General features: G+C 37.8%; 2 protein-coding genes across 3 annotated transcripts; one reads left to right on the top strand and one right to left on the bottom strand.

Annotated features, from left to right (window-relative positions):
• The first annotated feature begins 18980 nt into the window (after positions 1–18980).
• LOC116128300 (probable leucine-rich repeat receptor-like protein kinase At2g33170) lies at positions 18981–24451 on the top strand. Its single transcript, XM_031414009.1, has 3 exons — positions 18981–19450; positions 19924–22893; positions 23752–24451. The coding sequence occupies exons 2-3, from the start codon at positions 19956–19958 to the stop codon at positions 24135–24137; spliced, it is 3324 nt and encodes a 1107-aa protein (XP_031269869.1). The 5' UTR covers positions 18981–19450; positions 19924–19955; the 3' UTR covers positions 24138–24451.
• A 6562-nt stretch (positions 24452–31013) lies between these two features.
• Positions 31014–41741, bottom strand: LOC116128312. 2 transcript variants are annotated; one of them, XM_031414021.1, is made up of 14 exons: positions 41562–41741; positions 40885–41174; positions 40679–40808; positions 40487–40589; positions 40180–40303; positions 37417–37482; positions 36923–36961; positions 36253–36333; positions 33796–33843; positions 32644–32694; positions 32450–32518; positions 31717–31962; positions 31272–31473; positions 31014–31138 (listed from the first exon to the last, which is right to left on the bottom strand). In XM_031414021.1, the coding sequence occupies exons 2-14, from the start codon at positions 41101–41103 to the stop codon at positions 31104–31106; spliced, it is 1413 nt and encodes a 470-aa protein (XP_031269881.1). In that variant the 5' UTR covers positions 41104–41174; positions 41562–41741; the 3' UTR covers positions 31014–31103. The 2 variants fall into 2 exon arrangements, with proteins under 2 accessions (XP_031269881.1, XP_031269880.1); XM_031414020.1 differs by having other exon boundaries at positions 31014–31473.
• Positions 41742–72089: the final 30348 nt, after the last annotated feature.

A 72089-nucleotide genomic window follows, 5' to 3' on the forward strand; every position in this document is an offset into this window, starting at 1 on the left:
ATCTTCATTGTCCCGTTAAAAAGCTCAAACAACGGCCATCTTCTCTTAGAGCATTAATTGCGCCTCAATCTGCATTTAATGCTTGGTAAGGGGAGTCGTTCCAGCATGCCACGCATTTAATGTTCTGATAAAGCGTACTATGTCAGCATACAACGCATTTAATAGTTCGGCTGGCATTATCACGCATAGGGCACATCTGTCAACGCAGAGACTGCTTCATTAAAGCACACAATCAAAGCACAAAAAGTGACGTCTGACGAAATCAGGTCGCTCGCTCTTGCAACAATGATCATGCGAGGTCGTGTTCGCAAAAAGTGCCATCCGACCTACTTTCAAACAGGTCGGAATACCAGGATTTCCAGAATTTCAGGAATCATCCAATGCAACAGACTTGTAGTTTCCAGGTTCGATTCTCGAACCTTAAAAACTAGGGACTTCTGTTATGCCTAAAAAAATAAGGGCTGACGTAAGGTCTAGTCAGCTGCAAGAGTCAATCATGGGTACACCCACAACCTGCTTCCGTTAGAAAATGGGTGCATGTCAGGCCAACTAGAAGCGTGTGGATCTCACATGTCCAATCCTGCTTAAATCGGCAGATCACTCTAGAAGGGGGCAATGTGACATAAAGACGGATTTGCACGGTAATCGCACCAACTTATAGATTCAATGATATTATCTCAATGCATCACTATAAATTGAAAGCTCCTCTCTCATTAAGGGGATTCACATATTTTACATTTGATTAGCTACCCTCTCTCTCTCTCTCTCTCTAGAATTTTCAGCATTTGATACCTTGCATTACCATTGTAAAGTCAGTCAGTAAACGACATGACCCTTATCATTAATACAAACATCAGTGGCGTAGGACTTGTACCTTAGCATCCGAACCACTTAAAAACTGTCCCCATTACATTACGGTCATTTCCTTTACATTCACGCGTGTCTTTTGGGCCAGCTCAACATTTCACACCTGTGTTTCATTGGTGTAAAAATCACACATCAACAGTATATAACATTAATTTCGTGGGTAAGTAAATGAAATATCAGTTTCAATGTAGATATTGTGTATAGTGTTACTTTGAGTGGATTATAAGTTTAAGATCCCAGTTCAAAACTGGAGTTATTGAACGGGTCTTCAGTAAATAAATAAAGAATTCAGTTTCAGATTTTAAGAATTGACTTTCTTGTAAAGCTGGCCAACACAAACCTAAAGCTCATTTTGAATTGGATTTTCTTGGACAAGGGGATTTGCACATGGACTGGCAAGTTATTTCTTCATTAATTCATGCTTTTAACAGTTAAAGCCTAACTTAAAGTCTTATTTATGGAAAATCTTGTACAAAATTAAATTCTTTTGACTTGGGGGAGCTTTCTTTTTTGAATCAGTAATTAATTAGGTGACTTTGGGGTTTGAAATAATAATAGATGTGTTGAAGAGTCCAAATTCACCTAAAAAGAGAGCATTTTCTAAGGAATTCGAGGAGTACTCGAATGTTATTGTGAAATAGACTGCAATGGGACATGGATCGTGGGTGAAATGAGTAATGTTATTAAGCAAAGCTACATTCATATCATAACTAGTTTTGACTTTAATCCAAGCACAAGTTTCAAAGTCGGGCCAAAGTTTGGCATAAAAACATTCAGCTTGGATAAAGGTTATGAAAATGGGATATGGATTTTCTCAACTGAATTTTTATTTCAACATTTTCAGATTTATGATTACGATTGTCAAAATAAATACACATCTCCATAGGAATATGATCATATAATGTATAGGACTGGTGAATTTATCATAACACACAGCCTCAATCCTCTTACCCTATCAAATAGACTCTTTGCACGAATTTAATAAACCAAAATAAACATAAGAAGACGTATACTTCTGGCGAAGATTTTAGCTTCTATCCTACCATATAGTATACTTTATATATAAACTCATGAGTATTTAATGTGTATCATCATGGGTTCTACAATATAATAGGAGATAGTTGTCGTCTTGCTGTGAGAATTCTTGGCGATCATGGTCAAGAACCTCTATCAGAGGAGGTTATCTTAGTTGTATGATCAGGTTAGAGTGATGTGGCCTCCCTAGAGAAAAAAGCCAAAGAGATACGCATAGAGCAACATTGTTTTTCCTCAACACTTGGCACTAAAATACTGCAATTCAAAGTTTATAATTAATGCAAACCAATTACAAGTCATATGATCCCCTAAAAAAGTAAATGCAGAGATGTGTGAATTGCATGGCAACATTACTGAGATTCATGAATAGAGTATGGGCTTCAGTGCCCTCCATTTACTTACAACCCATGTCCCTTTTTCCTCTCATCAACTACTCACCTTTGAGTTTGACCTGCCCCACCCACTTAGTGCGTTACACAATAACATAAATATAATTATTTTTAATATTAATTTTATCACAATATGGTTTATAGATGATTGTATTTATTGAGAATGATATGAACATGTTTAACATATTTTATATTATATTATATGTTAGTAAAAAGGTCAAAAAACGACACTCTTCGTAGGTTTCTGTTTCATGCCAGCAAGCATTGCATTTCTGTCATCTAAATTTTTATTTGGGTTTGAAAATCATCACCTTTGTAGTTCAATAACAAATCTTCTGCATTATTATTATTTTTTAAACAAAATATAAATACAAACTTTACATGCATGTATAGTATGTTTAGGTTCATTGTGATGATCTGAAATCATTTTTTTTGTTGAAAACAATATATATTTATATATGAATATAAGTTTTCGTAGATATTAATCAGCTTAATTAGTTTAATTTTTTTTTTTTTTTATGAATGGGGGTGTGGGATTAGTTTTAAAACACCTTAACTAATTTTCAAGACCTTAGAACTATCGATCGATAAGAGCTTTAATGACAAGTCTAATAGTACCTGGAAGGAACTCACACTAAGACTCTTAAGTAATGCACTTAAGAGTTCTATTAAACTTCAATTAGTTAATTTTTTGAGTTTTCGGAATATATAAAAAAAAAAAAAATCGAATTGAAACACCCTACAAATCCAAAAATAGGTAAGTGTAATAGGTAACCTCAAGATTTGAATCTAAGAAACCAATGAATAGAATAAACCTTCAATTATCAGACCAATTCATTGAAATCAATATTCTTGATTGAATAGTACTAGCATATGCTTGGAAACCAATTAATGCATGCCAAGTCTTAATTAATGTTTGATTTAAGTATTTTAACAATTATGAATTAATACTATATCTTTATTAAACAACTTTAAGCAAGCTAGGTATTATCAGATTTGGTTGTGACAAAGGGATAAAAAAAAAAAAAAAAAAAAAAAATGCGGCCTGGGTTAGCTTGCTTCTGTTAAAAAAAAAAAAAAAAAAGCGAAATTATATTAATAAAGTAGGTTCAATTAATTAGAGTAAAACTCAATCAAATCATGGGTGGCACTAGGCAAATAATGTCCGGATACAAACACAAGTGCGTCAAATCGGTGCAAAGTGATAGGGTTTATTTCAGTTATTTTTTTATTATATTTTAATCAACAACGTCATGCTATATCAAATTTGAGCCCAAAATTTGCCTTCCCTTTACAGTAAAACTCAATCATACCAAGACAAAGCACAATTTAAACATGTTGTGTTGGATTATTTCTTGTAAATCTCAATAGTAGTAGGGCTTAGAGAGCGTCCCATTTGATTCATGTTGGAAACAAATCAAGATATATTAAGGTTTAATCAAAATGATTAGAAGTTAGATCAAATAATTAAGGTTTAATCAAATGGGGTAGCCGTTTTCAATAAATGGCTTCTACTTTGATATATGCATTCTGGACCATAAAAAAGCTAAGAATTTATTCAAAATATATTTTCAATCCTTTATTTTGTATATTTACTGGCATAAATCCATTTGAGGGTGATAGATTAAATTCCATATTTGAGGAATTTTTTTACACCAAACTTGTGGGTGGGAATGTATTGACATTTAGATTTATACCGTATGGTAGACTAATTAATAGAACCTCTTTTTTACATATACAGTTAGGTTTAGACTTAAATATGCATATGGAAAGGGTGTTAAAGGGTTGGTAAGTGATTTCCTTTATTTATAAAGCTAAAAAAAGTGTAGATAGTACAAGAGGAATCTGGACCATCGCAGCTCCAGGCGCAGGCAGGCCTTGGGAAGGATATAAAAATGTATTACAGACAAAGGTTGATTAATTAATAAACTAGAGTTCCCTTTATATGAAGTGATTGATGTGAATTGGTGCATTTTTTTATAAACTGGTCTTATTGAAATGTGGAGATGTAGCTGCATACAAACTATACTATTTTAAGCTATCTAGGGCCTATGGGCATAACATTATAAAAAAAAATAAAAAAAAAATTACCCTATAGTTTTCCTTCACTAAAAATCAAAGGAGATATTTTTAATACTAACTTAAACATCATTTTTACCAAGTCATTATTTGACAAAATCTTTATACAGACATAAACATCATATTCCTTTAAATAGTGCAAATAATAAAAAATTTTTTAGTTTTAATGGTACGTTTAATAATAATCTCTTACCAATTTCTGTAGATCATATTTTAGTTTTTTTTTTTAATAAACTAGAGTGCTCGTCAGTTTGTACGTACTTCAATTAATCTCCTGATACCCTGAATTTAACAACTAAATAAGCCTCAAGTGGTACCTATATGAGGGTCAAAGTGGATCGAACTTAAGATCTCTTAAGTAATACACCCAAGGTGCTAACTGACCCCGCTCGATTCCCTAGTAGTGATTAGAGTCATAATTGAGTTCTTATTATATACCCAATTAAAATACTAAAAATATAGAGCACATTTAATGCCTTGTATTCTTCCTGTTTAGAAACAATTAGGCTAACTTATTTTAGTAGTTTAATGTCATTTGTCATAGCCATAGGTGAATCTAATATATCTATGGGGTGTCTGGATCGGGGCTATATAAGATAACGGGGGCAATCTTGTTTGTTTTATAAGATTCGATGTTTGGTTTACAAATAATAAAATTTACGAGATTTTTTATTGTAAATAGTGTTTACTGTTAGTAATGTGGGGGTAATCCATACCTCCCCAACCCGAGATTAAAGCATTACCAGAATAATGATTTTTCTACCACATTGTGCCCTTAATTAAAAACATTTCGGACACAATTGCTCTCAAATGTCTACAGAAAACAATTACCAGCCCCCTCCCACATTTGAGAAATTAGCTAAAATATCTCAGCCACAAAAAAGTTTAAAAGTTAACAAAATACCCCCAACTACCCAAGACCACCGCTGGCCGTGACTCACCCACTACCGCCGTTTTGCATCAGTCGTCGTAATGGTGCATGACTGGCGAGATCTGGTCAGTCGTGCACCAGTAAGTAAGTTGTTCAAATCTGGATATCCGATCTGAATAGGGCTTTCTTGACCGATCTGAATTTTCGGATCAGGCTATATATTGATCCAAATTCGATCGAATTATGTGGATATCTAGTTTTACGGATATCCGATTATTCGGAGATAATCAGAATCCGAAATTGATCCGAATTTTAAATTTTCTTATTAAATCAAATAATTCTAGCAATAAAATTGAAATTATAATTCCTTTACATGATAAAAGTATCTAAAAAAAATAACATGAAGTACAAAACATTAACCTATGTTGTCCAACACTGTCACAACCTAAATGACTATGCTATCTTCATTGCCAATTCCTACTCGTCATCATCCTCCTGTACAAACAAAACAAAACAAAACAAATAAATCATTTCAATAAACAGCTTTAAGATTAACAACAAATTAATCATAAGGAATAAATTATACCTCGCCACTGCCCTCCCCATCATCACCATGCATGGACGACATTCATCATTGTAGTGTTCAGATTACACAATCAAACCCAAATTAACCAAGCAGTCGTTAGAAACACAAATAAACAAACAAAATCAAACCAGTCACTAAGTTTGAATCAAATCCAGCACCAACAATCTTTGGAACACACATAAAACCAAACCCAATCGGCACAATTTAAAAAAACCCAGCCTCCATCAACTTGTAAATTTGTAAAGGTTCGAAACACAAATCAATACTAAGAACAAGAAGTTTGTAACCGGACAAAGAGAGAAGGCACCATATTACGGTGCCATTAACATCAAACTCAAATCAACATCAAAACAAAAACACCCATCAAATTGTACCATTAACAAACCATCACCAACAATAATAAAGAAATAAGCACCACGCAAATCGCACCAGCTATTACAGTGTGCGCCAGTCGTACAGCTGTGACAACAATCGATTGGGGCTTTAATCGTCAAAGAGACTGAGATCTGAGAGAGATTAGAGCGAGAGAGAATCGAATCTAGGCGTGTTTCGAGCGAGAGAGAGTGAGAGACCTAGAAGAGTTGAGCGAGAGAGACTGAGATCTGAGAGTGTTCGAGCGAGAGGGAGTGAGAGACCGAGAGAGTTGAGCGAGAGAGACTGAGATCTGAGTCTGAGAGAGTTTTGAGTGACTGTGTGTCTTTGTTTGTGCCGTTGTGCTTGTTCGAGCGAGAGAGACCGACAGAGTTGAGCAAGAGAGACTGAGATCTGAGTCTGAGAGAGTTTGAGTGGCTGACTGACTGTGTGTCTGTGTCTGTGCGTGTTCGAGCGAGAGAGACCGAGAGAGTCAGAGAGTTGAGCGAGAGAGATAGAGTGAGAGACTGAGATGAGATCTGGTTTGAGAGAGTGAGAGGTTGTGCGTGTTTGAGCGAGAGAGACAGAGTGAGAGACTGAGATGAGATTTGGTCTGAGAGAGTGAAAGGTTGTACGTGTTCGAGCGAGAGAGATAGAGAGTGAGAGAGTTGACTTAATTGTGCTTTACTGTTAGGGTTATTTTAAAACTCAAAACGACGTAGTTTAGTAAAATCCAGATCGGATACGGATATCCGATTTTTTAACAATCCCGATCCGAATATTCAGATTTTTTTAAATTACGATCCGTATCCGATCCGAATTTTCGAATATCCGATTTTTTCGGAGCAGAGCGGAGCAGATTAGGATCGGATATCTGATATTGGATTTTTTTGCACAACCCTACCAGTAAGGCCTTTTCCAGCCATGGATCACAGATTCATGGTCGAAAACGGCTAGATCTGGTGTTCTATGACTGTTTCACAGCTACATCTTTGGCTGTGAAATGGCCATAGAGCTGGCCGTTTTCCAGCCATGGATTTGTGATCTGTGACCATTTCCAGCTTTGTCGGCGTACGACCGACCATGTACAGTCAGTCGTGCACCATTTCGTCGACTGTCGGTGGCGATGGTGGTGGTTGGCTGTCGACAGTGGCTTGGGGTGGGTGGAGTGATTTTGCTACAAATTAAAGTTCTATATGGCTGTGGTGTTTTAGCAAAATTTTAAATGTAGGAGATTTAAAAAGAATGATTCAAAAAATAATAATAAAAAATACTATTATATTAATATTTAAAAAGGAGGACAATTTAGTAATCTATATAACATACCTACTCATTTATCTTCGCAACTAAACATATTATTCACCAATTTGTTCGATTCAATTAAACATATTTTTTAAATATTTTCAGTGATTTCTTTTATTAATATAATATTCCCTATAATAAAATCCCTATAAGTTAAGTTGTTCACCATTTTTGAATTGATCCGAGGCCTTGTATTCATATTAGACAATAAGATTATCCTCCTCCTATCTTAGTAGGCTATAGTTTGATGATAAGTTTATGGGGATTTAAATAAATAAAATGGCGGTGGATTGATTGATTGATTCATTGTTTTGTTCTATAACAAATATATATATATATAGAGTAAGAGTCAAGTGTTATGAAACGGGATTTGAGTATTTATTGAGTGGAGAATAGCCTAACTCAAACACAAGCGAACGAGTGTTACAAGTCAAAGAAGATTAATCTTACATGTGAATGAATTATTACATGTGATAGAATCAGTAAGACTTGTGTTTGTTTTGGGTCCCATCCTCATCCTCAAAATCCAATTCACATTTCAAGATTGGCTGTCAGACCACTGTGGACCGTCTGATGTTGACATCAAGCATATGTATTGGACGGCCTATGCACCCATCTTGTAGGTCCAAGTCTACGGATTCCTGGACATTTTCTGCATTTTTTATTAGGGGTTCATTTTATTTTATTTGAATGAAACTCGTATAAAAAATCAATTAGTTTGGTATAAGCTTAATTTACCAAACTTTAAGAAAATATAATTAGATTTTGAGAATTTAAGAGAGATATTCTGTCAAAATCACAAAATATATGGATCCTGTCTTTATTTTAGTTTTAAATCTTCTCAATGCATAAAACTGTGAGTGAAAGCAGAGGTTGAGGTGGAGGACTTAGAGGAATCTATCAACCAAACTTAAATTTATTATTTTCATTCAAATAAATAAAAAACTGAAGGTACAAATTGCAATTTCCAAGGAGCTACCTACCAAACGAAGCTGTCTCAATCATCAAATCTGTAAATTTGTCAATAAAATTTTCTCCAACCCAAAAGTTGCATCAGCTATCCAACCTTTTTCAAGCACTAAAAGAGAGAAACAAAACCAAGCAACTGTAACTAGTCCCACCCCATCCCATCTCTTCTTACATTATATTTACATTACATTAACATAACATTCATGTTGTGTTGTGTTTTGTATAAGAGTTTCATAATATGAAATGTGTGCATGCCTTGTCGGCCATTAGACCTTTCATCCAAGTCCTCAATCCAGCCCCGTCTCTACCATTTGCTTTAAAATCTCTTCATTCACAATCATCATTCTTTTTTTTTTNATAGTGAAAGAAGAAAAACTTTGTTTCATAGGCCCCCGCGTTGCTAGGGTAATTGTGTATCCCCTCGGTGATAGTAGGTCGCCTGGACAAGTAATAAGAATCCTTGTCCTTGCTCTTTTTCAAAAAATACGAGCAGTCGAGCTCCGTCGCGATCAGCTCGCCCAGCCCGTTCTCACGACACGCAATGTACATTGCAACGATAATGACGTACGCATTCGGAGTCAGCTACATCGACGCAATCCCGAAGTGATCCAAAAGCGACCTGATGAAAGGGTGGAAGGGGATCAATCCCCCACCCTTGATGATCTCCTTGGAGATCGCGGCCAAACCACTTAACGGGTATCGCGATGAATGTGCCACGTTGAGGAAAACATCCACCTCGATACCGTACTGTTTTATTACCCTCACAAGCTCATCCTCGGTAAGTACCGAGAAGACCTCGGGAGGTATATTCGGAGCACCCTGCGGGGACGAACTGGTTCCCTGCTCGGATCTGGTTGTTGAAGGGTCCATTTTGTCGGTCTGTAAAAGTGACACGCAAAAGGGTCATTTAGCCGCCGTACGCTATTTCGTATGATGACGTGGAGGGAAACAAACTCCCTAAATCCCAAAGAAAAACCTAACAGCATGATTCGAGTCGCCATTCATGGCTCGAACCTGACATAAGCATCTCGTCTCTGATGGGCTACCGAAAGACTGACGCCATTTAACCATGGAAAATAAGGAAACAAAAACAGAGAAAAGTTCTTACCTCTCGGAGTATGTGAATAGCTTCTGCTTTGAATACCGGAAAAATGCTGGTTTGGAAGGCAAAGGTTCCAAGCTTCCGAAAATCTTTTACTCTCTATGAAAAAGACTCCGGTGACATTGCCTGAGAAAGATTTGAGTTTTTATAGCGCATGAACCGACGTTTGGTTTTCTCGGAATCGAAACGGCGTTTGGGCAGCAAAGATTTCTCACTGTTGATCACGGCCACGTGTCGCACATTAGCGGGGAAGAGTGAGCGTCACGACTGAAGAAAGTCAAATCTTCATCTGTCCCGTTAAAAAGCTCAAACAACGGCCATCTCTCTCTTAGAGCATTAATTGCGCCTCAATCTGCATTTAATGCTCTGGTAAGGGGAGTCGTTCCAGCATGCCACGCATTTAATGTTCTGATAAAGCGTACTATGTCAGCATACAACGCATTTAATACGTCTGGCTGGCACTTATCACGCATAGGGCACATCTGTCAACGCAGAGACTGCTTCATTAAATGCACACATATCAAAAGCACAACAAGTGACGTCTGACGAAATCAGGTCGCTCGTCCTCTGCAAACAATGATCATGCGAGGTCGTGTTCGCAAAAAGTGCCATCCCGACCTACTTTCAAACAGGTCGGAATCACCAGGATTTCCAGAATTTCTAGGAATCATCCAATTGCAACATGACTTGTAGTTTCCAAGGTTCGATTCTCGAACCTTAAAAACTAGGGGACTTCTGTTATGCCTAAAAAATATAAGGGCTGACGTAAGGTCTAGTCAGCCTGCAAGAGTCAAATCATGGGTACACCCACAACCTGCTTCCGTTAGAATAATGGGTGCATGTCAGGCCAACTAGAAGCCGTGATGATCTCACATGTCCAATCCCTGCTCTAAATCGCGCAGATCACTCTAGAAGGTGGGCAATGTGACATAAAGACGGATTTGCACGGATAATCGCACCAACTTATAGATTCAATGATCATTATCTCAATGCATCCACTATAAATTGAAAGCTCCTCTCTCATTAAGGGGATTCACATATTTTTACATTTGATTAGCTACCCTCTCTCTCTCTCTCTCTCTAGAATTTTCAGCATTTGATACCTTGCATTACCATTGTAAAGTCAGTCAGCTAAAGCGACATGACCCTTATCATTAATACAAACATCAGTGGACGTAGGACTTGCTACCTTAGCATCCGAACCACTTTAAAAACTGTCCCCATTACATTACGGTCATTTTCCTTTACATTCACGCGTGTCTTTTGGGCCAGCTCAACATTTCACACCTGTGTTTCATTGGTGTAAAAATCACACATCAACAGTATATAACATTAATTTCGTGGGATAAGTAAATGCAAATATCAGTATTCAATGTTAGATATTGTGTATAGTGTTACTTTGAGTGGATTATAAGTTTAAGATCCCAGTTCAAAACTGGAGTTTATTGAACGGGTCTTCAGCTAAATAAATAAAGAATTCAGTTTCAGATTTTAAGAATCTGACTTTCTTGTAAAGCTGGCCAACACACAAACCCTAAAGCTTCATTTTGCATTTGGATTTTCTTGGACAAGGGGATTTGCACATGGACTGGCAAGTTATTTCCTTCATTAATTTCATGCTTTTTAACAGTTAAAGCCTAACTTAAAGTCTTATATTTATGGAAATTCTTGTACAAAATTAAATACTTTTGACTTGGGGGAGCTTTCTTTTTTTGAAATTCAGTAATTAATTAGGTGACTTTGGGGTTTGAAATTAATAGATGTGTTGAAGAGTCCAAATTCACCTAAAAAGAGAGCATTTTCTAAGGAATTCGAGGAGTACTCGAATGTTATTGTGAATTAGACTGCAATGGGACATGGACTCGTGGGTGAAATGAGTAATGTTATTAAGCAAAGCTTCACATTCATATCATAACTAGTTTTGACTTTAATCCAAGCACAAGTTTCAAAGTCGGGCCAAAGTTTGGCATAAAAACATTCAGCTTTGGATAAAGGTTATGAAAATGGGATATGGATTTTCTTCAACTGAATTTTTATTTCAACATTTTTCAGATTTATGATTACGATTGTCAAAATAAAATACACCCTTGGGCGATGTCAAGACATCTCCATAGGAATATGATCATATAATGTATAGGACTGGTGAATTTTTATCATAACACACAGCCCTCAATCCTCTTACCCTATCAAATAGACTCTTTGTCACGAATTTAATAAACCCAAACTTAAACACTAAGAAGACGTATACTTCTGGCGAAGATTTTAGCTTCTATCCTACCATATAGTATACTTTATATATAAACTCATGAGATATTTAATAGTGTATCCATCATGGGTTCTACATTATAATAGGAAGTAAGTTGTCGTCTTGCTGTGAGACATTCTTGGCAGATCATGGTCAAGAACCTCTATCAGAGGAGGTTATCTTTGAGTTGTATGATCAGGATTAGAGTGATGTGGCCTCCCTAGAGAAAAAGCCAAAGAGAAACGCATTAGAGCAACATTGTGTTCCCTCAAGAAGATCCCTACCGCCACTAAAACTTGGCATATTCAAAGTTTATAATTAATGCAAACTCCAATTACAAGTCATATGAATCCCCTAAAAATAGTAAATGCAGAGATGGTGTGAATTGCATGGCAACCAATTACTGAGATTCATGAATAGAGTATGGGCTTCAGTGCCCTCCATTTACTTTACAACCCATGTCCCTTTTTCCTCTTATCAACTAGCCTCACCTTTGAGTTTGACCTACCCCACCCCACTTAGTGCGTTACACAAATAACATAAATATAATTATTTTCTAATATTAATTTTATGGTTTATAGATGATTGTATTTTATTGAGAAATGATGAACATGTTTAACATTATTTTATATTTATATTTATATGTTAGTAAAAAGTTCAAATAACCGACACTCTTCGTAGGTTGTCTGTTTTCATGCCAGCAAGTATTGCATTTCTGTCATCTAAATTTTTATTTGGGTTTGAAAATCATCACCTTTGTAGTTTCAATAACAACTCTTCTTGCATTATTATTATTATTTTTTTAAACAAAATATAAATACAAAACTTTACATGCATGTATAGTATGTTTAGGTTCATTGTAGCATGATCTGAAATCATTTTCTTTTGTTGAAAACAATTATATATTTATATATGAACATAAGTTTTTTGTAGTAGCTATTAATCAGCTTAATTAGTTTAATTTTTTTTTTTTTTTATGACTGGGGGTGTTCGGGATATTTTAAACACCACCTTAACTAATTTTCTCAAGACCTTAGACTACGATGGTAAGAGCTTTAGACAAGTAAAAGTCCTGAGAAGGAACTCACACTTAAGACATTCTAAGTAATGCACTTAAGAGTTTCTATTAAACTTCAATTAGTTTAATTTTGTGTTTTCGGAATATATAAAAAAAAAAAAAAATCGAATTGAAACACCTACAAACTCCAAAAAAATAGGTAAGTGTAATAGGGAACCTCAAGATTTGAATCTAAGAACTCAATGAATAGAATAAACCTCTTAATTATCAGACCAATTCATTGAAATCATAATCTTGATGATAGTACTAGCATATGCTTGGAAACCAATTAATGCATGCCAAGTCTTATTAATGTTGTATTAAGTATTAACAATTATGTAATTAATAATTAAATCTTTATTAAACAACTTTAAGCAAGCTAGGTATTATCAGATTTGGTTGTGACAAAGGGATAAAAAAAAAAAAAAAAAAAAAAAAAATGCGGCCTCGGGTTAGCTGCTTCTGTTTAAAAAAAAAAAAAAAAAAGCGAAATTATATTAAATAAAGTAGGTTCATTAATTAGAGTAAAACTCAATCACAATCATGGGTGGCACTAGGCAAATAATGTCCGGATACAAACACAAGTGCGTCAAATCGGTGCAAAAGTGAAGGGTTATTATTCAGTTATTTTTTTTTTATATATTTTTCATACTAACGTCATGCTTATATCAAATTTGAGCCCAAAAATTTGCCTTCCCTTTACAGTAAACTCATATCATACCAAAGACAATAAGCAGCAATTTTAACATGTTGGGTTTGGATTTATTCTTTGAAATCTCAATAGTAGTAGGGCTTAGAGAGCGTCCCATTTGATCATGTTGGAAACAAATCAAGAATATATTAAGGTTTAATCAAAATGATTAGAAGTTTAGATCAAATAATTAAGGTTTAACAAAATGGGGTAGCCGTTTTCAATAAATGGCTTCTACTTGATAATATTGCATTTTGGACCATAAAAAAAGCTAAGAATTTATTCAAAAATATTTTCAATCCTATTTTGTTATATTTAACTGGGATAACCTCCATGAGGGGGATAGTATTAATTTCCATATTTGGAGGAATTTTTACACCAAACTTTGTGGGTGGGAATGTATGACATTTGATTTATACCGTATGGTAGACTAATTAATAGAACTCTTTTACATATACAGGTTAGGTTTAGACTTATAATATGCATTTGGAAAGGGGTTAAAGGGTTGGTAAGTGATTCCTTTTATTTATTAAAGGCAAAAAAGTGTAGATAGTAAAGAGAATCTGGACCAATCTGCAGCTCCAGGCGCAGGCAGGGCTTGTGGAAGTGATATATAAAAATGTATTATCAGAAAGGTTGATAATAATAAAACTAGAGTTCCTTTTATGAAGTGATTGCAGTGAATTGGTGCATTTTTTATAAACTGGTTTCTTATTGAAATGTTGGAGATGTTAGCTGCATACAAACTAACTATTTAAGCTATCTAGGGCCTATGGGCATAACATATTAAAAAAAAAATAAAAAAAAATTACCCTAAGTTTTCCTTCACAAAATCAAAGGATATATTTTAAATACTAACTTAAACATTCATTTTACCAAGTCATTATTGACAAAATCTTTATACAGACATAAAACTCATATTCTTATTAATTATGTGCAATATTAATAAAAATTTATTAGTTTTACAATGGTACGTTTATAACTAATCCTTTAACCCAATTTCTGTAGTCATATAATTTTAGTTTTTTTTTTTTTAATAACTAGAGTGCTCATGCAGTTTGTACGTACTTCAATAATCTCCATGACCCTGAATTTAACAACTAAATAAGCCTCAAGTGGTCACCTTATGAGGGTCAAAGTGGATCGAACTTAAGATCTCTTGTAATACACAAGAGTGCTAATGACCGCTCGATTTCCTAGTAGTGATTAGAGTCATAAATTGAGTTCTTCTATTTATTACCCTAATTAAAAACTAAAAATATAGAGACATTTAATGCCTTGGATTCTTCTGTTTAGAAAAAAAGTATGGCTAACTTATTAGTAGTTTTAATGTCAATTTGTCATAGCCATAGGTGAATCTAATATTATACTATGGGGTGTCTGGATCGGGGCTATATAAGATAACGGGGGCAATCTTGTTTGTTTTATAGATTCCGATGTTTGGTTTACAAATAATAAAATATACGAGATTTTTTTATTGTAAATATGTGTTTACTGTTAGTAATGTGGGGGGTAATCATACCCCCCCCAACCCTGAGATTAAAGCATTACCAGAATAATATGATTTTTCTACCCATTTTGCCCTTAATTAAAAAACTATTTCGGAACCAATTGCTCTAAATGTTTAAGAATAACACATTACCAGCTCCCCAACTTTGAGAAATTAGCTAAAAATCTCAGCCACAAAAAAGTTTAAAAGTTAACAAATCACCCAACTACCCAAGACCACCGTGGCCGTGACTCACCACTACCGCCGTTTGCATCAGCGTCGTAATGGTGCATGACTGGCGGATCTGGTCAGTCGTGCCCCAGTAAGTAGTTGTTCAAATGGATATCCGATTGAATAGGGCTTTCTTGATCCGATCTGAATTTTCGGACAGGCTATTATGATCCAATTCGATCCGAATTATGTGATATCTAGTTTTACGGATATCCGTATTATTGGATCAGATAATCAGATATCCGAATTGATCCGAATTTTAAAATTTTCTTATTAAAATCAAAAATTCTAGCAATAAAAATTGAAATTATATTCCTTTACATGATAAAAGTATCTAAAAAATAACATGAAGTACAAAACATTTAACTATGTTGTCCCAACACTGTCACAACCTAAATGACTAGCATCTTCATTGCCAATTCCTACTCGTCATCACCCTTGTAAAAAACAAACAAAAAACAAAACAAATAAATCATTTCAAAAAAAGCTTTAAGATTAACAACAAAATTAATTGCATAAGGAATAAATTATACCTCGCCATGCCCTCTCATCTCTCCACCTCATGGACGACATTCATCATGTAGTGTGTCATGATTACACCAATCAAACCAAATACCATAGCAGTCGTTAGAAACACACAATCAAACAAACAAATCAAACCAGTCACTAAGTTTGAATATCAATCCAGCCCAACAATCTTTGGAAAACACATAAAACAAACCCAATCGGACAATTTAAATCAAACCCAGCCTCCATCAACTTGTAAATTGGAATAGTTCGAAACACAAATCAATACTAATGAACAATAGAAGGTTTGTAACCGGGACAAAGGGAGAAGGCACCCTATTACGGTGCCATTACATCAAACTCAAATCAACATCAAAACAAAAACACCCATCAAATTGTACCATTACAAACAACATCACCACAATAATAAAGAAATACGACCGACAAAGCCCAAGGCATTACAGTTTGCGTCCGGCTCAGTGTACCAGGCGTTGACAAAATCGATTTGGGGCTTTATAAGAATATCTGCAAAGAGGACTCGAGATCTGAGAGGAGCATGGATTGGCTTATTCGAGAGATTCGGATGAGATCTGAGTGACTAACTTGTACCACGTCTTTTCGGACTGGCACGACCTTTTTGAGAGCGTGATGAGACCCTAGAGAGCTTGTGATTTCTGCCTTTTCTTTGGAGTCCTTCTTGAGCGAAAACCTCTGCTGAGAGATGGAGATCATGAATGATTCTGGGTTTAGCAGCGATGTTTTAACCAATTTGTTCCTGACCCGATGGGATGGGATTTTTTTCTTCTTCTTTCTTTGAAGAACTGGACGAGAGTCCTTGAAGCCTTTTTTTTGTGTTCTGGTCCTCTGATGTGAGATTGACCTGATGATCTGTGTTCTGAGATGACTTGTTTTGAGTCTGACTGTGTGTCTTGTTTGTGTCCGTTGTGCCTGGTTCCTGCGAGCGGAGGATGAGACGACGATGTTCTGGACGATATATGATGAGGGACTGAGCGATGAGTCTGAGAGGAGTTTGCTTGTGGGCACTGTACTTTATGACTGGTGTGTCTGTTTTGTGCTACCTGTGGTTCGTTCATTCGAGCTTCGACCTCCTTTCGAGACTTCGACCGATTCCCTTGAGGAGCAGAGGGTTGTATGCGGAGTTCCGAGAGAGAGAGTGAGAGACTGAGATGAGATATGGGTTGAGAGATTTGTGATGCGAGGTCTTCTTTCTCTCCTGTTTGGCCGTGTTTTTGAGCCCGAGAGAGACAGATGGGAGAGATGAGAGGAGAGTGGTCTATGATGAGATTGGAAAGGTTGACTCGCTGTTCTGACCGCGAGCAGAGGATAGAGAGTGAGGGATGTGTGACTAATTGTCCGCATGTTACTGTTTAGGGTTTATTTTAAATCAAAGAACGACAGTAGTTTAGGTAAAATACAGTATCGGATAGGATATCCGATTTGTAAACCAATCCGATCGCATATTAGATTTTTTTAAATTACAATCGGCTACCGATCCGATTATTCGAATATCCGATGTTTGCTTGTAGCGAGGAGCGGGAGAGCATTAGATCGGAATCTGATATTGGATTTTTTTGCACTACACCCATAGTAAGGCCTTTTCCAGCCAGGATCACAGATTTCAGGTCGGAAAAAGTTAGATCTGCGTGTTCTTATGATCTGTTCACAGTTTAATCTATTGGCTGTGACAATGGCCACATAGAGCTGGAACGTTTGCCTAGCATGGATTTTGATTGTGAACATTTCCAGACTTTGGTCGGCGTTACGACCGAACCTGTACGTCAGGTCCATGTGTGTGTTGTTGCACCATTTCGTACTGTCGATGTCCTTGGTGGCGTAGGGGGTGTTTGTGTGCTCTTGTGTTACAGGGCTTTGGGTGTTGGTGGGTAGCTTTTCCCATGATTTTGTACAAAGTAAACCCAGTTCTATATGGTGTCGGTGTTTTTAGCAAAAATTTTAAATGTAGGAGATTTAAAAAGAATGATTCAAAAAATAATAATAAAAAATACTATTATATTAATATTTAAAAAGGAGGACAATTTAGTAATCTATATAACATACCTACTCATTTATCTTCGCAACTAAACATATTATTCACCAATTTGTTCGATTCAATTAAACATATTTTTTAAATATTTTCAGTGATTTCTTTTATTAATATAATATTCCCTATAATAAAATCCCTATAAGTTAAGTTGTTCACCATTTTTGAATTGATCCGAGGCCTTGTATTCATATTAGACAATAAGATTATCCTCCTCCTATCTTAGTAGGCTATAGTTTGATGATAAGTTTATGGGGATTTAAATAAATAAAATGGCGGTGGATTGATTGATTGATTCATTGTTTTGTTCTATAACAAATATATATATATATAGAGTAAGAGTCAAGTGTTATGAAACGGGATTTGAGTATTTATTGAGTGGAGAATAGCCTAACTCAAACACAAGCGAACGAGTGTTACAAGTCAAAGAAGATTAATCTTACATGTGAATGAATTATTACATGTGATAGAATCAGTAAGACTTGTGTTTGTTTTGGGTCCCATCCTCATCCTCAAAATCCAATTCACATTTCAAGATTGGCTGTCAGACCAATGTGGACCGTCTGATGTTGACATCAAGCATATGTATTGGACGGCCTATGCACCCATCTTGTAGGTCCAAGTCTACGGATTCCTGGACATTTTCTGCATTTTTTATTAGGGGTTCATTTTATTTTATTTGAATGAAACTCGTATAAAAAATCAATTAGTTTGGTATAAGCTTAATTTACCAAACTTTAAGAAAATATAATTAGATTTTGAGAATTTAAGAGAGATATTCTGTCAAAATCACAAAATATATGGATCCTGTCTTTATTTTAGTTTTAAATCTTCTCAATGCATAAAACTGTGAGTGAAAGCAGAGGTTGAGGTGGAGGACTTGGAGGAATCTATCAACCAAACTTAAATTTATTATTTTCATTCAAATAAATAAAAAACTGAAGGTAAAAATTGCAATTTCCAAGGAGCTACCTACCAAACCAAGCTGTCTCAATCATCAAATCTGTAAATTTGTCAATAAAATTTTCTCCAACCCAAAAGTTTCATCAGTTATCCAACCTTTTTCAAGCACTAAAAGAGAGAAACAAAACCAAGCAACTGTAACTAGTCCCACCCCATCCCATCTCTTCTTACATTATATTTACATTACATTAACATAACATTCATGTTGTGTTGTGTTTTGTATAAGAGTTTCATAATATGAAATGTGTGCATGCCTTGTCGGCCATTAGACCTTTCATCCAAGTCCTCAATCCAGCCCCGTCTCTACCATTTGCTTTAAAATCTTCATTCACAATCATCATTCTTTTTTTTTTGTCATTCACTTTTTCCTATCTTTGTGTTTTATTATACTATTTTTCAAAAAGGGCAAAAGAAATAATCTCTTTACGGTTCATTCAACTTTGGAAGATTTTTCTTTTTGGGGGGCCCAAATCTTTCTAGATCCTTTAATATTGGTGGGAAAAGATTAACTGGGTTGCTCTTAGTTTTTTCTTTTGATTCATGAACTCAATGAAGCTTTCATTCTTTATTGGTCTCAAGGAGCTGAAAGGAAGTGGTTATGGTGTTGCTTTTATTTTTTCTTCTTTGATGAATGATTCTGGACTTTATAAAGAGGTACGTTTCAGGCTTATTAGCTCTTTTGAGTTTTTGGTTTCTTTTTAATGGTTGAATAGTGGTGTCTTTTTCTTGTAAATGGTTCTCTGGTTTGTTTGGTTTCTTAACTTTAAAGACTTTATTGGCTTTTATCAATTTGATTAACTAAATTATTCATGTATTAGATTATTTTAACTCCTTTTTAAGTATTAAAACTGGTCTATTTGTCCTCCTCATGTGTTCTGATTTCTGGGTTGATGCTGAAATGCATATATGGGTTCTTGAATGTGTTTAATCTTAAAAGTTATTGATCGGTGTGGCTAGTTTACTGGAACTTGATTTATCAAAGACTGCTTTAGTTTAGATGATGAATCACTGAAGTTATTAAAATACTTGTTTTAGTTATGATTGGGATATTGTTTATGGTAGTTTCTTTGGGATTGAATGTATTACTTCGGCATTGCAGTCTAATTAAGGTATCTGTGCATATGCAGATGTAAATTGAATCCAGCTTAGGGTTACTAAAATGTTGAGAAACTTTAATTCAAGGAGAGTTTTGGAAGTGGGATTTGCTGTTTTTTTTCTGGTTGTCTCGCTATTGGTTTGTACATCAGAGGGTTTGAATTCGGAGGGCCAATACCTGCTAGAGTTGAAGAACAGGCTACATGATGAATTCAATTATCTGGAAAACTGGAAGTCCACTGATCAGACACCATGTTCGTGGATAGGCGTAAATTGCACTTCAGGTTATGAGCCGGTAGTCTGGTCTCTTGATTTGAATTCAATGAATCTTTCAGGTACTCTGAGCCCCAGTATTGGCAGTTTGATCCACCTAACCTATCTTGATCTTGCTTACAATGAGTTCACTGGAAAAATACCCAAGGAAATTGGAAATTTTCCAAGGTTGAAACAACTTTATTTGAACAACAACCAATTCAGTGGGCAAATTCCTGCTGACCTGGGTAAGCTGTCTTCTTTGGAAAGTTTAAATATATGCAACAATGGGATCTCTGGTGCTCTGCCTGAGGATCTTGGAAACTTGTCATCACTCGTGGAGTTTGTGGCATACACCAACAATCTGACTGGTCCATTGCCTCGTTCTTTTGGGAATCTCAAGAACTTAAGAATATTTCGAGCAGGACAGAATGCAATTTCTGGTAGCATTCCTGCAGAAATTAGTGGATGTCAGAGCCTTCAAATGCTTGGTCTCGCCCAAAATGATATAGGAGGTTCATTACCTAAGGAAATTGGGATGCTTGGCAGCTTGACTGATCTGATTTTATGGGATAACCAATTGACAGGATTTATCCCAAAGGAGCTTGGAAATTGTACAAATCTTGAGACTCTTGCACTGTATGGGAATAGTCTTGTGGGACCAATACCTAAAGAATTAGAAAGCCTCAAGTTTCTGAAGAAGTTGTATCTGTACAGAAATGAGTTGAACGGAACCATTCCAAGGGAAATAGGGAATCTGTCTATGGCAACAGAAATTGATTTCTCTGAGAATTATCTGACCGGTGAGATTCCCACCGAGTTCTGTAAGATAATGGGCTTACGCTTACTGTACCTCTTCCAGAACCAGCTTACTGGAGTAATACCAAATGAGCTTAGTAGCTTGAGGAACTTGACAAAGCTTGACCTGTCAATTAATTACCTAAGTGGTCCTATTCCATTTGGGTTTCAATATTTGACTGAAATGGTTCAGTTACAGCTTTTTGACAATTCTTTGAGTGGTGGCATTCCTCAGGGGCTTGGACTTTACAGCCCACTTTGGGTAGTTGATTTTTCTGACAACCACCTGACAGGAAGAATACCTCCTCACTTATGTCGACATTCTAATTTAATTCTGTTGAGTCTTGGCTCTAATGAGCTCTATGGAAATATCCCAACTGGAGTCATCAACTGCAAAACATTGGTGCAACTTCGTTTGGTTGGAAACAGGCTTGCTGGGAGCTTTCCTTCAGGATTGTGCAAGCTGGTGAATCTTTCTGCTATTGAGTTGGACCAGAACAAGTTTAGTGGGCCAATTCCACCAGAGATCGGAAATTGCCAAAAGTTGCAAAGGCTTCATATTGCAAACAATTACTTTGCATCTGGTTTGCCTAGAGAAATAGGTAATCTCTCTCAACTAGTGACTTTTAATATGTCCAGTAATATGCTTACTGGACGGATTCCACCTGAAATCGTTCACTGCAAGATGCTTCAACGACTTGATCTCAGCCATAACAGCTTTGTAGATTCTTTACCAAATGAACTGGGAACCCTTCTGCAGCTTGAGCTTCTCAAGCTCTCGGAAAATAAATTTTCTGGATATATACCTGCATCTTTAGGCAACCTCTCGCATCTGACAGAATTGCAGATGGGTGGCAACTTATTTTCTGGTGAGATACCTCTAGAGTTGGGTTATCTTTCAAGCTTACAAATTGCAATGAATCTCAGCTATAACAACCTCAGTGGAAGTATACCGCAAGAGCTTGGAAATCTTAATCTCCTTGAATTCCTCCTGCTAAATAACAATCATTTGAGTGGTGAAATCCCCAGTACATTTGAAAATCTGTCGAGTTTATTGGGATGCAACTTCTCATACAATGACCTTACTGGACCCTTACCATCTGTAACAGTGTTTCAGAATATGGCTGTCAGCAGTTTTGCTGGGAACAAAGGACTCTGTGGTGGACCTCTTGGTAAATGCGGTGGAAATCCATCTTCCGAATCTTTTCAACCTGTGGGAGATATGGCTACTGCTCGGGGTAGAATTATTACTATTGTTGCAGCTGTTGTTGGAGGTGTTTCTCTAATTCTCATAATGATTATTTTGTACTTCATCAGACGTCCAACCAAGATGGTTGTGTCCTCTCAAGATAATGAGATATCATCTCCGGATTCAAACGTCTATTTTCCACCAAAGGAGGGGTTCACCTTGCAAGATCTGGTTGAGGCCACCAACAATTTTCAAGATACTTATGTAATTGGAAGTGGAGCTTATGGAACAGTCTATAAGGCGGTTATGCATTCTGGAAAAACCATAGCTGTCAAAAAGCTAGCATCAAACAGGGAAGGGAACAGCATTGAAAACAGTTTTCGAGCAGAGATTTTAACTCTTGGAAAGATTAGGCATCGCAATATTGTGAAGCTTTATGGCTTTTGCTATCACCAAGGTTCTAATCTCCTTATTTATGAGTACATGGAAAGGGGCAGCTTGGGTGAACTACTTCATGGGTCTTCTTGTAGCTTGGAATGGCCAACACGGTTCACAGTTGCTCTTGGAGCTGCTGAAGGACTTGCTTACCTACATCATGACTGCAAACCAAGGATTATTCACCGTGATATTAAGTCCAATAATATTCTACTTGATGAGAATTTTGACGCTCATGTGGGCGATTTTGGTTTAGCTAAGGTGATTGACATGCCTCAATCTAAGTCAATGTCAGCAGTTGCAGGATCATATGGTTATATTGCTCCTGGTAAGATTCCTGTTTGGACCTTCAATATTCACTAAAATATTAATTGGATCATTGCTATGCTAAGAATGTTCACTATAGGATGGATTCTTTATTGGACTAAAAGAAGTATTATGTCTCTTCCATAAAGAACTTTTTCTTCCTTTCATTCTTATGCTTCTCATGATTTATCTTTTCAGTAAAGTTATAGGATTCTTGGGGCTTGTTCATGTTAAAGATGCAACATATGGCTGCTTCAATGTGATTTATAACAGATGCCATGGTCTAGATACGTAACTGATGCTAACCAATCTTATTTAGTCTTTTGAGTTGATTTTTCATTACTTAATGTTCTTAGTGATGCTCATACTTGTAGTTGACTTTTGGATCTCCAGTTAATATTGACAAGTCATGGGATCATTATTAGATTCATCATGGATCTGACTTAAGTGTAAAGCTTGAGAAATAAATGCATTCTGGAGGATTATTTGCCAACATGGTAGAGGTCAAGTTTTAGTAATCAAGTAGTTGAATTGGTAGAAAAACGCCAAAAATAGGTTGTTTATGGTTAAAGCATACTGGTCATTTGCCCTAGTTTTCTCACTGTTTTAAAATTTTGAAGAGCAATTTAATTCTTTATCCATCATGAGATCCTAGTTCACATCCCATTCTCATCTTCAGTGAAACACTTTGAGTTCATATGTAGGGCACTATGACCTTAAAATATCAATAGGGAAGCCAATTTTTTATTATGTTTGGCTTAGTAGCAAAGTACACAACTTTCTCTCTCTGGTTTATATTACTAACTTGTGCGTAATACGGTTTTCAATTTGGAATAGATTGCTTGGAAGTGATTGATAACATATTTCTTTTTAACGGCAGAATATGCATACACCATGAAGGTTACCGAAAAATGTGACATCTATAGCTATGGAGTTGTTCTATTGGAGTTGCTAACTGGAAGAACTCCTGTACAATCATTAGATCAAGGAGGCGATCTTGTTACTTTGGTGAAACATTATGTTCGGAACCACTCATTGACACCTGGGATACTTGATGCTCGGTTAAATCTCGAAGAGAAAAGTACTGTTGATCACATGATTCTTGTCTTAAAAATTGCTTTAATGTGCACAAGTATGAACCCTTCTGGTAGGCCATCAATGCGGGATGTTGTATCAATGCTTATTGAGTCTGACAAGCGAGAAGGGAAATTTATTTCTTCTCCAAGTTATGAAATTCCTCTCAAAGACAAAGATCATGCTTCGTGAAAGTAGGTGACAGTTTCCAACTACTTATTAACTCAGATATTTTTTGCTCTGATTCTTCCTCATAAATTATTTGCAATAGCAAGATGATAATAATACCCTGTAAAATTTCAAATATCATCTTTTAGTTTATGTGGGTAATTGATTTTGCCCTTAAATTCTGTATATCCCTCTACAACTAGTACAGTATAGTAACATTGTTGTACAGTTGATATTACCATCACAAATATATCTTGAAAATCCTCTAGTGCATTGAATTGGTTTACCGATGTTTCTCTTCAGCTTATGTATGTCTAACACTAAAATTGTTTCTTTGTCAAAGAGAAAATCACATAATCTTCCTTTAAACCTTTCAGCGTTTTGATTAAGTTGAATTATGTACTATTCAATTTGAAGGAAACTTTTAAGGAAGTTAGAGGAAATAAGAAATTATTTGAAAAAGAGTTCAAGCTTACCTTTCATTGTAAATCCCAGGATGATGATCTTGGTGAACAGATCGTTTTTATCAATTGGATTATGCTTTTCATTTCAAGAGAAACATTACAGGAAGAAGCACTCTATTTTATTGTTGCTTTGCTTAGCCGAGTGAGTTCACTTCCAGTGGCTCGATTCCCTTAAAGAAAGGAGGGGACTCACTACAAGAAATATAATTTGTCCCAAAGAAAAAAATGCCTCAGGAAACCTAATTTCTTGAAGCCAAATTGAGGGAAGTGATGAAATTTGATAGATTCGCGGAAATGAATTTGGTAATTCATGTACCATCAATATCGTACATAATTTTTGAAGTGCATTGAATTGGTTGAAGGATGATTAATTCTCTTCACCTTATTATGATGGCCTTTGAGCTTTCAAAATGTCAATTTAATTCTGAAATAATACATTGGAACCACAAAAATATAATTGAGCTCCTTTTATTAAACAACACAGTGCAGAGAGCCAAACTTTTATTAAAGCGGATGAAAAATTAAAAGCTTAACCTTCATTCCATTCATAACATATATTGTATTGCATAATTGTTTGATTGAACATGCATGGCCCACCTTGTCTTATAATCCACAAACAACGCTTTCCACATACATGATAATCCCTGGTTGACACAAATATATCAAACCAATACCATTCTGGTGTCCACTTCATTCTGCAGTAGAACTGAGTTGTTGCAAAGAAATCTGGGTGGAAAGAGAATTCATAGATGTTATTAAACGGAATAACCTGCTCGCCCAAGTCGTCTTCCTTGGATTTACAATGGACGGTGAGGTCTAAGCACGAGCTCAAATCGTTAGTGATCACCACTGCAACTTTGGGTAGTCGTAAACTGATGCCTCCGCTCTTGCATACGAGCAATCCCAGCAGCAGAAGTGCATGTATAATGGCATTTCTGGCGAATAAGCTCATATTTTTTTTTTTTTTTGGTTGTGACACAATTTGAGGTTTCAAGAGATTGTTACTCAAAGGAATGAGGCCATACAGAAAGGAGAAAATATTAACAAAACACTTTGATTCTTTGAATGCATTTATTATACTAACTCACCATCATTAAAACTATCTAAAAATGGAGAATGAAAATGCATCATGCAATTAATAATACTTAGATATTTTTAGGCGGAACCATTTACGCATACCCAAGATTTGTCGAAACGATTAGTTGGTACCTAAAAAGTTTTGAAACGAAAAATAGGTACCTTTCGTTATGTTCTGTTAGTGATTTTCGTTTGATAATAGTGAAAAGACTAGAATGCCCTTAAAAGTTTGATATTTTAGTTTTTTTATTAATTTAAAAATTTCTAAAAAACCCTCTAGGTTTGCTAATTTGACTAAATACCTCAATATATAAAAATTTTATAAAATAACAAAAACACCCCCGCCACCCGCAGTGCCAGATTCCTACAACCACTGCCGGGATCTGGTCGAAAGATTGCGTTACGACACAGACCTGTCGGATTTGTGTCGTAACGCGTAGATCTAACATTTTCTGGCAAGATCCGTGGTTGATCTGGCCGAAAAAGGCCAGATCTACGGCTAGATCTGGTCGTCGAGGTCGAAATCTAGTCAAAAATTGCGTTACGACACAGACCCGTCGGATCTGTGTTGTAACGTGTCGATTTGGCATTTTCCGGCCAGATCTGGCCGTCGAGGCTAGATCGACATGTTACGACACAGATCCGACGGGTCTGTGTCGTAACGCAATTTTTCTGCCAGCCGGGATCTAGTACTGCGGGTGGCAGGGGTGCTTTTGTTATTTTACAAAAAATTTATATATTGGGGTATTTAGTCAAATTAGCAAACCTAGGGGGTTTTTTAGAGATTTTTAAATTTATAAAAAACTAAAATATCAAACTTTTAAGGGCATTCTAGTCTTTTTAATATTATCAAACGAAAATCACTAACAAAACATGACGGAAGGTACCTATTTGTCGCTTCAAAACCTTTTGGGTATCAACTTGTCGTTTCGGCAAACCTTAGGTATGTCGTTTGGCCGATATTTTTATGCAGTTATCAAAGACTTCTTTATCTATATGCAATTATCTATTATATAATAATTTTTTACGGTTCCGACTTCCGACTTGAGCTAATAGGTTAAATTAATAATTTTGATAAATTAATAAAATAATACTTTTTTGGGAAACCTTACATAATTTTGTGTTTCATTCATATCATAAATAAATAATTTACTAATTGACTATGATATTTTATTAAAATGTGACTCTATTATTACTTGTTTTTCTTGAAATTTAAATCTTGTTGGATCTCATCTCTAAGTTTTCTTATTGCATCTAGAAGTTATGGGTTTGAATTCTTGAATTGCAATAAAACGTTATAAAGTTTTGTTGATGCTTTGAATCTTGTTGGATCACATCTCTAATTTAAATGTTTGTTCGTTGACTCTTAAATACACTATATAAATTAATAATTTATTAATTTATTGATTAATTAATACATCTTTTAATTAATAGAATTTATATGATTCTAAAGTTATTAATTTATAGAGGCTATACTGTATATATATAAAACAACAATTTTATATTGTTGAAATTCAAAAATGTCTTAACAGGGTTTGATTCAACCAACATTCTGGTTTCTTCCTTGTGATGAAAACCCCCATGAAATTGTACTTACTAATATAAATAAAGCAAAAGTAACATAAGTAAGAATATTTACTAACACAGGGTGTTTAGAGTAATTAAAATAGACATTTTATTTCATGAAAAAATTCATCCATGTTTTACACATGCATGTATTACATTATTGATCAATTCCACTGTTAACAAAAAGGATCATTTTTTGGCTGTTCAGGATGAACCATACATGGACCCTTCGTAACAGTACTCCAGCTGCAATGCCTACATTTATCCCTGTCCCGGTCGTAGAAATCGAACCAATGGACGATGCCGCTCCATTCTACTCTGCAGTAAAATAGGGTTCCCGTTTTGGAGCTCTTGCGGAACAAGGTTATTATCCTTGGATTTGCAATGAAGGTTTAGGGCAGACCCTGATTCTAAATTATTCGTAATATTAACATATACTCTTTTTTTGGGGGGTGGGAATTATTCCCCAAAACGTTTGGCATTTAAAGAATGAGAAACAGTAAAAGGCTTGTGAAAGGTTTCATGGCTTGTTAATTTGTGGAGTTTTATCCAATGGGGTTGAATTCTCGATTTGTAATAAAAAATTATAAAGTGTTATTGATGTTTTGAATCTTGTTGGATCTCATATCTAATTTAAACGTCAATAAATTATTAATTTATCGATTAATTAATGTTTTTTTTAATTAATAAAATTTATATGATTCCAAAATTATTGCATCTTTTATGCGATATTATTATTTTAACATAAACAAAAAGAAGCAATTCATGCATTTATTACATTATTGATCAATTCCAGTGATAACATTTAGGATGTTTTTTTGGGTCATCAGGATGAACCAAACATGGACCCTTTGTAATAATACTCCAGCTGCAATGCTTACATTAATAACTGTCCTGGTCGTAGAAATCGAGCCAATGGACGATGCTGTTCCATTCTACTCTGCAGTAAAATAGGGTTCCTCCCAAGAACCTTATACGAAAACTAAAGTAGAAGTTCTGCCCGTTTTGGAGCTCTTGCGAACCCAGGTCATCATCCTTGGATTTGCAATGAAGGTTTAGGGCAGACCCTGATTCTAATTATTCGTAAACCTATGAATGAGAAACAGTAAAAGACTTGTGAAAGGTTTCATGGCTTCTTAATTTGTGGAAGAATATTATATCGAAGCTGTTATTTATATTAATTTTTAAGGAATGACTTTAAGAGGGAATCTGGTTTTAATAGAAATTTTTTTATAAAAATAATTACCACGATAATTATGATAGAAAGAATTAAGAAAAAAAACATTATTTGGTCTTTAATGTGGTGATTCTTAACATAATTAATTATTGTATTTGTTAATGTTTGATTTTGACACCAATGACTTGCACGTGTAAAATGTTAAGCGGATTTAGAAGTTACACATGATATGAAAACGTGCAATGAAAGAATAAATTAAAGACAATTTTTAAAGTGGTTGGGATGCTAAAAAGCGAATCTTACGTCCACTATATTTGTATTGATGGATGATTACAGTCAAGTCGTAAGTAGCGAGCTGAGTTACAATCTAGGGAGAATTTAACTACAGAGAGAGAGAGTCTGCTCTTTGAAGATAAAAAATGAACGGATTCCGTAAATGAGAGAGAACCCCTTTATTTATAGTCGAGTGATTTAAGATAATAATCATGATTTTGCAGTCGGGTAGGTGTGGTACAATTCCTACCTTGCTTCCCATTGGCTGACCGTACAGGAGATATCCTTAAATCGCTTAGGGCTTGGACAGGTGGACAATTCTTAGTCACTCACAAGCCAACCTTTCACCTGCCACGCTGACGACAACCTTACTTCTTCCATCCTTGTGCGACGTGGTAGCATCTGGACAACACAAAACCTTCCTGAACTTTGATTGACCCTTGCTGTCATGAGCTTACACTTTTTAGTCATAACAATATTAATTGTTTTCTTTATTTAGAAACAAATATACGTAATTATGATTAAAATATTATATTTTAAATATATATAGAAAACATAAATACATCAAATATTTTCATCCATTATAGGAGAGATTATAGATTTACTCACATTTTTCTATTGATTACAGATAATATTTATATCCATAATCAGAAGATTGAGTATCATTATATTAATAACTTAACATTAACAAAGAGAAGTGAGTTTGTACGTATCACTTTAATAATCAGGAACGCCACTCGTAACAAATATATGCTTTATCAGCGGTAAGAGCCATACATGGACCATTTGATTTTATACTCCAGTTGCAATGCCTGCATTTATCATGGTCCTGGTTGTAAAAATTGAATGTATGGTTGGCGCCTTTCCATACAACTCTGCAGTGAAATAGGGTTCCTCCGAAAACCATTTTGCGAAATTTGAAAAGAAAGCTCGCCCCTTTTGTGAGCTCTTGCTGACCGAGGTCATCATTCTTGGATTTACAATGAAGGTTTAGAGTCAACCCTGATTTTAAATCATTGGTGATATTGACAAATACTTTGGGTGGAAAATTAATGGCGAAAACATTTGGCAATAGTAGAATGATAAACAAGAAAACGCTGCTGAAGGGACTCATAATTGTTTGTAGAGTTTTGTAGAATGCAAGAAAATTTAAAGGAAAGAGTTTGTTGCACAGTTGCAGGAAGTGGAAGAAATAACAGTAAAGATAACAAATGGAAGGCATGCATATATAAAAAGAAAAATGATATCCTTATAAAGACCCATATAAAGAGGGTTATAAAGTGACATCATCCAAAAATAAAAATAAAAAAACAAAAAAAAACGGAAAAAGAGAAAGAGAGATAAAGAGAGAAATCATGAAAATCAAGGGTAGGGATTGATTTTGTATGCCCCCTTTATATGTATCTTTCTAAAACTAGTATTGTCCATATAAAAATTGGAGAAGTTAACCAACGTATTAAACAGATCCCCTAAAAACATGAGAACTGAAGAAGAAAACTCTTCTCTTATTTTCAATCCATGCAACGGTTTAAACAGACCGATATCAGAAATCACATTGGACAGGGTGGACGGACACTGCCGGACAGGATTAAATTTTCTTCAGCGGACTAATTTTTTTATTAGATTGCTAAGAAGTGAGCAAAGGGAGATAATAAAAATTTCATCCTGAGATTTGGTTTAAGTAATACTTAATGGTTTCTTCCTTGTCAGAAACATTTTGTTCCCCCATGTTTCTTAATTACACAGATCAGACAGTAACCAAAACATTATTAAAAAATTTCTACGTTAGAGAAAGCTTCAAGACCGAAATTGTTATTTTCCCACCCAAAGGAGACCCTCCCGTAATGATATGGTTATCTTTTATGGTTCTCCTTTGGTACGATGAACAATTAATCAATGCGTTTGGTGATTCATTATTCAGGGAATTCAAGGAGACTAATTGATTTACAAAGTAACCCTGCAAATGCAAATCTCATTTTTAATGGCTGCAATGGAGGAGTTGAACTTTAACACTCTTTCCAATGTTTATTTTCCATACCTTAAACAATGACATTGATTTTGAAGTGTGCTTATAAGAAATTTTAACTCTTTTCCCCCCCTCCTTTTCGATAGAATAAACATCAATGTTATAAATAGAAAAACAGAATGACAAACTGTTTTGACTGTCTTTATGTTCATGTTCCTGGATCCAGTCAATAACTTGTACAAGTTATCCTTTGAAGTAAAGCATGCAAGTAGTCCAAAAACAAAAAGGAATTATGCACATTCATATACAGAGGCATGCACAGAGAGAGAGAGAGAGAGAGAGAGAGAGAGAGAGAGAGAGAGAACAGGAGCAAGAAATGACAAACAAGAGCTAATGGAATAACATGATAGATACGTAGGGTTAGCTTCCTGGCATGGCCAAAAATACACATTACCAAAACCAACAATTCATTCATCAACCCTCGCCGTTTTCGCTTGTCCCACTGTATAACATGAAATATCGATCAAAACCATTACAGAGGGATTTTCAGTAACAGCTTGAATTAAGACAACCAAGAATTCGATTTTAATTATATGTTGATGAGCGAGGTTTTGGCGGAATGTAAAAAGATGTACCACAATCAATTGGAGTATGCATAAGAGGATTCCATCTATCAAACACTATACGACCCCCTCGGCCAATTCTTCCGTGAAATTTATAAGTTGGTGCCGACGTGCCATTCTTGGCTGAAGTATCTGATGGTGGGACAATGCCTGCAGCAACTAACTTTTCTGGGACCAGAGGTTTCGTGAACAACAAAACTGGCTCAAGAGGATCCTGCATTTGACCCAAAAAAATAGTTTACATTCACTAGGATGCAGTTAACATTTCACAATACAAGAAGGGTGAAGCCCAGTCTCCTTTTTTTTTTTTTTTTTTTCCCAAATATATATACTGTCATTAGGTCAATGTTTAACTAGTATGAGACTGGCAAATATGAAATATGGCAACTATTAGTTGGGGCCTGCAAGTGTGGGGTACAGGCAGCAATTGAATAGGTAGAAAGGACTTTTTATATACCAATTTATGCAGCCATCCAAGTGGTGTATGTCGACGCCTGAACTCTTGCTTAATGTTTGCTGTTGGAACTGTAACCACGTTGGACTCTGTGTACGGTTGATTTTGAACTGCAGCAGGTCGCATACGCGGGCGGCTACTTGCAAGGTCATCTGAGTCCACCAATTCATCCTCGCTTGAAGCAAACTTGCAAGAAACAGGAGGAAACCCAGGAAGTGCCAAGCTATCCTCGAGAAGCTCAATTTCATGCTGAAAACACGACCCATGCATTAATTGATAACAAATACTAAATTGCATTACCACAAGGTGGCCCACCGAATGGAAAGGAAGTTTGAGAAAAAGGAAGGAAAGAGTCCCAAAAACTAAATAAATAAATAAATAAACTGGTCTCAGTCTTTAGATCAACAGGTTGTCCAAGTGAATAAATTCAGCGAAGTCTAAAAATATGCTATAAAGTCAGGAAACACAAGGGATATATTAGCTTATCATAAAGTGAATTTCATGCATAGGAAAAGGATTCCTTGCATCATGACCTACCATGACTTTTTCACCATAAAAGACCTTGTATCCCTATTACTATGGTCTAGTTAAAATGTCTCGTATATTCTTTATGATCGGTCCATAGCAGCAGCCATTTCCTAAGTCCTCAAACTTCATACTAAAATCCAAAGATGTTTTAGTGCATCTTCAACAACTAAGGAACCAAGGATTTTGCAATGTGACATCATACACTTACCTTGTACTTCACTTGCATCCTTTGGAGATTAACTTCACTCTCCAAGACATCTCTCTTTTTCTCTTCTCTCTACATACATACACATCCGAAGGCAATGAGCACTCCAAGTAAATAAAGAACATAAAAATTATTAATTACCAGATAAATATAGAATAAGCAAAGATAAATCCTAAAATTTTAACTAGAAAGATTACCTTAATCAAAGCCTCAAGTATAGTCTTTGCTTGGTCAAGGTTGCGTCTGACCTGAAAACAGTAATTCCAAAAGAAATTGTTTTAATTTCTAATGACAATAAAGAAAAATAATATGATGAGACAACTTTCCAAGATGATAATAGCAAATAAAGATATACATTAAACAAATATAACACATTCAATTAAAACCATAGCAAAATGATGGCAACAATTCACAGCACAGAAAAGAATAAAATAGAGATGTCGTTGTTTCAAATGGATACAGATCCACATGCCTCGTGCTTGAGAGACGTCTGTGCCGAGAAAGATAGTGCCTAACAAATAGTCACTTGTGCATCTTTGAAATTCATCAAAACTTTCCAAGCTGATGTTTCAGATGAGTCAAGCATAACTTTTAACATCACATCTCAGTCAGCAGAAGGTCAGATGAAGATATAGATCACTTAATTCTCTAAAATGTACACATCATATAATACTGACAACTTAAGACACATTCATCACATCAAACAGACCTGGAGTTCCTTTATTTCTTTGATATCTCACAAGATGCCCCTAAATGCTAAAATCCATCACCATACATTCTCAACTACAATTGGCATCTAATAGACCAGGGTAATGCCAAATGAAGACATCAGAATGACTTGATACATTCTAAACCATTAATGATCCTAAACCAGCAAATAGATTACAATTTTCTATTATTCCAAAATGCATCATGCAATAGTTTATCGACAATGTCAAACTATAAAGGTAAGCACAATGTACAATTTATCAGTCGGAAATGATTTCATTATAAGCAGTAAACTATTGCTTAATAAAACAGCAAAACAGAATATAGTCATAACAAAACTGGAAATAAAAAACTATATGGACCAAGAATGGGAGGGAAACATCATAGAGCATATAAATAAAAACACTCACCAGTTTGAGAAAACAACATACTACAAATTATCATTTGTCTCAAATTTTTCTAAGTGTTTCATGGAAATGCAAAATCAAAGGCAGTAGTCACAGTGAACATAGATGTAGACTTTTCAAAAAACCAAGCTTGTGGAAACAATTTTCTACAAATGGATTTAAGGGTATTTTTGAGTACTAAGTTCATAGTAGAGTCCAGGGATTGACAATAAACCAAGATATAGTGGTGCTCACCTGGCGAAGCTTTTCAAATGACTGCACATTATTTTCTCTCCTTTGCATCTACACAAGAGATTCGATAAGGTTAGGATAATTACCAACAATGCAGCTTAATAAAAAGCCAAATAAAAGAGAGAAAAGTTTTCATCAACAAGATCAAACAAGCAAAAGTAACTGTCACAGTCACAGTCACAGTCACCTACCCTTCTGGTATGGAGTCTGTGGGCTTTCTCCCTTGGCCTAAAGACATTGTATGGGTTGGTATCATTAACCGGCGGAGGAGGCTGTACAAAAAAAAAAAAAATGTAGCCAATGTTAAGATAGGTTGATCCATAGTGTGCAGTAGAAAAAAATTACAAGATAGAAAGATCCATGCACACAATACACACAAACACAAGGCATAACAACTGAATATACCCAAATAAAATTTTTGTGAATACAAAGTTCAGTTAATTTTCTTTTAACTTTTCTATTTGTTTTTATTCATTACCTCCAGATTTACAAGCTAATTACAAAAAGTTCATAGTCAAGCATACGATTGTCCATGGCCCATTCAAAATTAAGATCAATTTGTTGGTTTTGTGACTAGATTTTCCAAGCATTGATCATTAAATATTAAGTTTGTAGAAGGCCTAGTGCTAGACTTGTTTAGCTGGCAGACTAAAAAAAATGATACTATATAGAGGGGAACCAACTGCACACACTGGGAGCAAAGTTAATATTTCAACGTAAATAAAAACTACAATAGAAAATCTATATAATTTGATGAAACAAGATATTTGAAACCAAGGTAATGACAATTCCATTGTACTTAATCCAAACAGTGGTCCATAGAAACTCTCTATACATAAACAAGTGACAATACTAACCTGCAAACGTCGCAATATAGGTTTCTGCCATCTTTCACGCTGCCCAAGAACAGAAGAAGAAAAAAAATTAAAGCATGTACACGTACTAGTAATACAGTATGAATTTGTTAACTTCGCTGGAATGAATATTCATCAGTTGATCAATCTAAGTGTCACGGTGTTAAATTTATGTATGTCATCTCTTACTAACCAAAACCTATAAAACTTGGAAGGAAAAGTAATAATTTCCACTGTTATATTTATTCTTATGATAAGATCATCTTGAATTTGTGATGCTCACCACATATGAAATGATTACACGAGGGCAATTGCACCTACAGTTACACCTATTTTTAGAAACTTTTATAGATTGAAATTTGGGCTTTGTTTTTAATAATACCTCCTTCCAAACGATGAAAACTAACTACAGCAAAATGTCAAAAATTTTGTCAGAATTTTCCCTTTCCTAAGCTCATGATTCCAAAGCCTTCTCAGCATGGTATTTTAAATCATACCTTGTCTTTCCAATAATTATAAACAGACTGGAAGACTGCAAATCTGATGGTCTGAGCTTGTAGTGCCTATCATTGAAAAGGGACAAAGAAGATTAGAATTACTAAAATATATTGTATATTCATCAAGTGATTCAACAAAGCAGCATTCTAATGGTAAACATCACTCAAAATGTTGTAAAGCACAATTGATCTTCTATTGCATCAAAAGTTCAAAACTGATGCATTATAAGTTCAAATAGAGAAGCAATACACTCAACTCAATGAATTAGATTATAAAAGCACTAAACAAGACACCAAAATTACTAGACCTACAGTAGAATTAAGTCTTAAGCTCTCTTTGAGTCTGCAGGTAGAGAAAACATGAAAATAAGACCATGCCAAAAAATGTGTAGACAAGAGGCAAATATCATGACATTGGAAGAGAACACAGTTTGCAAGTACTTTTTGCATGTCAAATGTCAACTTTTTTCTCTCTTTCTCATCTCTCTCTCTTTTATTATCTTTTTTTTTTCTTTTCGTAAATAGTACAGCATAATGACCTATGTTTTTTTATTAACCTGCAGATATATCCAGCCATCCTATATTTCATGGACAAACGGAATTCCATGTTTACTGATTTATATACTGTTCCTTAAATCTGTCTCCATTACTTCTCAACTTTAGGTTATGTAAACATAATCTAAGAACCTGTATCAAAATGTCCTGACTGTACTCTAGTTTATGTAATGTAGCTCCTCTTAATTAAATGGCCACATGGGACAGCCACAGAAAGAAAGACTTGTATAAAAAATCAGCTAAAAGGGAGGGACATCACCCCCCTGACAAGTAAACCTGTAATAAATCAGTAAGACTTTTGACTACTGTACCTTGGCCGCCACATTTGGAGTGCCACATTCTCTTAAAAGCAACAAACAACACTGATTTTGAAAACCACAATTCTAAGGGCTAAAATCTCAACGCCCCAGTCAATATTCAAAAAGGATCGACAAGTTTTTCATGTTGTGTTGGTTACTAATGGTGGTGAAGTATAGGCGAAAAAAGAAAGAGAGAAGGGACNCAAGATCAAACAAGCAAAAGTAACTGTCACAGTCACAGTCACAGTCACCTACCCTTCTGGTATGGAGTCTGTGGGCTTTCTCCCTTGGCCTAAAGACATTGTATGGGTTGGTATCATTAACCGGCGGAGGAGGCTGTACAAAAAAAAAAAAAAAAAATGTAGCCAATGTTAAGATAGGTTGATCCATAGTGTGCAGTAGAAAAAAATTACAAGATAGATAGATCCATGCACACAATACACACAAACACAAGGCATAACAACTGAATATACCCAAATAAAATTTTTGTGAATACAAAGTTCAGTTAATTTTCTTTTAACTTTTCTATTTGTTTTTATTCATTACCTCCAGATTTACAAGCTAATTACAAAAAGTTCATAGTCAAGCATACGATTGTCCATGGCCCATTCAAAATTAAGATCAATTTGTTGGTTTTGTGACTAGATTTTCCAAGCATTGATCATTAAATATTAAGTTTGTAGAAGGCCTAGTGCTAGACTTGTTTAGCTGGCAGACTAAAAAAAATGATACTATATAGAGGGGAACCAACTGCACACACTGGGAGCAAAGTTAATATTTCAACGTAAATGAAAACTACAATAGAAAATCTATATAATTTGATGAAACAAGATATTTGAAACCAAGGTAATGACAATTCCATTGTACTTAATCCAAACAGTGGTCCATAGAAACTCTCTATACATAAACAAGTGACAATACTAACCTGCAAACGTCGCAATATAGGTTTCTGCCATCTTTCACGCTGCCCAAGAACAGAAGAAGAATAAAAATTAAAGCATGTACACGTACTAGTAATACAGTATGAATTTGTTAACTTCGCTGGAATGAATATTCATCAGTTGATCAATCTAAGTGTCACGGTGTTAAATTTATGTATGTCATCTCTTACTAACCAAAACCTATAAAACTTGGAAGGAAAAGTAATAATTTCCACTGTTATATTTATTCTTATGATAAGATCATCTTGAATTTGTGATGCTCACCACATATGAAATGATTACACGAGGGCAATTGCACCTACAGTTACACCTATTTTTAGAAACTTTTATAGATTGAAATTTGGGCTTTGTTTTTAATAATACCTCCTTCCAAACGATGAAAACTAACTACAGCAAAATGTCAAAAATTTTGTCAGAATTTTCCCTTTCCTAAGCTCATGATTCCAAAGCCTTCTCAGCATGGTATTTTAAATCATACCTTGTCTTTCCAATAATTATAAACAGACTGGAAGACTGCAAATCTGATGGTCTGAGCTTGTAGTGCCTATCATTGAAAAGGGACAAAGAAGATTAGAATTACTAAAATATATTGTATATTCATCAAGTGATTCAACAAAGCAGCATTCTAATGGTAAACATCACTCAAAATGTTGTAAAGCACAATTGATCTTCTATTGCATCAAAAGTTCAAAACTGATGCATTATAAGTTCAAATAGAGAAGCAATACACTCAACTCAATGAATTAGATTATAAAAGCACTAAACAAGACACCAAAATTACTAGACCTACAGTAGAATTAAGTCTTAAGCTCTCTTTGAGTCTGCAGGTAGAGAAAACATGAAAATAAGACCATGCCAAAAAATGTGTAGACAAGAGGCAAATATCATGACATTGGAAGAGAACACAGTTTGCAAGTACTTTTTGCATGTCAAATGTCAACTTTTTTCTCTCTTTCTCATCTCTCTCTCTTTTATTATCTTTTTTTTTTCTTTTCGTAAATAGTACAGCATAATGACCTATGTTTTTTTATTAACCTGCAGATATATCCAGCCATCCTATATTTCATGGACAAACGGAATTCCATGTTTACTGATTTATATACTGTTCCTTAAATCTGTCTCCATTACTTCTCAACTTTAGGTTATGTAAACATAATCTAAGAACCTGTATCAAAATGTCCTGACTGTACTCTAGTTTATGTAATGTAGCTCCTCTTAATTAAATGGCCACATGGGACAGCCACAGAAAGAAAGACTTGTATAAAAAATCAGCTAAAAGGGAGGGACATCACCCCCCTGACAAGTAAACCTGTAATAAATCAGTAAGACTTTTGACTACTGTACCTTGGCCGCCACATTTGGAGTGCCACATTCTCTTAAAAGCAACAAACAACACTGATTTTGAAAACCACAATTCTAAGGGCTAAAATCTCAACGCCCCAGTCAATATTCAAAAAGGATCAACAAGTTTTTCATGTTGTGTTGGTTACTAATGGTGGTGAAGTATAGGCGAAAAAAGAAAGAGAGAAGGGACCGTTGTAAAAATAGACTTCAAAAAAGCCTAGACCTCATTGACAAGGACTTTCTTGACTGCCCTTCAAACCAAGCCTTTGGGGTGAAATGGACAAGGTGGATAAAGTGCTGTCTACTGACTATAAAATTTTCTATTATCATTAGTGATCGTTCAAGGAGCTTATCTTAAATTAAATTGAGGAGTCCAATCTTCAATTTACCAACAACACTCTTTTCTTTTCATGGGAGAGAAGGCCAAGATTTTTAGGTGCAAGGAAATTCAGTTTTGGGATGGCAAAAGAAAATTAATTGAGGTGTCCCATCTTCAATTTACCAATGACACTCTTTTCTTTTCGTGGGAGAAAAGGCCAAAAATTTTAGGAGCAAGGAAATTCAGTTTTGGGATAGAAAAAGAAAATTAAATTGTCGTGTCCCTACATTCAAGTCCTTCAATGCTTTAGAGATAAGAAATGGCAGGGAGTATCACCCTTGGAGGATAAATGGCTTGGGAGTTTTAGGAGGATTTTAGCTCTAGAGATAAGAAATCAATTTTGCCTTCTTCATAGATTGAATCTCAATAGAAGAGTCACTATTTATGCCTCTTTTGACACTTCTTCCCTTGGGAGCTTATCTTAAACCTCAAAAGGAGATTGAAAGGGAGAGAGGTTAAAGAATTCACTGATTTTTTGTGGCTGCTCAATAATGTTTCCATTAATTAGTTGAGAGAAGACATGTAAACAGAAGCTTGACTTTATGTGAAGAAAATCCTCTAGTTGATTTCAAATAGAAACATTCACATTGGAAGGCAAATTCTCCTAGAATTCTAGGGCTTGAACGAACTTTCAAGTAAAACACGATACAATAGTGTTGGGATCCCACATTGAAAGGGAAAAGGGTGGGCATGTGGGTTATAAAGGCTTGGGCACCCTCCCTTGGCAAGCCGGTTTTCCAAGGAGAGTTCTACCCAAGCCCATGAAAGACCCATGGCCCAGCCCAAATTGTTGAGTTATTGGAGTGGGTTTCTATCAAATAGACACTATCCAATTAAAGTAACGTCAAATATACCTCTACCCACACAAATGTTATGTGCAAAAATGATACAAAGTTCTGTGACTATCCAATGGCTTTTCTATTATGGGCTTAAGTTTGTAGAGAAACCAATCTTCAATGAGTTACACCTAGATCTTGTTCCGATTTACTCATGGAAAATTTCTCTTTCTTGGAAAAAGGAAATAAGGCCAAGATTCCCAAAAAAAGTAGTTCTTAATCTACTCTTGGTGATTTGGGGGGAAAGAAATAATAAGATTAATGAAGACTCTGGAGGAGAAATTAGTATTTTAAGCGAGAAATACAAGCTTGTAAACTCTTGGACCCTACATAGATGGGTTCTTTTTGTTGTAGTGGATACCTTATCAACTGTTTGCTTTTTACAAGTAAAATAAATCTTTCTGTTTCTAATAAAAAAAAGTATGTGGAAAATTTCTTCCTAGTCTAAATTTTGATATCTTTCAAGAAGGAACAAGAATTTTTACCTTTTAATAAACGCAAAACTAAGTATCACTCAATGTTTTCTAGGGTAACAGCATGACACATGTAATCAATTCGTTTATATATTTGGATCAACAATTACATGCAAATTATAATTATATTAAGTTATGCACAAAGTGAGAGTAACTGGCATCAAAAACTGAAATGGGTAAGAATCCAAACAATGCAAACAAAGTTTCACCTCAATAGCAACATCTAGTTGTAGAAGTACAGGAATGGGCGAACCAAGAGTAGGTGTTATAAGTCCAGCTCTTTCCCGAGCTTTATGATCCAACACCTCCAACTTAAAAAGAAGAATCTCAAATCTGCAGTTCATGCATAAAACAAGAGAAGAAAATCCTATATAAATTGGGCCAACTGAAAACAAATAAGCTTTTCAAGATCATTTTTTAATACAGTGGCATCAGAGAGCATAAATTCTATCTGCTTTAATATCCCTCATAAAAATCACAATAAGAAAACGATAGAAGACAAATATCATGAATTACTTTTCAGGTGTAAGAATTTTTCGGTCTTTATTGAATTCATAGAGCCAATCCTCGTCCTCATTGTCTAAGTCATATTCAACAAACTCCCCAATCTCAGCCCGAGCTGCCAATGTCGATAATTGAAACTGAAGTATGTAAGTTATGTTTATCTAAATAATCTTGAAAGATAAGAGAAAATAAAAATCAACAAACCTCCTCTTGCACGTAAATAAGAATTGGGCTGAGCAAACGTCTGAGAGTAGTCTCGCTCATAAGTATCAACTACCACAAACTGAGGCGTTGGTATTTCAGAAGCTGATTTCTTGGTAGGGGCTTGATGGACCTGGTAGACATAATAAATCACTAGTGAAAACAACAAAATGGCACACTGCTAAGTTTCCTCACATGTTAGGAAGTACCTCTGGGGTGTCATGGTCTGTAAAAGAAGAGTTGAGACGGAGGAGGTGGGAGTTGCGTGTGGTGGTGGCAGAAGTATTATTGGTATTACCACTTGTACTGGTACTAGTAGGAGGAGGTGTAGTATCATTGTTGTCGTCTTCAAAATCTTTTACTGATTTGACAATGGGCAGTTTCTTGTGTATGTCTAAAGGCCGCGGCCGAATTGATAGCCTACTCATTCTTAACTTCAATTATTCTCCCTCATCTGATTTTAAGTCCACGGACTCAAAGAGCCAAAACAAGCGCAATCCTACATGGATAAAAAATACAGCATTAATTAAACAACAAGAACAACAGAACATAAATAAGAGGGAATTTTGGGATAACACTGTAAGAATTCTAATAACTAGTAAAATTTTGGTTTCATTCTACTAATCCATAATTCAACCAATGATTACATCACAACTAACCCAGCTCATCTTATTTGAAAATTTGCACTACCTTCCAATTGGGCTATTAAATTTCCAGCATTGAACCCTAACTCTACCTTTTAATAAATCACATCTTCATGAAAAGCCGCGCAACAAAATTTAACACTAAGAGATTCATCTTACTGTGGTTTTCATGAGCTTTTTCGCCATAAAAAACAGTCAAAATTCCATATATCAAATATAAAATAAAATAGAAAAAAACTTGCCTGGGATTATGGAATGGCTCGACTCGGAGACTGAAACGAGCGTTTTGGTGATGCTAAGCTCTTCGACACTGAGAATTTAGCGGAGAATTATGATGATTTAACGTTTTGGGCTCAAGGATTCGTACCTGCAATGGAAATTAGGGTTTCTACTTTGAAGCTTTACTTTTGTTTTTCTTTCCTTTTTTTTTTTTTAGTTTTAGTTTTTTTTCACTTTTTAATGGGCACGGAGCTCCATATTGAGTTGGTGCGTGCCTTCGGGCTAGATTTATTTTGGGAGCTCCGTATCCAGTGCCAGTAGGTGTGGGCCTTGAGGTTGGATTTATTTTGGGCTTAGAATTGGAAAACCAAAAAACGGGGTTCCTATCCTGTTAGATCCACAGTATTTTAATAATTGGTTATTTCGTTACATTTTAAGATCGATTAATATTAAATATACTCATAATTAATTAATTAATTATAAAAGTAATAGGGTCCATTTGGCACACTCTTTTCCACTTTCCTATTTGCTAATCCTAAAAAAAACAAAATGCATTTGGTTTAACATTCTTCAAAATCTAATCATATTCTAGTCAACTCAAAACATTAACAATTACTTTCTCAAAAAATTAAAAGTTTTAAAATTAATAAAAACACCCTCATCCACTAGGGATGACATAAAACCTGGCCCTAGAGGACTTTCTCTCATTGTTTTAAAACCCCAGACAGCCCCGACCGGTTTACGGGACCGATAGCTTCAATGGGCCAGGTTTAACTTTTCCGATTCACCCCAACACCCTAAGATTTGGGTGAGGATGACGGCACAACAATCGACGGCCGGAAGGTTATGGCTTTTGAAGACTAAGGTTCGGTGAATGCAATGGTGGTGGCGGCGGTGATTTCGGTGAGTAAATCGACCGAAATCGAAGAAATCTGGCAGCGGCAACAATGGGATTTTTCAGGTGATTGGCGAGGCTAACGGGGGTGGGGTGAGGTGGGTTTTGGTAGGAGGAAAAGGGGAGTAATTCCTGGGTGATGGAGAGGTTTGTTAGCGTCGGCGTGGATGAGATCTGACCTGGAATAACCATGCCGGGTCGGTGAGATCTGGCCAAAATCGAATCTATTTCGGCCAGATCTTGGGTAGATTTTAATGGAAATGGGCTCAGGGGAAGATTGGGGTTGCATCTGGGGTGTGCCACTGCCGATCAGTGGCGATCAATTTTCAGTTGGGGTGTGTTTGATAAAGTTCAAAGTAGGGGACTTGCAGGGAATTTTTAGGGGTGTATTTGTTGAGTTTAAATTTTTTGTCAACTGGTCAACCCGGGACCTGGAAAATTTGCCAATTTCACCCCGGGTTGGGTTTTAAAACATTGCTTGCCCTGACCAGGCCCGAACATGGTGGAGGTTCTCCAAATCATTTGGGATTTGGGCAGGGGGGCCAAAATTAGTCTAGGAATTTAGGGACGGGCCAAGGCAGGGATAGGTCTTGCCTCACTCTACCGGCCCGGCCCCGTTTTGTCCCACCCTAAAATCCCCAGCCAGCCTAGTCCGTTATATATAATATATATATAAAATTAAAAATCAACAAAATATATACCTATATTAATATTTAATATTTGAAAATTATATTAATTATACAATAACAAATTATAATTGTCTAAGTATTTATTAAATCTTATACAAATAGATAATAAATAAAACTAGATTAAATATAATAAACATTATAAATATTTGTAAAACATAATAACTTCTCTCTTCTCTCTCTCTCTCTCTCTCTCTCTCTCTCTCTCTCTCTCTCTCTCTCTCTCTCTCTCTCTATATATAATATATTAATATTAATATATATTATATATATATATATATTAATATATATATATATTTATATATATGTTAATCCTATGAACAAAAATTATACATTTGATATTATACATTTTACATTGTACATATACATATATATGGATATAGTATATGTATTATCATACATTAAATATATATATATAATTTAATAATATATAATGTAAGTTTAATTTATATTATGGTATATTCATATAATTATTATACATATACAATATGTTATAAAAACAAAATTATTAATATATATAATATTATGTATTATTCGTAATCATATATCATATGTTAATACTTATTATTAATATAATAATATACATAATTTAACTGTTAATATGTAATATATTTATATTATGTTATAGTATATAATTATCATTTTGATATTTGGATATTATAATCATTAACCAAGGGCGGAATCAACATTGTTGAAGGTGAGCATTAACAAAAAAATACTAAGACCATCTCAAACATTGCACCAATTTGGTGCAAAATTGCACCAAATTGGTGCAAAATTTGGTGCAAAACACTATTCCATCTCCAACCACAACACCAAATATTGCACCAAAAAGAATATTCTTTAGAATATTCTTTTTTTTTTTTTTTGTATAATCAACAATTAATCTATTTACTCATTATTTTTGTATATATTAATTAAATATTGGGAATGATATTTTTATTAAATAATATTTTTTGAAAATTACTAATTTAATAGAATTAAGCATTTATTTAATCAATAAACTTACATTTAATATAGAAAACATTACATCTAATATAAATGATACAAAAAAAAAAAAAAAAAACAAAAAAAAAAAAAACAACAACAACACAAGGTAAAATCCATATTGATAGTAATTTAATTTTCCAAATTAGTAGTTCTTCCCACAATAGATAAAGAAGAAAATATTGGGGGTAGTTCAGCTCAACGACCCATTGGGGTGAAGAAAGCAAAATTAAAAGGAAAAATGATAAAGAAGTTTTAAACAGTTTTGCAACTATTCAAGAAGAGAATCGACAGCTCGCTGCTATTTTCAATCAGGGCAACTCAGCTAGGACACCAAATTATGAAATCCAAATGAAAAAATTGGCTTGGCAGAATATCGAGAAGATAACAAAATTTTATTTAAGGATTGAATCTATAACCGATCCAAGTACAGAGTTTTTTCAAAATGAGCAATTAAGATTATGCAAAAAAGAGTCAACAACAAGGTCAAGGATCTCAAAATAACTCAAATTCTTTTCAATATTTTGATGATCTTACTGGATCCGAAACTAATCTACCGAATACTAAATCGTTATTTTAGTTTATGTTGATTTTTCTTAATTTTGTGTTTTTAAATAGTGTTAATTTTATTTTGTAGTTGTAGTTTATTTGCATGAATAAAGTCTATTTTTTATTTGTCATCATTTTTAAATATATCATTATTATAAATAATAATCAATTAAATTAAATACAAATACTAAAATTAGTATGATTTTTGGTGTAAAATTTAATACTCAAATTAACTTAACAAATAAAAAAAAAAATCAAAATTAAAAAAAAAAAAAATATTTTTTTATTATGCTACAGTGCTGCGCCATTTTGGCGCAGTGCTACAGTGCCGCGCCAAATTTGGTGCGGCACTGTAGCACTGCGCCAAAATGGCGCAGTGTTTGGTGTGGGTTGGAGTACCAACCCACGCCAAATTGGTGTTTTTTGCGCCAATTTGGCGTGGGTTAGAGATGCTCTAATATGTACAATTTCTGGATTTTCGCCTTCCTAACAGAAATATTAATGTGTAATTAGTTTTTATTTTGGTCTAGTCTAACAAATTTTTTTGGATGCTATAGATCATTATAAATTTTTTAATCATTATAAATTAGTCCTTGTGGACTTGTCATTTATAAATTAAATGATTTAATCATTATTTCAAATTTAAAATTCCATATTTATTATGTAATTACCATTTGCCCTTGTTATGTTTTCATAATAACAATTTTGCCTTCATTTAAAAAACAAATTATGCCCAAATCCATAACTCAATCAACTCAACTCATGATGGAATAATGGATTCAAAGTTTGAAAGTTGAAACCCTAAATCTCTTATCTAGTTAAAATGATGTCGCCTGGTCCACCTCTTCATCGTCAAACCTTCATCGCAATATCATCGCCTCCATCGATTCCGGCCTCCACATTTCATTGTTGGCTCTTCTCTTCTTTCTCCAGCCTTTTGCGTCAAGATTCAAGAAAAAGAGGTTTGTTTCCTTAAAAGTTTGGGCTTTCATTAGTTTTGGTTCGTTAAGTGAAGATTTTAGTGCATTAGATTAATTGATTGATTATGCGCTACAGTTATGCTTGAAGATTTTATGTGGGGTTTAAGGGTTTAGATTGATTGAGTTATGATTGAAGTTTTTAGGGGTTTAAGGGTTAAGATTGGTTCGTGTGATTAAAGATATTATGTGCTTGAAGTTATATTTGCAGTTTAGATTGCACCTGCTGTAGTGTGCAAACTGCAAGCAGTTTGCATTAACTTGTTATGCAGTTTGCTTGTGCAAAGTGCAAATTGTACAATAAACAAACGCAGTACTGTAGTGCAGCTTGGCAAGCAACCGCCTAAGGTGTAAACATAAACTACACTGCAGTTCGCTCGAAAACTTTGCACATGCAAACTGCACAATAGATGCAAAAGCAAACTGCAGTTCGCACTTTTTTTAACATGTTTATTTTTTGCAATTGCAATTTTTTTTAACAAATGTGTAAACTGTTGTAGGGGTTTTTTTGCAGTTATTTTTTTAACATGTTTATTCTTTTGGGGTGTCTTGGAGGATATTGATATGTTACATTACACCATGTCAACATTGACCAAAAGAAGGGGTTTAAAAGAGGATGTGAATCGATCTTCTGAGGCATCCAAAAAAGTATCTATTGCGAGTTCCCACATAAATATTCCACTTGATGGAATGACCAAGAACCATCTCCAGTTCAGGGAACTGGATACCAATCACGACCGATACCCCTGGTTCAACCCTTCCCCCATTTCCCCAATAGGAAACTTATGTTTTTGGAACTAGAATGCCTAGGTCAGTTGTATGGCAACATTTCTAAAAAGTCTTAGTTGATGGGAAGGAAAGGTGGAGTGTACTACTATCACCGACAGCTCATTGGTGGTTCTAAAAATGGAACAAGGCATTTGTATGATCATTATAAAATTTGTGCAAGGCGAAAGAACAAGATGTATCACAAATGATGCTTGCGGGATGCAAAGACAAGATTCCAAAAAGACATTACAATTACTTTAGATCAAAAGGTGGGGAGAGAAATCTTGCAAATATGATTATCTCATGAGTATCCATTGAGCATGGTTGACAATATGGGGTTTTTGAAAATTCTGCAACACTATTTCACCTCCTTTAATATCATCTCTAGGAGAACTATTAAGAGGAGGAATTATGAAGATGTATGAGTTCAGAAGGAGAAGTCCATGAAAATTTTAGGCAAGAACCGGAGTAGAGTAGCCATCACTACTGATGTGGGTGCTAGCAACTAGAACAAAGGATATATGACCATCACAATGCACTTTATCGATGAAATTGGGTCTTACATACGACTTTTAAGGTATTATGTTTTAATTTTTATGTTTCATTATTTATTTTTGTAAATTTTTAAGATAAATTAAAATATAATTATCTACAATTTATATTGTATGTTTGTACATGTGTGTTGCCCACATACTAGAGATGTGCTTTTGGCGTTGATGGACTACTTTTATGAGTGGAATATGATTCGAAGCTATCCCTATTGATGGTTGACAATGCTCCACCAATGTGTGGTTGTCCAAGTATTTTAGGTGAGCTTCAACGTTCCACTTTATATTACATGGTGAATTTTCATATGCATTGTTGTGCGCATATTCTCAATTTGGATGTTCAAGATGGCTTATCAGTTAGTGAGTAGCAATATCCAAATTCATGAAACTGTTTCCATTGGACGACATCGCCTAAAAGGGAGCAAAAAATTGTGGAAATGGCACGTCATGCAGGCATTCAAGCACAAAGAAGTTAGGTCTTGATTGTAAGACACGTTGGAATTCAATGTATTTGATGCTTCAAACAACTTTCATTTATAAAGGGGTAGTTTAGGCATTTTAAAGTGTCAAGCTCAAAATTTAGATGTTTACCAAGTGATGAGAATGGGAGTTTGCAGAAAATATCAGTGAGAAGCTTGAAATATTTATGATACCACACTCGTATTCACAACGACAAAAAAACCCTCTACCAATCTTATTTTCCCAAGATTTGTGAAATTAGACTTTATGTGACTGAAATGCTAATAGACAAGGATGATTTGGTAAGAAAGATGGCGACTTAGATGGATGAAAAGTTAAAAAGTATTGGAGTGTGATCATGGTGTCATGTGGATTGCAAGGTTTTAGACCCTAGGTTTAAAACAAAGTTGTTAGATTTTTTTTCCTTTGCTCTATGGAAATGATGGTGTAGATGAGATTATAAGGATCGTGAGATTATGTAATGATTTGTATTTTCAGTATGAGAGTAACCGCTGAGGCTGTCAAACACATTAATCTTATAGTTTAACTGTATCCTCTCGTAGCTTTCTCAGGCTGAGTTTGAAAGGATGGGGGTAATGGCTAGTTTGGATAAATTTTTGTAGGAAGAATCTAGTATTGACCAAGAAAAGTTTGAGTTGGATTCTTACTTAGAGGAAAAAAAAAATTCTGAGAACTCCAGACTTTGATTTATTGACTTGGTGGAGGACATTTGGGTCCAAATATCCTATCCTACAAAGGATTGCTCGAGATATCCTAGCTGTTCGTGTCCATCGTTGCTTCTGAGTTCGCATTTAGCATGCTGGCAACATAGTGAGTCCACATCGCAATAGGCTTCATTCTGATACAATAGAGGCATTGATGTGTTTACGAAATTGGTAATGGGCTGACATCAAAAGTAATCAAAAAGAAATTTTTTTCTACATTAAAAATTAAAAAAACCTATAACATATGCTAGTTGTTAATGTTTATTTTTACTGTTATGTTGGCCTAGGGCTAAGATATGGTTCTCAATTTATGATGACAGTGATGTAGACGATCAGGTATTATAGATTTGTATTTTGTAATATATTATTTCTTCCTTCTTTAGTCATTTGTATGATAGTTAAAATTTGTGTCCATGTTACTTAAATATCTCTAATTTATTTTTCACTTGTTTGGAGGAAATCAAAGTGGTATAATTTGATGAATGGATACTTTTGGTGAAAAGCTTTGCGATTCATATGTGCCAGGTTTATTTCTCCATATTTTAATTGTATGCAATTTAATATGGTTTAAATTTTTTGTTTGTTTGTAATAATCTAAAATTTGTCTATAGGTTGTTTATGGGCTACACATGGAAATGGAATGTTAGGTGCTATTTGCTGTGGTCTAGCCGTCTGGGTGTTACTCTTGAATATCGAATCTTGATAGTGTGATGCATTGAATCTACTGATGTGGATTGTGGGGGTCTTTTTGGTAGTTTGGCAGCTCATGTTTTGCATCTTTTGATTATATATATGTCATATATCAATTCAGTATGATGATCTTTATATTTAATATGTACATTATAGATTTAATTTCTTTTTGGATGGTATATTATAATTTGGAGAAAATGGTAATAAGGTAGGATCAAGAAGACAAAAGACACAAAAACCCCAAACGGGGAATTCGAGGAATCCTCGAATTCCCCGTTTGGAGATCGGGCTTCATTCGGGGATTCTCGGAATGGGCTACAGGCCAGGACTGGGGAATCCCCTTGAGCTTTTGGGCCAAGGCTAGAGACAGGGGTCCCTAGCCCGGCCCGGCCCGGCCCAGTCCAGTCCATGCTCATCCCTACCACCCACCCAAGCCACTATCACCCGCCAACAGCCACTGTCGCTATCAGCTGCAGTCGGCCACTGACATCGTAACAATGCATGACCGATTGGATCTGGCTGGTCGTACGCCAATCTGTCTATTTTCGGCTAAATCCACCATGGATCTGGCCGTTGATGACGACCAAGATTTGGCTGCCGATGACGGCTAGATCTGTGGCCGTAGATCTGGTCAGATCGACGCACGACCGACCAGATCTAGCTGGTCGTGTGCCATTCTGGTAGATTCCAGTCACCTTCTGGCGGTGATGGCCGATTGCCGACAATATGTGGGTGGATGTAAGTGTTTTTGTCAATTTATAAACTTTTATTATAGGGGGTATGAGGGGTGTTTAGTTAAATTAACAAACCTATGGGGTTAAAATAATCTAAATATTTTCAGAAAATATTTTTCAAAAATATACAAAAAACTTCTCAAAATCCTATCCCATCTTCTAAGAATGCTATTTTGAAAAACTAACTAAACGGAGCCTTAAATATTTATAATAATGATTTTAATACTTTCACCAGAAACTTATATAATTTGAGGGGGGGTTTTAATAATCTAGGATTTTTTTTTTTTTAAATTTTAAGGATATATAATAATTTAATATTAATCAACCTCATAGGAGGTATATAAATATAAAAAAAAATATTAAATTGTAAAAAAGACAAAAATAATGAGATGAAGAAAAGAAAATTAAAGAGTCTTGAATCTAATATTTAAGTACATTTGAATCAGTATGTAATCACTTAGAAATAGAATTATAAACCATCAAAACCCAAAAAAATTTTCATTTCACATTTTAATACTAATTTTTATATGAGTATCGGATGAAATATTAGATTGCGTTTGCTACGGCTCCGTTTGGTTCATTATTCTGATAGTTTTTAGAATAATCTTTTGAAAAAAGTTAAATTGGGTGGGTATTACGATGTATGATTTAGAAATTAACAAAAATATCCCCTATGTTTGTTTATTTACTAAACACCCCTATAATAAAATATTAAAAGTTAACAAAAACACCCTCAACCCACCCATTAAATACGGGCAACCGGCCACCACCGTCGGAGGGTGGCCAGAGTGTTTTTGCAATTTCTAAAAAAACTATTTGGGAGTGTTTATTTAAATTAACAAATTTAGGAGGTTTAAAAGAAATTAAAAAATATAGAATAATATTTTAGGAATAATAACATTTTACTGTTTAACTTTTTTGGGAATACTAATAATAGTATTCCCAAAAGCGAAACAAACAGAGTCTACTTTTTTTAAATAGCATTTCTAAAATCCTATCCTGAATATGATAGGATAAGATTCTGAAAATGTGTTTGGTACATCATTGAAAAACATTTTTTTAAAATATTTAGATTATTTTTAACCCCTTATATTTGTTAATTTAGTTAACACACACCCTTCCAAAATAAAAGTTTATAAATTAATAAAAATACCCTCACCCACAATAAAAGTTTATAAATTAATAAAAACACCCTCACCCACCCAATCGACTACCGACCACCAGACCCACCACTATCGGACAGTGGTTGCTAGTCTTTGGAATGGCGCACAACTTGCTGGATGGCGAGTCGTGTGCTGATCTTGCCTTTTCTGGCCATCTATCGTGGATCTGGCCAGAAAGGTCTAATCTACGACCAGAATTTAGGCAAGATCGACGCACGACTGGCCAGATCCAGCCTGTCATGCACCTTTACGATAACAGCAGCTGGCAGCGACGACAATGGCTGCTAGCGAGTGATAGTGGCTTGGGTGGGTGAGGGTGTTTTTGTCAATTTTAAAACTTTTATTGAGAAATAATTGTTAATGTTTTGAGTTGAATAGAATATGATTAGATTTTAAAGGATATTAAAACAAACACATTTTTTATTTTTTAGGATAGGATAGTGTTAAATAACAAAACAAACACAGCCTTAGTTTTTATACGAGTTATATGAAGGGTAAATCGTGTTAATCCTTAGTTTTTTAATAGTTGTCATATTTTTTTTATTATTATTATTATCTTCATTAATTTATAATTGTATTGTTTATGTTCTTGAGAAAAAATAATAATAAAGAACATTGATTTTGTTGTGACTTGAAGTCTCACATCGCTCATGTGTAAGGATTGTTGAGTGTTTAATTAGAGCTAATAGCCTATACCTAGTAGACACATTTGAGGCTTGAAGCCTAAGAACAAAATCATTAGGCCTTGTAGTATCAAAGTGGACAACATTTGTTGAGCTCTTTATAACACGTTATCGATACAATTGCGATGAGGTGTGTTGTGACCTAAACTCTCACATCGCTCTCCTATGAGAATTAGGGCTCATAGACCTATACTCTGCATATGCGTTTTGGGATTGAATACCGTGAAACTCTGTATTGTCAAAGCAAACAAAATCTGTTGAGCTATTTACAACATGTTATCAATACTATTTCATGTTTTAACAAGCCTAATAGACCTATTCTTAGTAGATGCGTTTTGGGCTTGAAGCTCAAAAACAAGACCGTAAGGCTTTATAGTGCCAAAGCGGACAACATATACTAACCTATTTACAACAAATTTGACATTTACTTACGAAATTCATTACTCATTCTATAAAGCAATTAGAAATCATCTCAATCATTTAACCATATAACAAGCAAAGAAATAAAAACTTTAACGGAAAAATTGAACTCAACCAAACAATAATTCAATCATAAAATTTTATTCCACTTACATTAACATTTCACCTTGATTGCCTTCAACTTCAATTGGTACTGAAATTTTTTAATTCACGAGTGAAACTCTCCTTGTTATTACTAATTATTCCAAATATAGCAAATCTTATAATTCATTTCTCGATTAAACATACATGGACCTTTTCTTGTAATTTTCCACTGGCAGCTCTTGCCAGCTGATTGATCCCTATTAAATTTGTAAATATCGAACCAATGCAGTTCATTTTCCCATGCAAAGCTGCAGTAGAATCTTGTTGTTCCCCAAAAGTTAGGTCGAAATCTAAAATTATAAGAATCATGATAAGAAAGAATCCGTTCTCCAAGATCACTGTTTTTTGATTTACAGTGAGCAATGACTTTTACACTAGGGAATCATTTCTGACATGAACCTCCACTGGATCCTCCAAGTTTAAAGCATCGCAGTTTGGCAAAAGTATAACCAGCAAAAATAGCGTAAACAAATGTATAGCAAATGAACCCATATTTGTTATATTTGTTGGTAAGAATAAATTATTCAAGAAACCCATATTTATATTGTTGTTGGTAAGAGAAAATTATATTTTTTTAAATCTACAATTATTGACACTTAACAAAAAAAAAAACTTGATTTTTACCTTATTTAAAGGTGATAAAATCTTGGCCCATAAGTAAAAACAAAATTTTTATTTACCTTATTTGAATTCTATGCATTTAAGTCTTGGCAAACATTAGTAAGAAAAAAAAGATTTGATTTATCTTATTTAAAGGTAATGCATATATTTTAATTCCATATTCTAATGATAATTTACTTAATTTTAACTTCTTGCAGCATTACTAGAATATCTCCTTTTATTTTTTATCCTTTTTTTAAGTTCCACACATTTATAGTAAAAATCACCAAACTACGTTTTAGAGTATGGTAAAAATATCCTTAATACAAGATTATATCACAGATATACCCTCAATTATTTATTATCTTGTTACATTGCTTCTCATAGTTGTTTCATGTAATTTATTATCTAATCTACCAAAACAAGGAAAACAACTAAGAAAATATATTTTTTTGTTAATAAATGGAATGCTAATTGACTATTTTTATATTTTTAAGATATGTTATTTATTGTCATACGTTACCATAACTCATTATCATTAATAAAATAAGGAACATCCAATATAAATTAAATAATTATCCCTCGTATTAGTTTTAATATATTGACATGTTATATGATTGCTGTGATACCATTATGGTATTCTATATTTTTTTTCTTTTATCATATGAATTGTTATTATCCCACAAATTATATTATTCGTGTTTAAGAGTAAGAAGTCCAATATCTTTCAGATTGAACACAAAGAAAAATGAGTTCTTTCACCAAATATATCTTGTTTCTGATGCTAGTTATGTGCAACGCGAAACTGACTTTCAGTAGAAGAGTGAATGTTGCGATACAAAATGATTGAGGCGACGGGACGGATCTTAAAATTCATTGTAAATCCCTCGACGACGATCTTGGTAAGCATGCTCTCTTGTATTGACAAAGTTTTGGTTTTCATTTTTGGAACAATATTTTTGATTCCACTCTATTCTACTGCAAAATGTCGTGGAATGAGGGCATCGTATTCCTTTGATATTTACGACGCACTAAGGGATCACGATTATTGCGGTTCCGAAGGAGACAACTGATGAGATTGCAACTGGAGTGTAAGATCAAGTGGTTTTTGTTTGATTGTTAATAAAAGGGTTAAATCTATTTGTTATAGGTGGAAGTAATGCTTGCTGCTCTGTTTATGTTGATATATCTGAAATTAATAATAAAATTGACAAAGTTTATCAGGTTTTATGAGTTTTAATTTAATTTTTTGAAATGAGAATTATAACACACTTTAATCTTAAAATACATTGTAGACGTAAAAATCTACCTGTACAAAAGGGGGGTTTGATCTCGTGAGGTTGAGGCCACTAGCGATCCGGTGCACCTACACACATAGAGAAACAAACGCATGAAGCGAACGAGAAACACCGGGGTGGTGTTTGCCGTAGGCACTCCGACGCTCAAGTTAGCAAGGCTGAAAGAGGCTAGTATAGTGAGGGCTAGGGAGTAGAGAGGTTACCAGAAGTCTAGTCAGATTCGGGTGTGAAGGTGTAGTGTAATTTGTCCTTTGTGAGAGGGCTAGTCTCTATTTATATAGTGACTGTCTGGTCTCCCAATCCTGGTGGGAGTAGGAGTCCTAATGTGACTTTGATGCAAACCCTAGAGGAGTTAGGGTAGCGGTGAGGAGTCTTACCAGCGTCCGAGTAGGAAGGTTATCTGAACAGGAAAGCCACTTCGAATAGGAGACTGATCAGGATCAGGAAAGTGACTTCGAATAGGAAACTGATTAGGAACAGGAATGTGATCAGTGGGGGTCGTGGGCTCTGAACTCGCCTATAGACCCATGAAGTGAGCTAGAACTTGGAGGCCCATGCCCAGATGGTTTGGGCAAGCCGTATCTTGTATCAAATGGGACTAATTTGGCTTGGGCCTATTTGGGATTAGGCCTGGTCTTTTCTTCATTGGTGGTCCTGTTTTCCTATTTGGGCCAAAGACGATTTTTGGCCCTAACAGTTTGTCCCCCACTTTCTGAGTTAAGAGTTTCTTAAGTCAGAGAGTAGGTAGCGATCGAGGCGAGCTCAGTCTTCCTTCGTGGATGAACGATTGTCAGCATGGACGATCTGACTGTTGCAGGTGATTCTTGGTTGGACGTCGTTTGGTATCCATTCCTGATCCGGAGTATGCCATCATTGCAAAGTAGTGTGTCTGATCGGTGTGAAAGGCCGAATGGAAAGAGACAACCAGGCCCCGGGGGCTCATGAGCTCATTCGGTACGTCCGGTCGACTAGAGAGGTGAGCTGCAGTATTATAGTCGGGGTGTTTGCTTGTCATGCCGGGTCGACTAAATTAAGAATAATATTGAAATGAAGGTTCGCTCGGTCGGAGTACATGGGTGATAAGGGTGGATGAGATAGCAGACCTCAATCAAAGACTTTCCAATCGTCCGCTATGGAAGGGCAAACGGTCAAGGCCTCCTGCCTTGTTCTTCTGAAGAGGGCTCGCACCAGTTAGTTCCAAGCTGATCGACCGATCAGCCAGACCTGTCGGGCCGGCAAAGCATGGGATATTTTGAATGCCTTTGGAAGTCAAGGGTTGAGTCGGTCAGGAGGATCGGAGATAGATTGGAAGAGGTAAGAGCTTCGATATTTGTTGCCCACTCGTCTGCTACGGAAGAACGAATGGGCGAGGCCCTTGCTTTTTTCATCTGAGAGCTCGAGCCGTGCCGTTCGAAGTTGATTGACCAGTCGGGAGGGCCTCATGAGCTTGTGGATTGCGGGGGCATGTTGGGTCCATTGGCGGGCATGAGCTGGCTTGGTCGGGAGGTTGGGGCGGTCGATCCAGACTTCTGTACGCCGTTGCAGTTTCCTAGGTGCCACGGATGCTTGCCACGTGTTTGGCGGAGATCAAATCCTTGTTTTCGAGGCGGGAAAATGAAAAGGCATTCTTACTCGTAGCCAATCGTGGGCCGCCACGTGTTTTAGCCTATCAGTTTTTCCTTTTAAAAACGAATGAACAGACTATTCGTCTCCCATTTGTGGTTTTCCTCTGTTTTTCTACAGAACCAAAGTTTTTTCTTCTACGTTTTTAGTTTCATTTTAGCGACGGCAGCTTCTCTCGATAGACTCCGGCTTGTTCACGGTAAACATTCTTCTTTCACGACGTCTTTTTGTTTCTTCTTTGTGTTTGTCTTGGTTGTTGGCTGATGTCTTGGAAAAATAGGGTGAAGTTTTTAAGTTTTGAATAGTTTTGACTGGTTTTAAGGAGTTTAGGGTACAGATTTTTAGAATAGGAGTGAATTTTGGTATCCTGGTGATTTTCCATCAAGTTGGCTGGTTTTTTGGTGTTTTTCCAAGTGTTTTGGATGGAATCGGGAAGGCGAAGTCGAGTTAAGTATAATTTGGTTCGGTCGGTCTGCCTGGCCGAATAGGGTGACAGCTTGGGGAGTTGCAGGGGAGATAGGTCGTCTGGTCTATCCGACTAAGTAGAGAGGGGCGGTGCATAGTAAAGGGGTGGTTAGTCGTCCAGACCGAGCAGATGGTTTTAAGTTGGTGAATCGGTGAGCAAGGGTGAATCGGTCACTTGGGGCGAGCGAATAAAGACTTGAACTAGGACCGAGTCAGTCGACAGGTAGGGTCGACCAGGGTTTAGGAGTGAACTCGTTTCCGGGTACGTTGACCGGTATTGAAGGGCAGGTGATTACTATGTTTGTGGGCTTGTTCGGTCTGTAGCTCGGGCCTAGTGGTTGCTTAGCACTTAGAATTTTTGGGTGTCAGGAGCAAGGCTTGAATCGGTCGGTCGGGTTGGGCGATCAAGCCAACATGTCAGATTCTGAATCGGCTAGCTCGAGTGAATTGGTGGTAAACGCTAGGGATGAGTATGAGCGTGCCCCGACCATAGTGATGATGCCCGAAGAGGGCGTCCCGATTGGGGTATCGACTGGAGTTAGTGTAGCAGCCCCAAGTACGAGTACTCCCAACCCGAGTGGTCCGAGCAGGCATGGGGGAAGTGGGGAAGACTCTGAAGGAGTTGGTAGTCCATCCTCGTCCAGTAGTAGCTCTAAGGAAGAGTCGAGCCAACAGGGCAGTGGGATTTTGACTAGAGATCATCCGCCCGTGCTGAAGGATAATGATGTGTGGCACATCCGGACCTTGTATCACATTCCGAGTTTGATTGATATCCGGACGCCACGGTCATACGAGCGGGTCGATTGGGAGGCACAAGGCTGGACTAGTGTTTACGAGAAGTGGTTTCATGATGGGCCGAGGCTACCCGTCCCTCGCCTCGTCTGGGAGGTATTGAACCACTTTATGATTGCCCAATCTCAGCTTATGCCTAATGCTTGGAGATTGCTGATGGCTTTGGAGGACCTCTATGTTCAGAATCAAGTGAGGTTCGGGCTGCACAAGCTATTGTACTCGTACTTCTTGAAGGAGAATGATAAGGAGAAGGGTCGGTATCTGTTGAACTTGAGGCATGATCGGTCTCACCTGGTGACTGACTTGCGGTCTAGTGATAAGAACTGGAAGGACCGATACTTCTTCCTGAGGGGTTAGGCTGTTTTTGGAGAGAGAGGTCAGGCGAGATCCTGATCGGCTGGCGAGCTATGGGTGAGAACTTAGTTGTTTCTTTTGTACTTTTGATTACTAAATCTTAATTGTGTTTTTTGTTTGCAGAGCTTGAGTTCAATCGGGTTGGGCAGAGCGGAGACGGCTTAGACGTTGTGACCTAGAAAGTGTTAGCCATCCCATTGGAGCAGAGGGACTAGCAAGTAGTGCTAGCAGAGTCCAACCTGAGGACCAGCATTCTTTGGACCAAAGTAGAGGCGATACAGAGAGGTACTCCATTCCCCTCACTGAAGCAGACTTGGGATGTGCTTCTGAGTCGATACTACAACCATATCATTTTTAGTAAGTCCGGGCTGAATCCACTAACCGTTGGAGAGTTTGCACTTGCAGAATCACTGATGAAGAAGTTGACCATTCCGAGTGTGAGCGAATCTATCGCCCAACGTCAAGAGAAGAGAAGGACGGAGTCCTTAGCCATGGAGGACAGGAGAGTAGAGGATGTGTTAGCGACGCCACCGAGTCAGCAGCCTGCAGCTAGAGCTGGGTCGTCCTAGACCGCAGTCATGGATGAAGAGGCCAGGACAATTACCATCACGATTCCGGCTAATGCGTCAACTTACTCTGATGCGACTACCATGAGTAAGTTGGCTGACTTATTTTTGTTCCTGGCGGACGAGGCGCGTTTGAACCAGATGGGTGTAGTTGCTACGGCTGATTGGGGGGTGGCCCGCACCGTTCAGGTATGACAATAGTATTCGATGATTTTGTTCCTGAATCTAGTTCTGATTGCAATGCTTTGTCGTGCAGATACTCACTAGTAGTCTTCATTTGAAGAAGTCTGTCGTGACGCAGGAGAAACGGATACAGGATGTATCCAAGGCCAACACCAACTTGCGCCAAAGAGAGGCAGCAACCCGGAAGGCCGAGCAAGAGTTTCAACAGCGTCTGAGGGATAACGAGCGTGAGTTGGAGTAGTTGAGGCATGAGTTGGCCGAGAAGACCACAGAGATCGAGTCTCTTAGGGAGCAGTGTATTTCCATCGCTGATGACGCTATCATCAAGGGCCGTGGCGAACTCATGCTTGAGTTCAAGGAAGGGAAGACTTCTCACTAGGATCCGGATGAAGACATCCAACTCATGCGGGAGTTGCTGGAAGAGGGAGTTGGTCATTCGGGGGGGCAAGATGAGGAACAGATGCCTGACCTTGCTAGTCAGCCGAGGCCATCGGATGTTGGGGATGTGAGCGATCGGGTTGCTAGGACGGGTGCTGGCGGTGCAGACATGATGACCGAATCGGAGATAGAGGAGGCGACTCGTACTGAGGACAGTTACCTTAGTTTTTCCTTGTATTTTGGGGCCTACGATGCCCTTTTTCTTGGCATGTGCCCTTTTTTTGTATTTTGAACTGAGCCGTTTGAGGCTATCTATATTATACTCGGCTGTTCTAACTTCTGATGCTTTCTTCATGGATGAATGAGTTGTTCATTGTTTCTTTACTTGTAGATGCACCAAGTTGTGTTTGTTACTTTAGTGTGGCCCAGTGGCTAAAGCATGTAAGCCTTATGTTGGGCTAGTTTGGTGCTTTGCTTATTGTCGGTGTAAGAACCATTCATTCGATCTAGCCGACCGAGTACAAGGTCTATTGGATTGGGTGAAGTCAATCCGGAGGTGTGAATTCTTGGGTCAAACGGGTCCGACTCGAAGGTGTGAATCGTACGTTGGGCTGAGCCGATTTGACGGCGTCCTTTCATGGATCAGGCAGGGCCGATCGAAGATGATTCCGTGAACCGAGCGGGGTCATTTGAAGGTGTTATCATGAATCGAGCGGGGTCAATTCGAAGGTGTTATTGGTAGATCGAGCAGGGCCGATTCGAAAGTGCGAAATCGTGGATCAGACATGGCCGATTTGAAGGTGTAATCATAAATCAAGCAGGGTCGATTCAAAGATGCGATTTTGTGGATCGGGCATGGCCGATTTGAAGGTGTAATCATGAATCGAGCAGGGTTGATTCGAAGGGGCAATGTCATGGATCAGGCGTGGTCGATTTGAAGGTGTAATCGTGAATCGAGCAGGGTTGATTTGAAGGTGCAATTTTGTGGATCAACCGTGCCCGGTTTGAAGGTGTAATCATGAATCGAGCAGGGTCGATTCGAAGATGTGATTTCATGGATCGGGTATGGCCGATTTGAAGGTGTAATCGTGAATCGAGCAGGGTCGATTCGAAGGTGCGATTTCGTGGATCGGGCATGGCCGATTTGAAGGTGTAATCATGAATTGAGCAGGGTCGATTTGAAGGTGCAATTTCGTGGATCGGGCATGGCCGATCTGAAGGTGTTAACAATAATTGATCGATCGGAGTCGATTTGGAGATGAAATTTTTTTGAATAATATTTCATTAATATTTGGCCATGAGGCCGACTGTCTAAGAGGAGGTGGGTAGGCCCACTCATCCTTTTTAAAATAAACAAGGAAAACAGAAAAAGATAAGTTCACCTAGAAGAAGTAGCGTTTGAGGTGAACGACATTCCAACTGTTACTGATGTCTTTGCCCTCGGGGGTTTGGAGTTTGTAAGCACCCTTCCCTGTTTCTTTGGTTATCTTGTAGGGGCCTTCCCAGGTGAGGCCGAGTTTGCTAGAGTTGATCTCCTTGCTGTTTTGGAAGACCCTGCGGAGGACCCAGTCGCCTATCTTGAAAGTCCGGATCCTCACGTTGCGGTTGTAATGTCGGGCGGCCTGTTGCTGATAGACTACGTTACGGATGCTCACCCGTTCGTATAGCTCGTTGATGGTGTTTAGGTTCTGGCAAAGGTTCTGGTCGTTTGATTCCTCGTCCGCCTATTGGAGCCTGGTGGACGGGACTGATACTTCGGCTGGGATGACTGCTTCAGAACCGTATGTGAGGGAGAAGGGGGTCTTGCCCGTTGACGAGCGAGTCGTTGTTTGGTATGACTAGAGGACTCTAGGTAGCTCATCTGCCCATGCACCCTTGGCTTTCTATAACCGCTTCTTTAGTGTCTGAATGATGGTCTTGTTTGACGACTCAGCCTAGCCGTTAGACTAGGGGTTACGGGGGGTTGAGAAGCTCAATTTTATTCCCCACATGTCACAGAAATCCCTGAAGCCTGAACTGATAAACTGGGATCCATTGTCGGTGACGATCTCCTTCGGTATCCCGAATCTACAGATGACATTCTTCCAGATGAAGGCTTTTACCTCTCGGTCTCTGACTTGTGCGAAGGCTTTGGCTTTAATCCACTTCGTAAAGTAGTCTGTCATAGCTAACATGAAGACTTGCTATTCGGGTGCAGTCGGTAGTTTTCCCATGATGTCCATTCCCTACTTCATAAAGGGCCAGGGTGTAAGGATGGAATGTAGTTGCTCTGGTCGGAGGTGTGAGACATGAGGAAACCTTTGAAAATTGTCGCACTTCTTCACATTAGCAGCCGAATCGACGCGTATGGTCAGCCAGTAATATCCAGCAGTGATCACTTGGTGTGCAAGGCTGCGTCCCCCAGCATGGTTTCCACATTTGCCTTCATGTAACTCGGCAAGGACAAGTTGGGCCTCCTCTAGGCTTGTGCACTTGAGGTAGGGGCCCAAGAATGATTTTCTAAGGAGTTGGCCTTCATGTATGGTGAATCTGGCAGCTCTTGCTTTTAGTCGTCGTGCCTCGTTCTTGTCAGTTGGGAGTTCGTCGTGCTCCAAGTATCTCACTATTGGAGTGATCTAGCAGTTGGCTAGTTCAACTCCCATGGCTTCCTTGGGTGGCTTGCTTGGTTGTTGTCCCTCCCAGTTGGCGGGCCACTGCATGAATAATAGAGGGATGGACGAGGGGGAAGAGGATTTGAGGGCTGAGCCGAGATTGGCAAGAGTATCAGCATGGGAGTTCTCCGCTCTGGGGATTTGGACGATGGAGAACTCATCGAATTGCGCCTGCAGCTCCTTGACCATGCTCAAGTAGGATGTCATCTTCGAGTCGCGTGCTTGATACATGCCTTGTAGTTGATTGACCACGAGTTGGGAATCAGACTTCACCTCTAGTTTCTTTGCTCCAATTTCTTTGGCTAAGGAAAGTCCAGCTATGAGGGCCTCATATTCGTTTTCGTTGTTCGTGCACTTGAACCCACACCGTATTGCCCGCTAGATGATGTCTCCTTCTGGCGCAACTAATACCACTCCAAGTCTGCTTCCATTTACGTTACTCGAGCCATCCACTAAGAGGGTCCACTTGGAGGGTGATCCGCCGTTCATGCATAATAACTCACTTTCTGCTTGGGTGGTGGTATTCGGGGTGAAATCAACAATGAAGTCGGCCAAGGCTTGGGATTTGACGGCGGTGCGAGGCTGGTATGATATGTCAAACTCACTAAGCTCTACTGTCCACTGCAAGAGTTGGCCTGATAGCTCTGGTTTGTGCAATATCTTTTTGAGTGGGAAGGAGGTGAGTACAACTATTGAGTGGCACTGAAAGTATGGCCTGAGCTTCCTGGATGCATGGATGAGGGCGAACGCTAATTTTTCCAGCTTACTATATCGTGTTTCCACGTCAAGGATTGACTTGCTTACATAGTAGATCGACAACTGCTTCGTTTCTTCTTCCCGAACTAGTACTGCTGAGATGGCTGTCTCTGAGATCGCTAGGTAAGAGTAGAGCTTCTCCCCGTCCACAGGTTTGGAGAGGAGTGGAGGGGAGGTTAGGTACCTCTTCAGCTGTTACAAGGCTTCTTCGTAGGAGGCGGTCCACTCGAACTTCTTGGACTTATTGAGAGCATGGAAGAAGAGATGACACTTGTTGGCTGACCTGGAAATGAAGTGGCTCAAGACGGCTACCGATCCTACGAGGCGTTGGATGTCTTTGACGCAAGTTGGAGACGGTATACTAAGGATTGCTCTGATTTGGTTGGGGTTGGCTTCTATCTCTCGCTGAGTCACCATGTAGCCCAAGAACTTTCCTGATGAGACCCCGAATGAGCACTTGGCTGGATTTAGCTTCATGTTGTACTTCCTGAGGACGGTGAATGCCTGGCTGAGGTGGTCGAGGTGCTGTTCGGCCATCAGTGACTTGATAAGCATGTCGTCGATATATACCTCTATGGTGTCTCTGAGGTACTTGATGAACATCTTGTTGATCAGCCGCTGGTAGGTGGCTCCGGTGTTCTTCAGGCCGAATGGCATCACCATATAGCAATAGGTTCCCCTTTCCGTGATGAAGGCTGTCTTCTCTTGGTCATCCGGGTGCATCAAGATCTGGTTGTACTCTAAGAAAACATCCATGAAACTAAGGAGCTCGTGACTTGCGGTTGCATCGACCATCATGTCGATATGTGTGTAACGCCCCACTTGAGGTACGCAGTTATTGTTTCTTCTTTTGCTCTTATTTGAGTTGGGTTCTTGGTAATATTGGTTGGTTGACCTTTGATTGAGTGTTATGTTGAATACTTGCCCTGAAATTGGTTGAAAATAGAAGAAGTTCAGTATTCCATGCTTTGCCTTTGTGAAGAATAATCTTTGCTGCTGCGAATAGGTTTTGAAGCCACGGGGAAGCTGCTGGACAGTTTCGCCACGGCGACAGAAGTTTCCTCACCGCGGCGACAGGCCGACCAAAATGTTGTTAAGTTTTAAATATTTTCTTCCCTAGGGGCAATTTGACCATTCTACCCCTAATTAGCAGGAAAAGTGAGAAGTAAATTAAAAGGATTTTTCATGGAGAATATATTGCTATGGGGGTGTGTTTGTAATGAATCAAAGGATATAGATAGAATTCCCAAAGAAGAGTAAGGGCAAAATGGGAAGGCCTGTGTATAAATTTCATTAAAAGGAATTAAGACATTTCAAAACCCTTCATTCTTCTTCTCCATCGCCACTCTCCTCTCTTGCTTCCTCTTAATTTCTCTTTCTTTTGTTCAAGGAGTTTTGAAGGGCTTTTGGAGTGATTAAGGGTAGAAAATCAATCTAAGGCACCCTAAGGTAAGAATTCTTGCTTTGGTTGTGAAGCTTTGTGAGTTTTTGTATATATTTGATTATTGAGGGTTTTGTTCTTTTGGTTAAGAGTAGAGAAAAAGTCAAGCAAACCAAGTGAAAGGAAGAGTTAGTGAAATCTCTCCATAACAAGGTAAGTAAATCCCAACCCAAGTTGAGATTTGAGAATTTTCTTGATTAGGGTTTTGATAGCAATGATGTATGTATGTGATATACATGTTATATGCCATGTTATTGAGGCTTAAATAGAGATTTCTAGTGCTTTGTGATTGTTTATGCCTTTCAAATATAAGAAGTGAGTTGTGGGTTGGAAAGGTAGTTTGAGATGGAATTGAAGGGGTATTGTGGAACCCTTTTGGAAGTGTCTTTCTTTGGCAGGTTATGTGGCTATGTGAGGGGCATTCTCCCCATTTTGGATGGTTAGAGAAAGATTTAGAATTATTGTTATAGTAGAGTTTTATTATGCACTTGAGTTGTTTGATGAAATGCCTAATAGAGGTTTGAGTATGAGTAGTGAACCTTAATTCTTGCAACATTGCATGTTGGCATTTCATAAGTGCATTAGTGGAGATGAACCATCCATAGGCATTAATTGTGCATTGAGAAGTGACCTAAGAAAGAGTAGGAAACTTTGTGTATGCACTTGCTCTATGAGTAGAGAACTTGGTGGATGCAACTACTCTAAGGGTAGAGAGAATGAGAAGTGCTAGAATAGAGTGAATGAGAAGAGTATTAGAAATGGGTGGATGCTTTGTGATCATCACCCGACAGTTATGAGAATCGGGTTGATGCTTTGTGATCACCACCCGAATAGCTATTAGAAATGGGTTGATGCTTTGTGATCATCACCCGACAGTTATGAGAATCGGGTTAATGCTTTGTGATCATCACCCGACATTTATTAGAAGTGGGTTGATGCTTGGTGATCGTTACCCGAAAGTAATGAGGAACGGGTAGGTGCTATGTGGTCTCCACCCGATAGCTACGAAAATCGGGTAGGTGCTTTGTGATCTCCACTCGGTAGTCACTAGGATAGGGTTGGTGCTATGTGAACTCCACCCGACAGTCATGAAGAGTGGGATGGTGCTGTGTGAACGCCATCTGGCCGTACCTCCGGTAAGATGAGACCATGACATTTAGTAGGAAACAACAGAAAGTGTGAGGAAAGAATTAAGAGTAATACATACGAGGATAGACAGATAAAGGGTTTTACTTACTGAGCATTATTTTGTGCTCACCCCTTTATTTTCCTTTGTGGATGCAGGATCTAGGTGATGATGCAGTCGGAGGGGCGTTGGCAAGCGAGGAGCAATAGCTACACTGTTTCCCCTGTCTTGTCTTTTAAAATGGCATTTTTGTAAGTGACATTCTTTGTGTATAAAAGACATATGACTTATAATGAAAAGAAAGTTTTTGGGCCCAATTTTCTATCGTTATTATGCATGCATTGTATTAGTTTACAGTAGTTGTTACAATGTGGAAGCAGGAAGGAATCCTTGGGGCAGGCTTTGTTTAAGTCCGTGAAGTTGATGCACACTCTCCATTTCCCGTTCTTTTTCTTTACGACCACGACATTCGCCAACCATTCGGGTAATGGACCTCTTTGATCATACCATTGCTCAGGAGCTTCTTGACCTCTTCATTGATAATTCGATTACGCTCTGGTGCGAATTTCCTTCTCTTCTGTTTCACTGGTGGGTGATCTGGGTCTACCTTGAGCTGGTGGACCATTGCTTTCGGACTGACTCCAGTCATGTCGGCGTGGGACCAGGCGAAACAGTCTTGGTTCTGTTTGAGGAATTCTATTAGCTTCTCTCTTGTCTCGAGCTTGAGGCGGGACCTTATGTGTGTCTTTCTCTCGGGATCGTCTGGATGTATCTATACTTCATCTAACTCTTCCATAGATGGTTGATCTGGATCGGTCGGTGGGGTTGGATGAAACTGTAATTGCTACGAAGAGTTACCTTTGCCTTTAAAGGTATTCTTGTAGCAATCCCTAGAAGTTTTGGGGTCACCCTTGATCTCTCGTACCCCCCACTTGGTTGAAAATCTGATCGTCTGGTGGAAGGTAGATGGGACTGCCCGCATGTCGTGGATCCAAGGTCGGCCCAAGATGATGTTGTATGGCAAGAGGCAGTCGATTACCAGAAAAATGGTATGTTTGTTAACTCCGTCGGTGTAGATAGGGAGGATGATCTCCCCGATAGTATACTTCTGCTCAGAGCTGAAATCAACTAGCAACATCGGCCGCCTGTTAATGTTTGCCTCTTCCAATCCCATAGTTGTAACACCCCACTTGAGGTACGTACTTAAGATTTGTTGTATTACCTAAAAGTTCATTGATCTAGCTTCAAATGAGTTTGTATGTTCTCATGGTTGGTTGGTGAGTCTTTAATTGAAATGGTATGTTGAGTTGGTTGATTGATTGCTTTGAAATTGGTTGAAATTTGGTGAATTTTGGAAATCCAATCTTCGCCGCGGCGAGGAGGAGCTGCAACCACGGGTAGGTTCTGCCCTGTTTTGCTGGGGCGACGGAAAGTTCTTCGCCGCGGCGAAGAGCCTAACAAAAAGTTTCTTGAGTTTTCTAGAGAATTCTTCCTTTGGGGCATAATGACCATTCTACCCCTAATTAGTAGGAATAGTGGGGAGTAAAATGTAAGGAAATTAAGTAGAGAATGTGTTGGTAATAAGGGTGTATTTGCAAAGAATCAAAGGATATGGATGGAATTTCCAAGGAAGGGCAAGGGCAAAATGGGAAATGATGGATATTATATGAGCTAAAAAGGATTAAGTGTAGAGAAAATCTTCATTTCACCCATTTCCACCGCCATAACCATTCTCTAACTTCTCTCAATTCTCCATCCAATCTTCCAAGATTTCTAAGAAGCTTTTGGGTAATTTTTTTAGTAAAGATTTCATCTAAAGCATCCTAAGGTGTAGAGAAGGGACAAGGTACTAAGGAGAAGTATTAGTGGAACCTCTCCATTAAAGGTAAGTAAATCCAAACTAAATTGAGATTTAAGAATTTATTTGAGTAGAGATTGTGTATGTATTATGCTTGCTGAGAAATTGAGATGTTATGAGTATGTATCTATGTTGATATGAATTTAATTGAGTTATGAGAAGTGTTGTGATTGCATGATGATGAGTTGAGTTCGATTGAAGTTGGAGGGAGTTTTGAGCAAACCCTATGGGAGTGTTTTGCCTTGACAGGAAATTAGAGTATATGAGGGAGTTTTCCTCCCATTTTGGATGATTAACAAGAAGAGTAGAGTTATAGATAAGTAGAGCTTTGGTATGCACATGAGTTGTTTGAGGAAATGCCTAAGTGAAATCTGCCCTGTCACAGCCGTGACTTTCTAAGTGAATTTTGGGCACCTTACGGATTGAACTGGGCTGAGACCAAAGCATAAAAGTTGTAGCCCTGTTTGTAAGCTTTAAAACGAGACCAAAATCGTAGTAATCCGATGTGTATAACGCACGTTATGCCCTTTTTAGTATGACCTGTGCAGAATGACTGTTTTGATGCAATATTGCATTTGGCATTTCATAAGTGCATTAGTGAGCATGAGCTGTCCATACGCATTTTTCTTATGCACTTAAGAAGTAGCTTGAGACATAGTAGAGAATGTGAGTATAAGCTACTTTAAGAGTAAAGAGAGAGAAAGAGAGAATGAGCACTAGAGAACGAAGAGAAAAGAGAATAGAGTAGGTTATGCGATGGGGAACCCGTGAGTAATGGGTAGAGTTTCCCGCATGTACGCCGCATTGAGAGAGCAGCATGAGTATGAGAGAGAGAAAAGTGGTGTAGCCCGTGAGAGTTCATGCGGATGAGGGCTATACCCGAGAGTACCCGAGAGAGAGATTTTATACTCACATGGCCAAGGGTTCCGAATCCATGCATAACCGAGTCCGATCGGCTAGAATGAGTAGAAGTCACGTAGAGTGGGGGTGAGTCCCAGTCGTGCCTCCGGTAAGATAAGGCCGTGACTACTAAAGTGAGTCAGTAGAAAAGAGTTATGAGAAAGAGAAAGTAGAGAGAAGTATAAATAGAGAGTAATTGAGAACTGTAAGGAAAGAATTAGGGAGATATAGTTACGAGGATAGATGCGTAGAGAATTTACTTACTGAGCATTAGTTGTGCTCACCCCATTGTCTTTCATGTTTTGCAGGACCTAGGTGAGGATACAGTCAGAAGGACATCGGCAAGCGAAGAGATATGGCTACACTGTCCACCTTGTTTTGATGTATTGTACATGATGCAACTTTTTGTATAAAGAATGTATATATTTAATAAAAGAAAAATTTGGGCCCAACTTTTTATACTACTTTATATGTATTTTATTATGTACATGTTTTTTGAGTATTTGAGTAGAAAGCGGCTATTACAATAGCCTTCACTGCTTCGAGGAATAGGATGTTTGCTGAAGAGCCTCCATCTACGAATACTCTTTTCACTAGGATATTGGAGACCTGCAGGAAGATGACTAAGGCATCGTGATGAGGAGCGACCAAGGTGATCGGCTCGTCATCTTCAAACTAAATTACCTGATGAGTGTGTGACCGCGAGAGCAAATGGATGGACTGGACTTCATGGTGGTGGTTGGCTCTAGCATATCGCTTGGCCGATGAATAACTTATCCCACTGATCTCTGATCCTCCGGAGATGAGCGAACAGAAACCTTTTGGTGTAGGTTCTCGCGGAGGTGGTGATGGTTCTTTTGAACTTTTATGGCTAATGGTGCTCTTCCCCTTATCGGTTAGCAGATCTCGGAGATGTCCCCTCTTTAGAAGTGCAGCGACCTCTAGCCGTAAAGCGATGCAATCTGCGGTGTTGTGCCCATGATCGCCGTGGAACTCGCACCATTTGGTCTTGTCTCTCCTTGCCTCGGGATTGAGCTTGTCTGGCCACTTAACAGTGGATCCCATTCCTTTCATAATCGTGACGACTTGGGTTGGTTCGACAATGAGGCTGTAATCCGGTATATTGCGTGCTGGGGGTTGGTAGCGGTGCTCCGCTGGCCTATGCTCTGGCTTCCTCTCATTCCGCCTCGAGTCGTATCTGGAGTGAATCGTTCGGTTTATCTCATCCTCCTCCCATCTTATTTGGATCACTGCCCGGGTTAGGGCGTCTTCCATTGTGGTGCAACCCAGCTTTGTAAGTTCTTTGTATAGTTCTCCGTCCGGGAGGAGACCCTTCCTGAATGCATCCACGGCTATCTTAGGGTTACATGGAGGGATGAAGATCTTCTATTTGTTAAACTTGCTGACATACTCTCTCACTGGCTCACCCCTTCTTTGCTATACTCTGTATAGGTCGGCCGATAACTTCTCGAGTTTCTTGTTGCTGGCGAACTGTTCCACAAAGGTGTCGGTGAGTTGGGCGAATGAGTCGATGGATATGTTCAGAAGATTCATGTACCATTGGTGTGCCGGGCCGGATAAGCTCGAACCAAAACTTTTGCACATGCAGGCTTCCCTAAGCGGTCGGGGTATTAATACAGTGAACATCTGCTGCTTATACAAGGCTATGTGATCGTTCGGGTTGGTTGTGCCGTCGTACAGTTTCATGTTAGGGATGGTAAACTTCTGCGGCATTTGACTAGGGCGATCTCATCCACGAAGGGTGAATCTTCGTAACAATAGGGCTTGCTCTTCTTGGTTGGGATCAGCATTCTTGGGATGCGTCTCATTACTGCTTCCACATCGGCCAATCTCTTGACTAGTACCTGTTCCATAAGAGAAGGGGAGGCCACTAAGTCATCCGCATGACTGGGTCAACCTTTGCAATTGTCTTTGGTACATTCTGTTGGGTCATCCCTCGTGGGCTAGTCTGACGAGTTATTCCTTCATGCGTTCCCTGGTAGCATAGATCTTTGTTCATTCCTTTCGGTTGGATGACTCCTATGGTAACTGTTCTGGTGTTTCGCCCTACATGAATGGTCAGAGGAGTCCTCTGATAGTCATTCAGTTGGTCAGGATGGATGGGCTCGGGTGCTGTGGTTTGTTTAGTTTGGCCGTTCATCCCGTGAGGATAAGCCAAGCCGAGTGGAGTATGTGTTGGGATGGTTAGATTTAACTGGTCTTGTGGATGAGGACTTTTTGCCATTGGATCATCTTGATCTTGATGCTGGGATGAATCGGTTGAATGATGTTCTACAGGTATATCTTTATCTCCATGAATCAGGACAGAATCGTCAATCGCAGATNTGCCTGGCCACTTAACAGTGGATCCCATTCCTTTCATAATCGTGACGACTTGGGTTGGTTCGACAATAAGGCTATAATCTGGTATATTGCGTGCTGGGGGTTGGTAGCGGTGCTTCGCTGGCCTATGCTCTGGCTTCCTCTCATTCCGCCTCGAGTCGTATCTAGAGTGAAATGTTCGGTTTATCTCATCCTCCTCCTATCTTATTTGGATCACTGCCCGGGTCAGGGCATCTTCCATTGTGGTGCAACCCAACTTTGTAAGTTCTTTGTATAGTTCTCCGTCCGGGAGGAGACCCTTCCTGAACGCATCTACGGCTGTCTTAGGGTTACATGGAGGGATGGAGATCTTCTCTTTGTTAAACTTGCTGACATACTCTCTCAGTGGCTCACCCCTTCTTTGGTATACTCTGTATAGGTCGGCCGACAACTTCTCGAGTTTCTTGTTGCTGGCGAACTGTTCCACAAAGGTGTTGGTGAGTTGGGCGAATGAGTCGATGGATCCGTTCAGAAGATTCATGTACCATTGGTGTGCCGGGCCGGATAAGCTCGAACCGAAACTTTTGCACATGCAAGCTTCCCTAAGCGGTCGGGGTATTAAGACAGTGAACATCTGCTGCTTATACAAGGCTATGTGATCGTCCGGGTCGGTTGTGCCGTCGTACAGTTTCATGTTGGGGATGGTAAACTTCTGCGGCATGTTGACTAAGGCGATCTCATCCACGAAGGGTGAATCCTCGTAACAATAGGGCTTGCTCTTCTTGGTTGGGACCAGCATTCTTGGGATGCGTCTCATTACTGCTTCCACATCGGCCAATCTCTTGGCTAGTACCTGTTCCATAAGAGAAGAGGACGCCACTAAGTCATCCGCATGACCGGGTCAACCTTTGCAATTGTCTTTGGTACATTCTGTTGGGTCATCCCTCGTGGGCTAGTCTGACTTCATTCCTTTCGGTTGGATGACTCTTATGGTAACTGTTCTGGTATTTCGCCCTACATGAATGGTCAGAGGAGTCCTCTGATAGTCATTCGGTTGGTCAGGATGGATGGGCTCGGGTGCTGTGGTTTGTTTAGTTTGGCCGTTCATCCCGTGAGGATAAGCCAAGCCGAGTGGAGTATGTGTTGGGATGGTTGACTGGATGTAAGGTGGGATGGTTAGATTTAACTGGTCTTGTGGATGAGGACTTTTTGCCACTGGATCATCTTGATCATCTGGTTGATTTTATCAAGTTGGTGGTTTTTGTGTGGTTTTCCAAGCGTTTTGGATGGAAGGGGAGGCAATAGTGCGAGTTAAGGTAAGGTCCTCGTTTTTATGCGTTTTTTGTTTTTTTTTTGCGTTTGGTCGGTTGCCGGCCGAATAGGGTGGACAGCTGGGGAGTTGTAGGGGAGATAGGTCGTCTGGTCTATCCGAACGAGTAGAGAGGAGGGGGGTGCGTAGTAAAGGGGTGGGGTAGGCGACAGACCAAGCAGATGGTTTTAAGTTGGTGAATCGGTGAGCAAGGGCGAATCGGTCACTTGGGGCGAGCGAATAAAGACTTGAACTAGGACGAGTCAGTCGACAGGTAGGGTCGACCAGGGTTTAGAAGTGAACTCGTTTCTGGTAGGTTGACCGGTATGAAGGGCGGTGTGATTACGTGTTGGGGGTTTGTTCGGTCTGTAGCTCGGGCCTAGTGGTCGCTTAGCACTTAGAATTTTTGGGTGTGTCAGGAGAGCAGGCTTGAATCAGTCGGTGGGTTGGGCGATCAAGCCAACATGTCAGATTCTGAATCGGCTAGCTCGAGTGAATTGGTGGTAAAACGCTGGGGATGAGTATGAGCGTGTCCCTACCATAGTGATGATGCCCGAAGAGGGCGTCCCGATTGGGGATACGACTGGAGTTAGTGTAGCAGCCCCAAGTACGAGTACTCCCAGCCCAAGTGGTCGGGCAGGCATGGGGGAAATGGGGAAGACTCTGAAGAAGTTGGTAGTCCATCCTTGTCAGGTAGCTCTAAAGAAGAGTCGAGCCAACAACGGGAGCGAGGATTTGACTAGAGATATCCGCCCGTGCTGAAGGATAATGATGTGTGGCAATCCAGACCTTATATCCACATTCCGAGTTCGATTGGATATCGGAACGCCCACGGTCATCGAGCTGGTCGATGGGAGGCACAAGGCGGAATAGTGTTACGAGAAGTGGTTTCCTGATGGGTGAGGCTACCGTTCCTCGCCTCGTCTGGGAGGTATTGGAACACTTTATGATTGCCCAATCTCAGCTTATGCCTAATGCTTGGAGATTGCTGATAGGGCTTTGGAGGACTCGTGTGTTCAGAATCAAGTGAGGTTCGGGCTGGACAAGCTATTGTTCGTACTTTTGAAGGAGAATGATAAGGAGAAGGGTGGTATCTGTTGAACTTGAGGCAGATGATCGGTTCACTGGTGACTGACTTGCGGTCTGGTATAAGAACTGGAAGGACCGATACTTCTTCTGAAGGTCAGGCTATTTTTGGAGAGAGAGGTCAGGCGAGATCCTGATCGGCTGGCGAGCTATAGGTGGAGAACTTAGTTGTTTCTTTTGACTTTTGATTACTAAATTTGATTGTGTTTTTGTTTGCAGAGCTTGAGTTCAATCGGGTGGGCAGAGCGGAGACGGCTAGACGTTGTGACCTAGAAAGTGCTAGCCCCATGGAGCAGAGGGACTAGGATAGTGGTAGCAGAGTCCACCTGAGGACCAGCATATCTTTGGGCCAAAAGTAGGGCATATAGAGAGGTACTCATTCCCCTCGTGAAGCAGATCTTGGGATGTGCTTCTG

This window comes from Pistacia vera, unplaced genomic scaffold (assembly GCF_008641045.1).
Source record: "Pistacia vera cultivar Batoury unplaced genomic scaffold, PisVer_v2 Contig199, whole genome shotgun sequence".
Lineage (NCBI taxonomy): Eukaryota > Viridiplantae > Streptophyta > Magnoliopsida > Sapindales > Anacardiaceae > Pistacia > Pistacia vera.

What these genes read in the sequence shown, in the direction of transcription:
- LOC116128300 (XM_031414009.1), top strand. Translation starts at nt 19,956, where the DNA reads ATGTTGAGAAACTTTAATTCAAGGAGAGTTTTGGAAGTGGGATTTGCT. An exon ending in ATATGGTTATATTGCTCCTG is followed by an intron (nt 22,894 to 23,751) that starts GTAAGATTCCTG and finishes TTTTAACGGCAG; the next exon opens with AATATGCATACACCATGAAG.
- LOC116128312 (XM_031414020.1), bottom strand. Translation starts at nt 41,103, where the DNA reads ATGAGTAGGCTATCAATTCGGCCGCGGCCTTTAGACATACACAAGAAA. An exon ending in ATAATTATTGGAAAGACAAG is followed by an intron (nt 36,962 to 37,416) that starts GTATGATTTAAA and finishes GTTCTTGGGCAG; the next exon opens with CGTGAAAGATGGCAGAAACC. An exon ending in TACTTGAGGCTTTGATTAAG is followed by an intron (nt 32,519 to 32,643) that starts GTAATCTTTCTA and finishes GTATGTATGTAG; the next exon opens with AGAGAAGAGAAAAAGAGAGA.